The sequence below is a fragment of the Nothoprocta perdicaria genome, unplaced genomic scaffold, assembly GCF_003342845.1.
Source record: "Nothoprocta perdicaria isolate Ctin4 unplaced genomic scaffold, notPer1 scaffold_18, whole genome shotgun sequence".
Lineage (NCBI taxonomy): Eukaryota > Metazoa > Chordata > Aves > Tinamiformes > Tinamidae > Nothoprocta > Nothoprocta perdicaria.
The window spans coordinates 442,726-514,814 of NW_020454982.1; the positions used below are offsets into that span (position 1 = coordinate 442,726).

Consider the following 72,089-nt stretch of genomic DNA (forward strand, 5'->3'; position numbering starts at 1 on the left):
TCAGTGAAATCATCTCAAGCTGTAGCAGCATAGCTAGTTTAATCACCCCTAGAGAGCTGAACAACTGTGAGCACAATGGGACACAAAATCATTTTGTGTGTAAATGAGCATGGCATTGTGATTATTTCACTTTGCATGGGCAAATAGTTTTTACAAGCAGTACTTATGCAGTTAGCTTAGAAAGGCAGAAAAAGATAAGCTGGCTCTGGAAGATCTTGGCGTGTAATGTTTGAAAAACTAAATATTCAGATAATTTGGGAATCAGCCTCTATTGATTTTGCCTTTAGCAGGTTCCTGTGTTACTTATTAGAGCAGGGTTATTGCTCGTGCCACTAGTTGGGATGCTGTATCCTGTTGTAGGCAGCTAAAGAGGAGGCAGTGCTATTTTACATGGTTTCATAAATGAAGTTTGGTAGTGCTTTTGCAATATTTACCCGTAAGGTTTTAATTTTCACATCAGTATTAGAAAATATGTCCATAAAGACTTTCTCTGGGTAAATACATTGAGCATTTTGCTTTGTGCATAAAATAAGTACATTACTTGATGTGATGAATTTTATCAGTGTTTTACATTAAAAAGAGTAGAGAGCCATTAGAAATAGGGTTGAGGCACCTTAAGAAATACAGATTTTGGGGGWGGGTGGGAGGAGAAATAGAATTGTTTTCAGTGGCCAGTATGTAGTGTGTAACAATTACACCCTTTCATAATTGAGTCATACAAAAATGATTGAACTGCATAACTTTAGTAAACACATTGGGTTCTATTTTTTTAATACAAATCCTYTCTATGCAAGGAAAAAGCATGTGTTTTAATTCCTCTTCGCCCTAGCCCCCCAAAAACCAGTAGCATCCTTAGTAAGTATGAAAAGCCATAGAAGTTTGAGAACTGTTTTAGCTTTTCAGTGATTTTCTATAATTAAGTGTTTTTTTCAACACATGCTGTAGCTGAGAGAAACCAAAAGCAGAGAATTGTTCAAAAGGTCCCTCCAGTGAATAGTATAAATTAAATATCTAGTGTGTGAGTAGGGCCTCTCTGAGCATCTCAGACACTTTACAGATCAAGAAATTTACTGGTATACTAACATTAAACAAAATCCTAAGATAGCAGCTATGCTTAAATATGCACAAATAGATTGAAGATCACTTGATCTTTAGCTATCTGTGCATATTTTAAAATTGAAGCCTGCATTTCCAGACAAATGGCCAAATGTAAGACTCATTTACAGAGGGCTCCGCGTCCTTTGATTTCATTTAGGAATGGTAACAAGGGGTGCAGATGAGTCTTAATTAGGCACTTGTTTTGTGAAACTGCACGAGACATGTAGCTAAGGCAGCCCTGTGCCGCGCAGGGTCTGCACCTTTATCATTAGCAATAATAGTTAGGGTCTGAACAAAGACAGGGTTGACATTCAGCCCGTGTCTTCTGACCCCTTCCTTTAAGTGGAGGCATAGAGAGGGAGCATGAGTTTACACTGCTCTCTGGTAAGATAAAAGCATCTTTGTCTCTGTTGCTAGACAGATGAGGCACCCTGAGCTTAGTAAACACGGTGCTCAGATCCTGTAGGTACTTACATGCTAAGTTGTTTCTGAAAGTTAGCTCTTTTATTTATGGCATATAGCATATTTGCTAAAGCTTGCCCACAACAGGCTCTTGTGGGAAACAAGAAAGCAGCATCTTAGGCATGAAAGGACTCACTCCCTTTCCTTGAAGGTGGTGCTGCAGCGAGAACGCTGGTGCCAGTTTCCCAGCGCCTGCCACAGAAGTCCTAGGACGGAGCTGGCGAGCGCTTCGTGCTGGCTGCGGTGCCCGGCCGGGAGCGAGCCATGTGGATTCACAATGGGGTGATGTATCTGTGCTGGGGAGGCAGAGACCTCGCACGGGCCGAGCTGGATGCAGGCAGGAGAGGGGGATGCTGTGAGGGCTTGTGAAGCTGTCCGGATGTGTTAAGATTATTCAATCCTTTTATAGTTCAGCTAGATTATTRTTTTTTTTTTCTAAGAGGGAATATTGCTAATTGTGTGTTGTAAGCGGTGTAGCCGGGCTCTTGTGCAGAATACTTCTTGCTGAAAGAAAGGAGGGAGCAGCTTTAGCATTCAGAGAAACACGCTCCAAGTAATGTGGGAGAAATGAAATTCACTTGGTAATACTGTATGTAAAGTGCTTGTCAGATGTAAGGAAGAGTCTGCATGTTTGGTAGCATGCTTGCAAAACAAAATACCAAGAAAATTAGATTATATTCAAAAATGTCTTCGACTATAATGTTTTGCATATGTTGCTTTACCCATAAGGGGGAGAAAGGATGGACATTTTCTTCAACTTATAACAGACCGAGTGTTTTTCCATTTGACATATATGCTGTCTGTACTGGTTTAACTTAAATTAGCTTCACGAGACAGAATATTTAATGCTAAATAAGCTGTGCTTTTACTGCTGAAGAAAATTGATTTTTTTTAGCATTCCTTTTTATTTTTAAGGTTTTTTTTTATTTTTATGTCAGCTGAAGATCTCTGTACTCAATTCAGCAATTTAACTGATTTTCAGATATTTTTAGTGAAGAAAATATTAAGTGGATTGTTGAAATGTTTTATCTGTAATTTCACATGTCCGATTGGGTAGTAGTTTCTAATGCTTCTTGGCATGAAAACATGGATCAGTTTACATGTCTTTCTGTTTTCCCTGCTTGCAGGTATCAATTGCCTTCGGTTTAAAAGCTTATTTAGTCCTTTATATCTAATATTAAGAGTTAAGCAAAAATTATCCATTTATTTCACAATTACTAAAAAACATAAAATTGATCTTAGTTTGATGTGAAATTTACTACATGTATAAACTAAATGCCTTAGGTGCTGAGGAAGTCACTAATTTAGAGGTGTCTCGTTACTGAGACAAACTTGCAAAACCCCCTGAATCCCAATTCACAAATTGGTTATTCGTTTGTCAGGGGATATTTCACATCTAACACATAAGCCCGCGACCTTTAATTAGAATTTTGCAGTTTGTTTTATGCCCCTTGAGGCTGACACCTTGAAATTTTTTTTTCTTGATTTCTTATTGCTAATAAGCATCTTTCTCTTCCCCTCTGGTACTTTGAAGAAAATGATGCAAATACACTTAATTACAGTGGTGGCAATAATTTGTTAGCTGAATATGTGATCAGGCAGATGCAAAAATGATCTGATTAGATCTGTGATCACACTAGAAATAAAGGTAATGCACATTGCTACATTTAAGAGAAACTGTTCTTTTTTGCCTTCCATTTCCAGGAGGGAAGAAGCATGTCCCGTCTGTCTCTAACACGGTCCCCAGTTTCTCCTCTGGCTGCTCAAGGAATTCCTCTCCCGGCGCAGCTCACCAAGTCGAATGCCCCCGTGCACATCGACGTAGGAGGACACATGTACACCAGCAGCCTGGCCACCCTGACCAAGTATCCGGATTCCAGGTAAGAGCCTGGCATTTGCAGCCCCCCCCCCCCGCCTCTTCCTTTTCACTGCATGGAAATATGCGTGGACCTGTGAGGAATACTTCAATGTGAAAGACGATTTATTATATATTCACCACTTATGAATAATTCAGCTTCCGATTTATACATTAACTTCACCAGGATTCTATAGGAAAAAAAAACCTGCAAAATTTATATATTATTTAGAGAATCTATTTGCTTTCTTTCTCAACATCTGCACTATATCGTTATGTCTAAAGCACCTGTTGGTGTGCCTGTCCTAGGTTATTTACAGCTATACCAAGCAATTTCTTTATTTCAGAGTAAAAATAAAGAGTTTTTTTTTTTTTTTTTCCTTTTAAGAAAGCAGAACAGCTCCATGACCTTGGGGCTAAGGGAGGCTCCTGTCGGCTGACAGAAACCCTAAAATCAGTTGTGGCTCTATTCTCAGCTGGTATCAGCCGCAGCGACACTGTAGTCATTTGGTTTGGGTACAGTGGCCAGCAGACTTCATGTATTTGTTTGCAACTGCATATTAGGTTTAATCTTTGCATGATTAAAGGTAACTGATTTATGCTGAACATGTTAATGACATGTTTGTAAAGGCTTATTCCATTCTGATCAGTATTATCACAGAGGAGACTCCAGATATGTCTAATTATGAATACCAGTGGCATGAGAATATCTGTATAAGTAACAGGCTCTTCATCATTCACCCGGGTCTGGGATCTGCAGCGTGCTGGGCACTATGTGAGGTGGGCATCCTTGTCAGTACTGTGCCTCTCATGGGAGAGGGAAAAGTATCACTGCTTCAAGGGTTAAGGCATATTCTGCTAGATATACCCGACAGGTTTAGATTTACACTCAAACATTGAAATATTTTGGCTTTTTGGCAGGCTGTTTCTTTGTGGAACRGTTAAGTGCCTCGTGTAGCCAGCAGAAGGTGCGAGATGAGCAGTATCAAAGTGCCTGTCAGACAGGCCAAAGGAGGCACTTGGGYTCAGAAGCAAAGCAGGACTCTGGCCAGCAGGGTTAGTTGCCAAAGGTTCTGCTACCTGCCTGGCCAGCATTGTAATAAGGAGATAGCATTTTTGGTGTAGACAATCTACGGAAAAAAAGTTTTAATTTGAGGATTAAATGTTTTAATTTGAGGATTTTTCCTTTGAAAGAAGTAGGGATTGCACAGATTTGGTAGTTTCCCAAGCAATAAATGGCATTTATGGAGATACCTTGAAATGCCTCTGACGTCATGAAGCATATGGCTGTGATTTCATGCCAAGGAGAGGTGGCTGTTGACATGGTCTGTGGAAAAAGAAACAATTATTAAAATGTATGTATCTTAAAGTTGGGTCCGAACAACTTTTTTTTTTTTTTTCTGGACAATTCTTGCTTAGTCTGTGCACTATTTATTTAATCATAGAGAAGAAATCTATTCAGTGGGAAGAGATTTATAACACAGAAAAACAGACGGATGTTTCATAGTACAAAAAATACAGAGAAGATGCAGCAGTTGCAATGGAGCAGCACATCTGTTTCCACATTCTAAAAGTCATGGCTGACACTGTTTTTAAAAAATGCCCTATATCTGAGTTATTTAATAAAATCTTCYGTTATATAAGTCTTGGGAAAATATACATAAATTCACAGCTATTATTTAAAAAAAACAGGGTATTGATTTAAAACCATCCTTTTTTTTTCCTGTTTGTTAAAACAATGGAAACGTATTTCTACTGGTTTTGTGCTTTTATTTAAATTGAAAGTATAAAACTGTGACTGACTGGAGCTCATGGGCTGCAGGATGTTTTGCCATGTAGTGTCTTAGGTTTGCTTTGCTGCGCTATCTTTTAAGGCTTGATTGCTTCCTCAGCTGCCCACAACGTCACCTCCCACTGCTACATATTGCTGTGTATGTTACGAAGTTGGATACAGTGTGGAACTTAAATTTAGAGTCAAAGCTATATTTTAAATTTCTCTTTGCACTGTGTTGTATAGCAGACTTAATTGGCCACCCACCATTGAGTGTGGTCTGCACTCGTTCCCGGTTAAGTCGAAAGTTAAACTCACGGTTATTTCGGTGGGACGAGTTGAGCTCGTGCTGACGTTCTCTGCTCTGGGGTGCATCTCCCGTAAGGACACAGGGTGTTTCCACCATGACCTGGGTGCAGGAGCAATCCTGGAGCTCTCACAGGTGCTAGAGGAAGAGGGAGGCTTTGTGAGTGAGACACCTCGCAGTATCACTAAAGCACTACTAGTTCGTGATCGGGGATGACACACAGGGCCACAAACAGGGGCATGGCCATACTCATCTGCATACAGCACTTTGTGGATTATTTGGATAAGGCATTAAACTCCTGGTTTGAACATGAGCTTAAAAGCTTCAAATCCAAGCAATTAAATGAGTGCATAAATTCTGTTTCAGCAAGACATATAAGCATGTGTTGAAATGCTTTGCTAAATCAGAGATGGAGCCACAGAAACTACAGTTTGCACTCAGTAAAAATGAAAGCTGTGAGAGCAATCTTCTTGTTTGTTTGTATTTATTTATCTATTTCTCTCTGTGTGCTTCAAAATCCTCGATAAACTTCTAGTTTGCAATTTGTGCTGTGCAAGTATGTTTAAGGACAGGTTCAGGTTGTGCACTTGTGTATCAGTATAATCAGGGTATACACCCGCAAAGACATCTCATGCTAACGGGAATTAGAGAAACCATTAAATCATATCTGTCCTTCAGAAGTGCTTAAAGGAGGCCCTATCCTGCTAGGTCCTGAAAGAGCTCAGTTCACGTTGACTTCAATGGGAGGGAAGAGTTCCCAGCAGCTTGCAAGATCAGGCCCAGCAGGAGCAAGTAGAGGTATGGCCAGTTCCTGCCTCTACCTGCTTTCCAGTCACCCCTCTGGTATGATATAAATTACACCTGACAGCAGGCAGCGTGATACATTTCTTATTGTAATTTGTTAGGATCGACTGTGCTCAGCCCACTCGGCTGGCTGTGCTCGCCTCTTCGCAAGTTATGTGGTTGCCTGTAACTCGTGGAAACACACGGCCTGCTTCTGTGCGACGTACTCACGTGAGCGAGCAGGTGGGGATGGGAAGTCAGAGGGCAAACTTTGCATTTCAGTGATCCCGGAGTTGTTTCAGAACAACTTTGAGGACGGCTTTGATGTTGTTTGTATTAGTGCAACCGCTGTGAGAAGAGAATTTGTCCATTGATTGAATTTGCATAAGCAAAGGGTGCCAGATTAGGCATTAAACGTGGTAGACGCCCTCTTTCCAGTAAATTTTTATGGGCTACATCAGGTCTCTCATCTAAAGAAGAGAAAACTCAAGCAGCGCACAACTGCTGTGACAAAGGCGAAGAGAGTTAAGCAGCCACTGTAAGAGATACTTTCTAAACCAGTCATGTTCACCTTACTCATTACTCTTACGCACCTTCCAAATTGGCTTTTTGAATGACACATCGTATAAACAAGTAAGTTGGCCTTTCAGAGCGTGAAAGGCAAGGAAAATGAGAAACACATAAAACCCTGTGATTGACAACAGTAGTCAGGCAAGGGATCTCACCAGTGAGATTATTAATCCTTCTTGCTACAGCTGCTTGGGTTTGTGTACCTTAAATTGCCATTAAAGTTAACAAGCTTTGGAGGTACAGAAGAGGATGACACACTGCCTTATCTGGATCTAGGGGTCAGTTTCAACAGTTTATTTCAGGTAAATTCTCCCACTAAAACCACCAGCTCTGGTGGTTATGAACTGCAGGTGTGCAAAAGAAAAAGAAATCTGTTGATTTCAGTCCTGTGCACTCTTACCATCAACAGCTTTTTTTCTGAAGTGAACAAGTAAATAGAAAAATTATTCATCTCTGAGAGCAGCTCCTGTAGAAATTTCGTTCATGTTTTCACCCATGCTACCTCTAAAGCAGCCCTTTCACACACTGACACTTGAATATGGATTCACATGGCAGACTGCAAAGGTTCTGGCACATCTATGAAGTGAGCTGCAAATCGTGTTTGTCCAGTGGCGTGAGACAGTTCTTTAAAAACCACCAAAGTCCGAGCTCTTAATGTGCAATCAGGAATGTCCAAAGACATTGCCAGGTCATCTAGTCTTATTCCCACTGAATTTAGTAGTAAACCTCATTGTCTTTAAGTGGAATTACAGGTTTCACATCTGTACTTACCACAGCAAATCTGATCTTCAGATTTTCACCGAAAGCTTTGATTTTGAATTTCAGTTTGAAAGAAAAATAAAATTTCTTATCAGAAGTCAGTCCTTTTTACAGCCCTATATAGAGTGTATCTCAGAGAACAGTTGTGATCACTTTTAAGAGTTGCTCTGCTGTGAAAGGTAAATATTTTTACCTTACATTCTTGGCTAATTAGTGTTAGTTGTATAACCCTCTATTAAAGATAAGTATGTTCCTTTGTTTGGAATATATTTCTAAAACATCAGGCCTTCAGTAGCATTAATAACGTGACAAAAATGAAGGGGAATTTTTTTAATAATTAAAGAGGCTGTTTGCAAGCAGGCCTAGTGTGGTCACAGTCCTTGTGGATTTTCCCCAGGACCAGCTGGTGTTGGGGACCTGTCAGACTGGGCCTGGCTGCTCTCAGCCTTTCTTCTACCTTGGTAAGCTGCAGCACCCGCTTTTCTCTAGCATTTCTGGCAGTTTTCTCACCTCTTTATGAAAATGAAACTTTTTAGCCGTGATGCCTGAGGCATCCAGGGCCAGTGCCAACTTGATGGATGTCCCCACCTCAGCTCTCAGGACACCTTGGCTGTATCACGCTCTTCTCTGAAGACTCTTGTGCTGTAAAGAAAACCAACACAGACTTTTTAACTATTTCAAAAACTAATGACTGTTACAAGACACAATAAACTTTTCCAGGCATGACCCTGCCCCAGATTTCTCTGAGCCCATGACAATTTTTGCATTTATGGAGGAGTCTCCTACTACAACATGTGTCTTCTCCCCTGAATCCATCCTTCATATGCAAGCTGCCTTTCTTGTATAAACTCACACTTAACTAGTTTTCTGCCAGTCCTTATAATTGTTGCTACTCTGTGGATCTCCCTATTTTTCAATTCTCCTACATTTTCCTCCTACACCTTGACCTCTGTGGTCACACAGCATTAACTTTTGTGCTTCTCTGCTCGCCCTCGTTTCTGCAGACAGGCCAGGCCAGGCTGGGCTGGAGCAGAGGGCTCTTCCCCACGTCTCAGGCCCCTCTGCTTTCACTAAGACACCCAGAGCTCCAACAGCACCTGCCTTCAGACACCGTAGAGCCAGATAAAGCAACTGTGTAAGCTCAGGCTGGTATTACTGAGATCCATGAAGACAGATTTTTCCAAGTCGTCCTTTGCACTAAGGACCTACAGGGTTCTGCTTTGTATTTGTTGGATAGAAGCAGGGAAATTCTTAATTCAGATGTTTTAAAGGTATATAATTTTACAGACTTTTCACCCTTAAGGACATCTCACATTTCCTACTCATGTAGAATCAAACCAGTGTCACTGTAACTATGACTTTTTGCTGATTTTCCGTTGAACGTTTTTTTGTGATGTTGCTGGAAAAAAAGATCAAATAGCAAATGTTGCTGCCTGCTGTATACTGGCAGTTAGGGCCTGTGTCAGTCCTTAAACAAGGCCTGCACTTTGGGCAGGAGGTTAACTGGAGTGGTAGTTGGTTGATAGCCTGAGATAATTCGTGGCTCCTAAAATGTGGAATTTGAGGGCACAGTCCTAGTCTGGAGCAAAGTTATGTCCAGCTCCCCTTGGTGGCACAGCCTCCTTGCAGCCTTCGCCTGAGCCTGCGCAGCATACTTGCTGCAAACACTAATGCAGACGTTTCCCTGCTATCTCAGCCTCCCTGTAGTCACCCACCTGGCACATGCACGGTGTCTGGTCCCTTGTAAGTTCCTGTCCTGGGCAGACCTGCTAAAGAACCCAATGTTAAACGCACTAAAGGACTTGGGCAAGCCTGCCTAACATTCACATTACGCTTTCCATAAGCTAATGCTCTGTTGTGGGGCCCGAGGGAAATAGGGCTCAGGCTCTGCAAGGCTACAAACGGTTGTGTATTATCCAAAAGGCAGTTTCTGGGTCTGAGCCAGCAGCCCATATTCAGGCAAAGTTCTCCAAAACGTGCCTGCATGGGAGCTGCAGCACAAAGCTCATTAATTTTAATGGATACTGTAAACTTAAAATGAACAGACTTTAAAGCAAAACACCTGAAGAGGTAGGAGCGAGCATTTTTCCTGCACACTACAAATGCTCAGAGATGTGGACTGTGAGCACAGAGCACCCACGGGCGGGCAGCTGGGCAGAGGCGGCCGAGCCTGCCAGCCATCGCCCGGCTCTGCTGCTCTTCAGGAGCATCAGGTGTCTGCTGCTGATGAGAACAAGCACAGGAGCAGAAAAGCAGAGGTTTTGGTCACATGCAAAATCTTTTGTAAATTAACATGAGAATTTTCATGGATATGAAAATTATTTTCTGTTTCCTTTCATTCACATGCAATTTAGAGACAAATCCTGTGAACTTTTCTTACTTGGTTTTGACTGGGCATATCCCTCCTTGGTTTTCAGGGGAATTCTGACCAGCAGAATACTTATATAAAACAAGCCTAATAAGAGCCTTTCCCTTTCCTGTCTTCTCCCTCCCCTCGTGTGCATATGGGCCTGTGAATGTTACGTGAAGGAGCTGGAACAAGCAACAGGACTCTCAATCCTGAGCTGCTGTGTCATATAATTTACAATAAGCTGTTCTTTGCCCATTTGTAAAATGAACTATTTCTGTTTTGTAATTGGACTGCATGGCTGTGGTGACACAAGTCCCTGCGATGCTTTGATGCCATCCCGAAAAGCTGGCAAGCGTCAGCCTTTATGGGCAAACCCACTGGTGGGTGACACCTCGGAGCAGCTCCCACAGCATCCCCTGCCCCTTGCGCTCGGACTCACTGGAGCTGCCATGGTCCAAGCACCACCACCAGTCCAAGCGCTGGGAGCACTGTGGTGTGACCTGTCCCAAGTGATGGGCACACGGTTTGGCCTCTGAAAAACAGAAGGATGTAACAACGATGTCATTAGAGGTGGGAATAATGACTAAAGATACCCTATTGCTACTAAAGGAAAGAAATCCTCAATCCAGGTTCTCAAGGAAACTAGGATTCGAGTCCATGGAAACACACTGATGAGAAGTGTTGCTGCTTGACCCAAGGATCTATCTCCCAGCTGCAGTGGCAGCTTTGGTGGCAAAGGTAGAATAAGTTCTATAACCCTGACCCTTTAGCTGACAGGAAATGGATGGAAAGGGAATTTATATGGGAACAAGTACTTTGGACTTCTCTGTGTCCAGCTCTCCAGGAGCTCGTACCACCGGGCACGTGGGGAGCCCCAGCAGAGCAGAGCTGTCTGCTCTGATAAAGGTGTTTACTCCTTCCTGGCTTCACATGCGCTGCCTTGCCCAGCTCAGCTGCTGCCCCGGGACTGCCCGCAGGCTCCGAGAGGGAAGCTGAGTTTACCCTTGGGGAGAACACATCTCATTTTAATTGGGTGCTGAGATTGGGGCCTGTCAAGGAATGAATTATTTGTATGTTTACTTGGAATACTTGATGAAACGTACATGAAAATGTTGCATAGCTAGGCTCTGATAAACATTTTTTTTTTCTGAAATTATTATTTCTCTGTATATATTTACAGCCTGGGTAGTGCGGTGTACTAGGCATAAATGGGCATTACAGCATTTAGGGAGGAGCAGATCGAGCTCGTAATGGAGAGGAATAGATAGCAGATCAGAGTCATCTGACTTGCAGAAATAAAATTATGGCTGTGTTGCTGAGCCTGGCACAGACTGCTCAAAAAACTGAATTTGAGAAATTTGCACATTGCTCCCTGGCTATTAGCTCGTTCAGCTTGCTTGGTCCAAAGGGCAGAGCAGCGGGTGACCCTCTCCCTGTGAGAGCCCACGCGGTTCACGTGGGCTGGCTCTGGCTGTAGCGACGTCGCTGACGTCTCCAGGGGAGGCTGTGCAGATGAATGCTCCGCTGTGGCTCCAGTTCTCCTGGCGCTGCATCCCAGCGGCGCGTCTCATTCCTGGTTGTGCTCTCCCGTTGTCCTCCTGCAATGATAACCTGGCCAGAACATTTAGCACATTAGTAATTCCCACCCGTCCTGTTTACAGTGCGCCAACAACTAGTTTGCTAGAGCTCACAAGGAGAGCCTAGCTGTTAAGGAGGCTAAAATTCAAACACTTTATTTTTGGTTTAGAACACTGTACTTACAGCATTTTCTCAGGTTAAATTCCTGTTACTTAGCCAAGTCATTTTCTTCATTGCTTCTTTAGCTTACCACTCACCTACCTCTCACCTGACACGACACATTGGTACACATTGGTGCCAGCAGCACAGTTTAAGTATTTTTCAGCAGTCATTTCCAGGGTGCTAGCATGAAAAATGAAAAGCATCAGCAGTAGCAGTGTATTTTGAGAAGCCCCTCATATAGGACACTACGGAAGCAACCTGTCTCCTCTTTTTATGTGCTGCTAGTAGAGACATGTTGATCATGGCCATCATGTTGAGGAACACAGTGTTAAGTGTCCTGTCTGTGCTCACTTACACAGTCATAGCAGCTTTACACTTAAAACAAAGGGGAACCTCCTGTATTGATTTCATCTCTATATGCTGTGCATCTGGCACAGCTCACGGAGAGCGTTACGCAGAGGTGAGGTTATGGTGGCCTTGCACTGGAAATCATGTCCTGAGGTCACAGGCAAGCACTGCACCCAGTGAGCAGAAAAGTGCTACCGCTTGAAGTTTAGTCTTTGAATACACGTCACTACTGTTTGTCTCTGTAAGCCAAATTTTGATTTATAAAGACCCAGAATGGCTAGTAGGTACGGTCTGCTTTGGGGGATACTTCAAGGACTACTTAGAAAGTGTATAAAATAGAATCTGTAGATTATGATGCAGGGAGGTATCTACTTTTTAAGGAACATGTTGTGAAATGAATTTGTCTCTAGGCCTATCTTAATTATTTTAATGATCCCACTGGTGGTTGTTGTATGTGCTGTTCTGTGTATATATTGTGACTACATGCTTGTGATCATTGATGAAATCTAAGATTTAACCATGCATTGAATCATATTAATTCCTTGCCTACTTTCACTGAAGTAAATGGAGGTGGCTGGGATGATGCTGATACTTTAGGCCAAATCTGTTGTCCAGTTCCCAAATCTCTCATCTCAAAGTTTCCCAGATGGGAGTTTTACTGTAGTCTTAAGAAGAAGCAAAATAAGCCCGTGTCTTTTAGAAAACTATCCTAATAGATCTGACCAAAGTAATCCCTAGTGTAACCCTTCAACTTCTGTGCAGCTATGCCAGGCATGTATACTGATACCACATGTGGAAAGGAATTATTAGAACTTGAACGTTATAATAAGATGCCTCTTTTGGATATCCGGAGTACTTGTTCCCCCAAATCAAAAGGGCAAAAGATCAAAAGTCATTTGAAGACAAAGAACCATGTCCTTGTGGCTGGGTATGCACATCTCGTGGTCAGATGGACTTTCCACATACAGAACTCCACTGGTTTTGAAGGTATTGCTCCAAATTTGTACCTGTAGAACGGAAATCAGAACGAATCTATGCAATGGTTAATAAAATCTTCAAGAACAAAGTGCATATTTAAGCAGGAGAAATATGTAGGCATTCAAAACATTCATATGTGAAAGACTAAAAGGAGGTAGATCTCACACACAGACTAACATGCTGTAGAGCCTGCTAGGCTAACACAGGTTATGCCCTGCGTTGCTGTTAGCCACCCTAATTTTGCCACATTTCCATATTACACTCATGCAATAAATTGTAGTGTATTGATTTCACTCTTTTGTAGTATGGTGTGCAATCAAAGGTTAAATTTGCTCTTTTTTTATCTGCTGAGAACCACATAAAGCAATACCTGAAACTAAAGGAATCCTGCACACGGCTGCTGGGATGCTCTTTTGGCCCATTTGCAATGTTACTCGTGGTCAGACTCAGAAGGGATCAGTTAGCAAGCACTGGAAACTGAAAATTGCACTGCGAGGCTGAAACGATGAAGGAATCCCAGTCCAAAGGGCAGGTTCCCTTTATGTCTGTGTGCTAATGGAGTGCAGATGCTGCAGGTAATCCATTTAGACATAGTAGAAGTGTTTGCAGCAGCAAAACTCTCTTGACAAAGCAGAATAATGGAAACCAGGGACTCTTTTAACATCTTTGCTGTCATACTGCTTTGTAGCTGTTATGCCAACAAGACGTAAAGGTGTGATTGACACCAAGGCTGCAGCTTTGGCGGTTGGGGTGTCTTCTTGCTTACTCTATCTTTTGGGAAGCAGTTGCTTAAATCCCATAGTTGCAAAACGTGCATATAATGTCACAGGCCAGTTCAGGCAGTGGGACTCCATGGGCTCTGGTAGGTTGCAATAAGGAGAAACCAGGGCCACTGGCTTGTTGGGGTTGTCCAGTAGTGAGTAAGGGTCCACTTGCACTGCTGTTGAAGGAAGAAAAAAAAATCCTCTGACAGCTTTCTAATCTTCCTGAAAAAAAATAAAAAGAGCATTGATTTGTAAGCAGTTCCTGCTATATTTCCTCTTCTGTTCACGTCCCATTATATTCCCTTTGCAGACTGGAGGGTTAAAGCTGGGGCCTGCTTCTGCTTTCAATTAAGTCAAAGGATGTTTTGGCCTTGACTTCACTGGGAGCGGAATCAAACCCATGCCCACAGTATTGTATTTAAGAATGAATCTCTCTCCCAGTCACAAAACCAAAACCAAGAAAACCTCCCCAAAAAAACAGGTTCAGCTTTTCACTTGTACCTGATCAGAATCCATAGTTTTATATTTTTCTTACTATTTTAAAGTTTTGTCTAGCAAAAGTGCTAGTCTAAGCTCCCTGCAGGTGTCTGGTTATTCCCCTTCCTTGGTGACAGGTCCTGGTCTGCCCCCCATTTCCTGGGATGTGGCTATGGAGCCTGGCTGCTCCTTGCTGACTGTCTTTGCGTCGCTTCCCGTATTCCCATGCGCGTTTCCCCTCTCACATCCTGCTGCGGTAGCAAAAGATCTGGAAATACCATTCTGGTTTTGTCTTTCTTTTGCTCAGGCTCCTCAGCAAAATATTTTACACAAGTAATAATGTCAATAATCCTACCTGATGTGGAACTTTGACAGTTGTTTTCCCTTTAATGTTACTTTTTAACAAAACATTTTTAACATTTTCAGTTGCTTTAAGTGAACAACTAGGAAAGTTATGTTCAGTACAGTTTAAATATGAAAATAAATAGCAGTGTCATTCATTCATCATTTTAACTGTGATAACAAAAGTATGGATAGAGAAAACTGGGTGCGCCTTCCAGATCACTTGTGTGTAGAGAATTAACAACTATAGGCAGCTTCTATAGGCACTGGTACATTTTGGGGCTGCTCAGACATGGCATAGCTGACCCACCAGAGGACAAATGCATGGACTGTAGGAAGAGCAGATAAAGGAAGAGTGCAAGTCCAGCCTACCAACCACCTGCCAACCAAGGAGCAACAGTTTCTTTTAGGCAGAAAGCCAGAGCGTCCATGGGGAGAAACGTGCTGGTTTCATAGCACCCACGCATGCAAAGGGTGCGGAGGGCCAGGCTTGCACCCGGAAAGGTAAATGAGGGACAGTCGGGATTTTTCCTGGCTTCACTTAGTCTCAGTGAGTGTTTCGTCACTGACTTCAATAAGCAAGAATTTAGCCCATTTATATTAAAATAAAACTAGTAGCTGCATGTTTTTTAGCCTTGAAGAAGCCCAGTTGTACAAGGCTGGTATTAATGGAACTAATGTCCAAATCTAGTCAGATCTGAAAAGCTTAGTTAAAATAGTTAGCTCCTATTTAAAGGTAGAGCAAGTAAGCAGGAGAATAAGGAAGGGTATTTGCTGCAACACTTTTCTTATTAGGGCCCACAGAGTACCATGATTTTTTTGTGGGGGGAGGGATGTTTAAAGGAATAGCAAGAAAAGGCTTGTATAGGCAGGAATGTTTTATTTGAATTGTTCATCTTCTCATAAATTAACAACATAATTCTGTTGACTGCCCGCAACTCCCACAGAGTTTGAACTGAAATGCAGTTCTTGCAGGTTTGGGACCTTTGGGAAACTAGGGAACATTACGATGCTAGTTTGGGGATTTATTTTAAATTAAAGAATTTTTATTCCCATGCAGCTTTTCATAGCCAAAAGTTAGTATGAATTCTCTACTGACAGAATATGAAAGGCCAGGAACTCTCACAGGCTCACATCAGAGAAGCAGCCACAGTGACACAGTAAAAATATAATACTTTTCACAGTATACATTTGTATAGTATTTTTAGTCTTCACCAACTATATAGACAAAACTTCAGTTAGAATGAATTGTCACATGAAGAAATGGAGAAAAAAAAAGGGAAGAAAAAACGCTAGTACTAGAAATAAAGCAAATGTGCTTGTTTACATTAATGAAAAAGTCTACAAGTTAAAATGAAGAAATGAATTCCCAGATCCATGCCTATACTGTATGAATTCCTATGCAGTTAACTGGACTTTGACATATTTCACTGAAGGAGTAATACTTAGCCCATGCCTATAACACGTTCTGTGTTTTGAGGATTCATATCTTACCGTGATATTATTTGGTTACTTTTGTTAAAAATAAGCAAGTTTTAGCAATATAAGCAAGACCCTGCCCTTTGTACTCCCACTGAACAGTTAGCATTTATTAGGAATGAGGGGAGCAGAACTGGCCTGTCTTGAACTGCCGCGGTTGAACTGCGCTGCGTGCGCCGAGCTGCCCTGCACGCGCGCGCCGGGCACCTCCACAGCCTCCATCCCAGCGGTGGTTACTCCAGAGCAGCCCGGCGAGCTCTGCTGAAGGACTGGCCTGGCTCAGTACAGGTCAACTACTACTGGGGTGACAGGAGCATTGCAGGTGAGGACAACCCGTGCAGTTCCTGGCACTGGAACATAACAGAGCTGATGGCTCCGTTCTGGCCTGCAGCCAGCTCCTGCCTGCATCGCACTGAGCCTTTACAAGGGTTTCCAGGCAGTAAGGGCAGGTTTTGCACCTGCAAGGTGCCATTCAGGGARCCTGCGTGGCTGCAGCCCGGGCTCAGCACCGGAGCTGTGTCCTGCTTAGCCCCCGTGGATCCGCCTGACTCAAATAAGACGGGTCCCGGAGCACTGTGAAACAAGAACCTTGTCTCCCCGGACGGGGCATGGCTAGTGTTACAACACATCTCGGAGGCTTTGGTGAGGTGCTTTCCTTAGCTACACCACATAGATGCAAATTACATATTTAAGTATCACAGCATAATGGAAGGCTGTTTTTTACTTTCTCTATTACAAAAGATTAACAAGATTAGTGGGAGCATGTCAGTGGCGCGTCGGGCGCTTTCACGGAGAGATGCAAATCCTACCTGCATTTGAAAGTGGTATTTTTTCTTGTTAAGCACAGTGATTGCATTGCATGACTGAAGACTTAAATAGATGTGGCAGAGTTATGATGTGCGTACAGAGGGAGGGCTCAGCTCTCTGTATGTGCCTCTACTTATCCATCTTATAAATGTGGTTATACACTGAACGGAATGAAAGAATTCGTAATGCAGCAATTAACATACTAGAAACTGTTTGTTTAGTGAAGTCTTTTTATAGCTGTTAAAATAACACACTAAAATATACAAACGCTAGTTTAATAAGGCAAAATAAAATCATTAGCCTGATTTAGGGCTGGATTTTGCCACCATTACTCATGACTAAGTGGTGCTTTACTCCACGACTGCTTATTGCTACATGAGGTGGTGGCAGAGCCGGCCCCCAGGGAGCAGATCCAGTCCCCAGAGACGTGGGGCGAGTGACCGGTGCTGATGGACCTACCTCCAGTCTCGCAATGATGTGTAGGGTTAGGCTTATACCAGAGCCTAAATTCCCTCAGTCATTGGGCCTCTAGTCACTGGTGTGTGACTTCTGCCTCCTCCTCAGAGGCAAGCAGGAGGCTTAGCCACACTGATGTGGGACCAAAGTGACTCTTGCTTACAGTGGGATTTTTAAAACAAGAAAAGATACTGGCTTCCATATCTTGGATTAGCATTTCCAATTTGTGCCTTAACTGCTAATTTATACATAGGCAACATTCTCCATAAATTTAAAAAAAAAGTATCAAAGTCTATATATATTTCAATTAAATTGTATTTTTAACACTAATCCTCCAAAATGACTTAAGCACAGACATAGACTATTAGCAACAGAGTGAAGAGAAAGGCCCATAGGATCTCATATCCTTACCACAAATTATTTGTAGTAACTCAGAAATAATAGGTGCTTCATATTACAGTGTTATTACCTGTTGCTTGAGTGGACTTTAATTGATAGTAACAGACAGCTGCAAACATAATCATCCTCAGCTTTGTTATAATTGCAAAAGCTATTATGCATCTAGTTTTGTTTTTTAGTGATAGTATTAAAAAATCCTTCCACAACTTTTTAGAGTGATTCTGCATGGCAGATGATAATATTCTTTTTAGATTATTGACTTTTAAAAATACATGTTGATATACCATCTCTGATCTATTGCAAAAATAGATATTCTAGCCCGAACAGCAAAATATGAAGTATTAAATCTAGGTAATAGATTCTGCAGTTCCTCCAGGTGCTTAATAGTTAATGAGTGTAATATCCTTCAAAAGCACTGCAAAGCGAGCATATGGTTCAGAAAACTCCTATGGCATTGCAGGATCAAAGTTAAATGGCAGGAACACAAGGCTGGAGGAATTAGAGATGGATAAACCCATTACCTTGTAACTTACCCCGTTCATCGTTCTGCCGAGATCGGACTGTGTTATTTGTCGCTCTTTTGTTGTTGAGGGGGATGATTGGGCTTTAAAAATCCACGGGGGTCTCGCGGATGCGTTTCGTGGCCTACAGCGGCCGCTCGGCACAGGGCGCGAGGGCTCGGGGCCGGCCTCTGGCACGCGGCTCCTTCACTCTCGGGGTTGCGGAGTGACGGTCCGGACCCGCCGTGGGACGCGGCCTTTGTCTGGGGCCTGCAAACAAAAGACTGTGCAAAGAAATGCTGCAAATGGGAGCTGCACAGAACACGTGTCCCCCAGCATGAGCACCTCCCCGACGGCCGCCCTGGGGACAGGTGGGCCTGGTGCTGTCTCTGGTTGTGGTGGTGGCAATGCCGAGATGCTGGGGGCAAGGTCACGCAGTACTGGAGACGGTGGTGCTCGTTAAGTGCTGTTTCCCATCACTGGAATAAAAGCTTAAATGTCCCGCTTTGGTCAGGGTGCAAAAGTACAGTATAGCAGACTGCAGGGTTCTGTTTATTGGCTTTTGGGCTCACTGTAGGGGGAGGTTTGAGCTGGGGCAGAGCAGAGAGCAACTCCTGTCAGATGTGACCTCGAGCCAGGTTCCTTGCTCGACGGGACAGAAGCAGGGCCCTGGCATGGGCCATGCTTGAGCACCTCTTGCTCACACTTAGGTCGGGCCATGGAGCAGAGGACACACGTTAGCCCATAGTGGGGACATTCGTGTCCTCCCCAGCGAGGGCTGCCTGCTTGCAGGCACCTGGGCTCTTTCAACACAGCTGGCTCACAGAAGCACGTGCAGGAGCTTTCTCCATTACCCTCCGCTCTGCCAGGAGCTCGTGCACGAGTCCTGGTCTGAGACTGCCACAAGCCACTGGTTTTATAATAAAAATTATGGAAATGTGGAAAGCACTGTCAAAATCCCACGGCACAGTCTGTGCTCAGCACTGCGCGGCACTTTCTGTGTTTGTGTTTGGTGGTAGCAGGCAGCAAACCTGGCACCCAGCACAGCCCTGGTGTCACCCTCCTGTCCCCAAGGGCACCATTACTCCAAGTGCCCTGTGTTTTCCTCCCCATAAGTCACTTTTTCCTGGGTGTCAGTGTTGGGCTCGGGCGCATTTTGGCCTCCCCAGCACCTCTGCTCCAATTCGCAGCATTTTTTCCCCCACAGAAACAGGCAGCAGTATTAAAGGTACCCACCTTGCACAAACAGCGAGGCGATAACGCGGCAACAGAGCCGAGCCCTGCCCAGCGCCTCCGGCCACGGCCGCGCTCCCGCCTGGGGCCCTCGCACTCCGCTCCCGCTGCCACCTCCTGCCCACTCCGCTCCAGAGCAGACCCCCCTGTTCTACCCCGGGCAGCGAGGACGGAGCGAGTGGGGACACGTGTCCTTCTCCTGCACCTCTGGTGACACTGGGGAACAAAAAAAAAAAAGACACGTTTTCCTGACAGTTTTCTAAAGTGCACGTTCCCTGCTGATTTGACATTGGGCAGGAAAAATGTCTACAGAATCAATTTTTAATAAGTGTAAACAGCTGAATTATGAATGACAAAAATATCAGTGAACAGTTAAATATTAATCGTGTAATTACTTAAATTAATACTTTTGGCGCAGTGTCGCGGTGCGGAGTTTTGCTTACGTGGCACCAGGCGGGGGCCGGGCAGGAAAGGCGGCYGCTCTGCCGACACTACTGGGACTGCCTTAGTAAGCACGGGTTGGAGCTTTCTGCTAAAAATAGAGCGTTTATCCATCTTTTGGGGCTGTCCAGAAGATACCTAAGCTGGGCTCTGCAAACAGGAGGCAGAAACCCCATGAAWTTCTCCCATCCTGAGGTACAATGTAGGCCTCGCAGGCCCAACACACAGCGCCTCAGCAGCCCGGCCAGGCTCTGTGGTGATCCTGCAGGATACACAGGGGCTCGGGAAGCCCCCTCGCTCCCAGGATGGAGCTCRATGAGTTTTTGAAGGCAAGAAGCCTCCCATTAACAGGTTGTCTTCGAAAAGTTAGARAGAGAAGTTGAAGCACATTGGGAACGTGCTGAATGTTGGCAACAGGAGGTGGAGSCAGTGGAAGGGCCAAGTCAGGATCCCGAGGCCTTTAACTGTTGTGACTGATCCCGCTGTGATGTGTGCTCTGCCCGGAAATTAAATCTTGGACAAGAGCTTGGGAAGTGTTTATATATTAAAAAATGAAGTGTCTCTTGCAACAGGTAGAAGCACCGCAGAAGCATTCATTGCTCAGACTTACCACCTCCGTAGGATCCAAATTTAGCTCTTTTTGCTTTCTGCCTCTCACTTTCCTGAGGCTTCCACCTGCGTACGGGCTGGACGCATCACACCTGCCTGGCATAAGCAAGAGGTAGAGGTTTCTCCTGGTTTAGCCCAACCTAAGCTGAGCATCCCAAGTGTCGCTATCTTCTTCTGACTGAATAGCACAGAACCCAGAAATTCCCATTTCCTTATCCTGGGCAGCCTTCGCCTGCTCTCCAGCATGCGCAAACACTGTGGATTGCGATTGTGGTCACTTTGGGACACTGGACACCAGAATGTCACAGCCCATGGGACCTCTTCAGTGCATGTGACTTCCCACGGCTGCACAGTTAAGCCTCAATCTGCTCCCAGCCAAGTTCACTCCTGTACAAGACTCGAAAGGTTTTCATAATTTCCAGACAGCGTGCAGACTCTTGTTTCCGTAAATTTCCCTAAATCACTAATACTTATATATGCCACAGTATTTCCTTAAAGAACAGTYGGCACACATTTTGCTTCCCACCTTCCATACGTGATGTTTCATTCCGTCCAACTTGAGACCTGTCTGTGGAGCAAATGGGCACCAGGTGTGGGGCTTTCACACTCTTTTTCTTGGCTTTGCAGCCGAGTTCGCCCGTGGTGCAGAGTCTGTGGTAGAAGCTGCCTTCTCCTGTCACTTGAGTCCCTCTGTGCTCTCAGGGTGTTGCGTTTACCAACTGACTTTGCACAGGTAGAGGTTATATTGGCAAGGACAGAGAAGCAGGAGCACTTTTTGCGTGCAGGGTTACAACATACTGCACTCAAGTTTGTTCTTGGAACATAGCAGCCCCCTAAAACGTCAAATAAATCCTTAAACTATTCATCACTCTGTTTTTGGGGTGGCAGTTAAGTCTTTCAACACTCTGCGAGTTTCTTTCCCCAGCAGTAATTTTGCTGGTGAAGAAATACAGCTCAGGGCACTCCACAAAGGCCTCAAAATTCATGTTTTGTTTTCATTACCAAAAAAATGCTTTGCTACTTTAAAGAACAGTCCATTAACATTTTGTATCCTGCATCCTTTCTCTGCTGGCACCAACAGCTTGGAGGAGTTGAGCCGCAGCCTTGCATCACTTTCRCAAACCTCACGGAGAAAGGGCTGCGAAGGGGAGGAGGTTTAAGCCACAGCCCGTCTTGTTTCGGTGTAAGATCAGTTCTCAAAACTTTCAGTACTTGGGCAAGTTTACTCAGTAAATGCACAGCGCTGAATATTAAGTTGCAGTATCAGTGTTACCTCTGTTTTCAGCCCAACTCAGAACAGCACACGAGCTCCTGTGCATGTCTAGGGAAATATATTAACTCTCTGGTTCCTGGACTAAATTTTAACACCACACAAAGCAATACATTTAGCTGTCTCAGGCAAATAGCCTTAACGTAATAATGAAAAGGAAAATAATGAATTACTGGAAGCTTACTGAAGCCTGGGATTATATAAATTAAATGTTGCAGAGTAAACTGGATTCCATTTTTCAGATACAGTAGAAAGACATTGAAGAAARGGCAGTAAATGTATTATAATCAGGGTTTGGGGAAGCATTTGATTATTCTCATAAGTAAATCAAACCAGCCAAATGCTGAGACAGACATGAGGGAAGGTGCAGGCAGTAACATGTGGGACTTGCACAAGAGGACGGAGGGCTTTTCAGCTGAACTCAGGGGGACATTGCAAAGTCCATTCTCATTTCACATCTCCCAAATAAATTCAGAAATGTGGCACATGAATTAAAATTGCAGCTGAAGTAGGAAGTTGCTGCCAGCAGGGCGCTGCTGCGGTGGGCGCGAGGCCGGAGCGGGGCCAGCTGTGGGTGCCCATGGGGAGGGACCTCGCGGGCTGCGGAAGGGTCTCTCAGGGGAATAACAGCATCCTCTTGGAAACACCAGATCTATGGCCGCGGGAACAGGGCGGCTCTGCCGGAGACCGGCTCAATTACTTAACAGGTCGCTGCTGTCCATCTCCTGTGACTTTCCTTTCAAGAACATACATTCAGCTGGGTTATTTCTCATGGGAAGACAGCTCTCAGGAGCAAGCCGGGGGTCGGGATTGAAGGATGGATGCAGCCTGGCCAGTGGCCGCTCTGCTTCCCGTTGCGCACACGGGAGCCCCATAGGACGAGGTCTGCTGTGCCCACTGCATTCCCAGCCTCGTGCGTCTCCCTCCCTTTTCCTTGCTCATTACTTACCATGGTCTCTGGGTTGCTATTCTGACACTGCCTCCAGCCTCGGGTCTCTCGCTTCTGCAAGAGGGAAGCCCTTGGGTGGCATTTGATCCAAAAGACACTGTGCTGGTGCACACACCAGCATCCAGCACCCCATCCCACAGAGCAGCACGGCTCCCCATGGGCTCCGCGTGCGCCGGGGTGCGGGACGTACCTGCCAAGGCCCTGTCACACCAGCGTGGCCGCAGGCGATGCTTTCCCAGGCGTTTCTCCCGTTGGGTTATGAGCCTCATTTGCCGCCCTGGATTTGGGCTTTCGGAGCAGCCGCAGGGCTCTCGCTGCCGGCGTGTCCATATCTGCGCGGGGCAAAGCACCTACCAGGTGCACGTGCTTGTGTTTCTCACCAAATGAAGATACAGAATTGCCTTATGCACATTGAATTGATGTAGCTAAATTGGCTGGAGGTTTTTGAGCCCTAAGGGTATAACGAGATTTTGTCTCTTTTGCCCCTTTTCTTTTTCAGAATAAGTCGTCTGTTTAATGGCACAGAGCCTATTGTCTTGGACAGTTTAAAACAACATTATTTCATTGATCGAGACGGTGAAATTTTCAGATATATATTAAGCTTCCTAAGGACATCTAAACTACTGCTCCCAGATGATTTTAAGGTAAGGAAAGCCACAGTCTGAAGTCCTACTTTTTTTTTCCTCTTTCTCTCCATTCTGTCATTTATTTTGGTGCAGGTTGGTCTGTGTGCTTGACCTAAACACACTTAGTTAAGTGCTGCTGTTTATTGTTAGGATTTTTAGTACTTGTGTGTTACACTAGGGATGCTATTATTTAATAAATGGACCAATGGTTGTCATGGATACCATAAAAAGTTAAATGATGAAGCTTACGGCTAAATCAGTTTTTCTAAACTAATTGTATTTTCTCACATTTTTAGCTTATTTACCAGAGTATAACAAAAAATTAAGAAGCAATACTAGCACTAGCACTTACCAGGGTTTAATGTTTGGAATCTGAAAGAAATGTTTTAAATTTGATGGTCAGAGCAATTAAGCTGTATAAATCTTTCTCTTGTTGATATTAAAATAAAACACCCAGAAAGAGAGCCATGAGGACTTCTGTTAGGTATAACCAGTGCAGATATTTTCATTTCAAGCAGTGATCTTAACAAAATTTATGAATAGCAGAATATTCTTGAAAAATGGAATTTACAGAGGAGACTGTAAGGAATAATACATGTTTTCTATGACATAATGGCACTGGGAGACTGTCAGGAATAATACACGTTTTCTATGATATTATGGCACTGGGTTGCTTTGCAAATCCTGATCACTTAATTGCTCTCCTCCTAGACTTACTTGGCTTTGCACTTACAAGACTTGCAGCAGTGTCATCCTTATGTATGAAAATTAGAAGACAAAAGTGCCCCAACTGTAGACAGTAGCAAAGAGCCAGCTCCAGGATGACTTGGTGAATACACTATAGGGATAACGGGGATCCTCTTGGCAAATTGGGGTTTGGGAGAAAACACACAGGCAGGAGCTCGGCAAACACCAGGACGCTCCTGTTCTTGTGAGGAACAAGTAAAGGTGGCGGTGAAGTAATGGATTTAAATGCCAGAGATGCTTTTAGCAGCAGCATTTTGGACWGTGTGGCAAGGAGCGATGAGAAGAGGGAGCGCCAGCAGCCTCGCTGGAGATGGGGTGGCCTCGGCTGGCAGCACCAGGGCAGGTTTCGGAGGCGCTGCAAAGGGAACCCAGCAGGATTTGCAAGAGCCCCRAGGGGAGGAGGCCGGTGGGTGCCAGCACCGCGGGAGCGCCGGCCTCTGTGCCCGCGCTCGGCCCGCTGCTCCACACCAGCTTCTTGCATAGGGTTAACTGTATTTTATTTAGTTCCTCCCCGAGAGAGCTTTAGAGCAAACCCCAGGCTAATGAGGGCTCGAGAACAAAGCAAAGTATTGCTAGGTAGGGAGTAACTAAATAAAAATGCATAGAAGAATGCTCTGCAAAGCTGTATTAAAACTGCATTGTAAACGGATTTGACTTCACAGAAATCTTGTAATTTTACCAGCATGATTAAAGTGACAGAAGACAATAATCAAAGGCTGCAAATGGAATCACTTGGTGTTTCTAAATGCAAAACGCTATTTAAGGTATAAAACCTGACAGGTTTTCCAGTGAGACTTGCATTAAATGTTCTCATTGTCAAACAAAGCATTATCAAGTGTTTTGAATATTTATTAGTTTTTTACCCCTTAATTTAATCAGCAGTTTATTAGCCTCAAGGTTTAGCCAAGTTGCTTTTCAACTTGAATTGCTGCTCAGATGGTTATTTTGAAAAGTTTGGAATGTTACTACCACACCAATGTTATTGTGTTTGCTATTTAAGTGTTGTTTTCAGACTACGTTAACACTGAAATGCAGAGAAAATGGGGTATGTGTTCCTAGGCTAGTGATTCTTTATCATCAAGTCTGGCTGGTGTCTTTACAGTGAATATTAATTACTCTTCCAGTTACTAATAAACTAGAACTTGAAAGCCACTCTTTGGTACGTGACAGGTGAGCAGTCCAGAGAGCAGTACTGCAGTGGGCCATACAGGCTGCTTGGGTTTGGGGGGTTTAAGCTGCACAAAGTGTGATGTGAAGTTACCGTGAGCTCTTTGGCCCCGCTGTCTTTTGCAAAGCTATCCCTTACCTTAACACCAGAGGTGTTTCCAACAGGGTCCTTCTGACCAACTTTTGCCCCATTCACTTTCATTACAAATCTTCAAGCAAAAGCAGCACCATGCTGCACATCGTTGCTATTTATCTGAGATTAATTACTTCCTTAGAGGTCTTCAAACAAAAGCAGATATAGGCAATCATATTTTCATATATATTTTATGAGGAATGGATCTAAAGGCACAGGAAGTCTGAGTTTCCTATTGACTATAGAGGTCACCTGTCACATTGGAACCACAAGACCAGTGCTCTGCTTTCTTAATGCAGTTTTAAAATCACTATAGCTGCATTGGGTATTCTTAAACTTACCTTAGCAAACAGCACAGTCATAGAGGTGAGCGGCTTTTTGTCATTATCAGGARTCAGATCTTCACAGCTCTGAAATATAGAATAAATGTAGAGTCAGGAGGAGAGTTTGTTGTTTCACATAAACAAAGCATAAGGAGTGAAAAATGGGTAGATAGAGCCATTTGGCCAATTGAGGAGTCAGTTTTAAGTACAAAAAATAAAGAGCCTCTTCAGTGCTAAGGTTCAGCATCAGGTTCACAGGAGACATAGCTTGACATTTTCTCTCAGTCCCCTCTTAACCTGCRTTTGGCAGATCTGTAATGACACGTTGGCATGGACGTCCTCAGAGCAGCACAGCTGCTTGCAGTAACACTTCCTCTTCCTCCCCAGGAGGATACAACCATCATGGGGTGATTACAAAACTTAGCTGACTCTACAAACAAACAAACACCCTACTAAACCATGAGCAGATGTGTGAAAGCCAAAAAGCTGTGTCTTTGAAAGAGTTGCTGATCTTTCCTCTGAAAACTCAATGCTGTCCAGAAGCGGCGGATGGACGGACACTGTGTGCATCCCTGGTGTCTGCTGCCTTTGCAGGTGATCTGGCAGCACTTCTCTCCTTCATGTTAGAGATGGAGACGTTCTTGCTGCAGATGTTCTTGCCTTACGCTGTGTGTGCGGCTTTGTGTTCAAGCTGTACCATAAGTAGGAGGGACGCAGGCACGCAGGGACGCTTGGACACATGCTAAATATGTGAGCAGGGCCGGACTGGCCACCTCCCTTGTATCTAGAAGGGATCTGCCCTGCTCCGCAGCGAAGCCACCTCCTAAGCTCCCTGCTCCAACACGTGTCAGCTGCCATCCGCAGTGCTTGGCCCTGGGCTGTGCTGCCACGAGGTGCTGCCTGAGAGCATGGGACAGTAGGAACTTCATCTCTAGGAGAAACAGGAGATTCCTCAGTGCATCTGCAGGACAAGGAGCTGGTGGACGCTGGGCAGGGTCTGCTCCGGGACGCTGCCTGCTGCTTGGCAGGGCTGCCCTGGGCACAGGGCACAGGTCCCGCTGGCACCAGCACGTCCGTCACAGCGCCCCGGGCCTCTGCACAGCACTTGCCTGCCACCACCTGACCCTCTTTTGGGGAGAGGTGTCTGCTCGGGACAGGCGTAGGAAGCTTCTTGTCTGCATCTGCCTCTGCCAACTCACCAAAGTGACCAGCACGGAAATAGTTCTTGTACCTCCTACAGCACCTCCCTCACAGGGATCCCTTGCAGCTTTTTTTTTCTACTTGATTTAAATAATTACAAATCAGAGTAGGATTTTACATGCAAGGTGCAAGAGTAGGAATATCCATATCGTATTACCTGGACATCTCAAGCATAGAGCTGACCATTGGAGACGGGCATYGCTGTCAGGCTGGGCATGGATGCACAGTACTCCGAGGGGTTTGTAAGACCTGCATGAGAAAGCAGTGCATTTTAACAGTGTGTTGAGTTCATCTGCACGCCCAGGCACAAATTTTATGAAGAATTTTACCCCCATGCTTTAAGTCATTCTTTGTTAGCACTTTTGTAAAATGCCCCATCCCTACACATACATTCTAAAGATTCTAAACAATTTTGTCAGAAGTCCCTTTCTCTGGATACAAAACCTTTTCTGGCACATTTGTGCTGAACCCAAGCAGGAAGGGAAATCCAAAGGAAGATAAGATGCGTTGTGTGTGGTGGTGAATTTGGATTTTAAAAACTCAGACTTGTTGGCTGAAAGCCCAGCAGTTATGACTGGAGTATGTGGGTATGGGGGTGCATACTCACTCCTATAAAGCACCTGAAGCTTTACCGTAACTCCTTTTTTCCACCCACCAGCCTGAAATGTGTGCTGTATCCTCCTGGAAACAGTTGTGGAAGGGCTTTTTCACTTGAAAACGGATTGTTTGCCTTATCACAAGAACAGCATTAGTATTTAAAYTTTATCTTGTTTATTTTAGGACTAATGATGGTTACTAAGGACTTGGATTAAATGCTGCGGGCTAATAGATGGCTGTGGAGAAGGAAGAGATAGTGTGATCCTCATTTGGTTTGGTTTATGACATTACTGTCATTTTGGCCTGGAGGTGTGAGACCATTGAACTCCTGTGATTCTGGATACTTTTAGTCCAGTCCAAAGCCTCGTGAAGTTGCTTGAAAAAAAAAGTCACTGAATTAATGGGCTTTACATCTTGCCTTAGGAATGTCCTACCTCTGTTCCCTTTCAGAAATGAAGGACTGGTTTTTATATGGCTGTACCATCTCCTAGGTTTTCCTGTAGAACTTTCTTAGCACAGAGTCAAYTGACTGACCTTTACAAATAGCCTTTTATAGTGACCATGAAAGCAGATATACAGGACGTACAGGAAAGAGTGGCAGACTTTCCACCCCGCTCAGGGCTCATTTCAGAAGCTCAGCCCCGTTGGGCAGAGGGGCAGCTGTCCTCAGCCTAGACTAGCAGGCCGGGAATGGAGGCCTCGTACCTGGGAGCAGAACACGGAGCCGCCGCCGTGGCTCTTGCAGCTGCCTCATTCCTACCTCCAGTGTTTGCAGCCTGTTTTCCGCATAGCTTCTTCTTTAATCTTCCTATTGATTTTCATCTTCTGGCTTCCTTCTCCTGGGTGTTTGTTGCCCTCCTTTCTTCTGACTTCTCTTATCACTCTTCAGTTGCATTCTCCAGTCCTTTCTTCTCCCCAAGTGGTGTGCATATTGTCCCAACCCTAGAAGACATCAAAGGGATGCAGAGGATCAGATGTCCCTTTTGTAATGCGATAACCTTGCTGGTGTCGTTGTTAATATTCATATATCTCTAGGCTGTAGGCAGCCCCGGGGTGAACAAGCACCTCTCCGCTATCAGTGGTGGGTCTGTAGTGCCAAATTTGAACACAGCTAACTGCTTTAGTTCAATAAGATCCCACAGCAGCAGATTTTACAGGTTAATTCCATGCTGCTGTGAAAGGAGCACCTTTTTTTTTGCACTGTATGTTCAATAGTCTTAGATTGTCCTTTTACCCTGAGTCCTAKTGCAGAGGCACTGCACTTGTAATTTTGGGTGCCCATTTGTTGATAACTTCTCTTCATTCTTTTCTTTTTATCCATAATTCCATTAATTTCTCTATTAGGATAATTTATGTCCCTGGAAATGAGCTGCAGCTCTGCATGGACGGGTTGTGGGGCCAGATGGGTGCTGGGGTGCTACTTCTGCAGCTCCTTCTGCGTTCAGGAACCTGAAGAAGGCAGGGAGGCAGGTGGTAGCAAACCAGCCCCAGGTGCTTCTCAGGCTCTGGTTTCTCTGGCCCAGCACGTGCACTGACGGGCACTGCTGCTCTTTTGACTTTGGAGGGCTCATGACACCCTTTTCCTCAAGGTGCTCTCATGTTTAAACTGAGGTGGGAAAATCCATTGGAARTTTGATGAAAGGTTATTAACGAGCATGTGCAGGAGACATCTTTATCAATTAACTGAGAATTCAATCAAATTGGAAACTTGAGTTGCCCAARGGCCCAAGTTAGGACAAATGTCTGGAAAGAACTGTTTCTTAGAAGTTGTCAGAGCGCACAGCTGGGCTCCCAGCCATTCATACGGTCACTGCATTCGTCAAATTTATCAGGCTCCAAAATATGTTTAAACGCAAGAACAATCATGAAAACACAAGGGAGTTTTTCCAGCTGAGCTTCTGCAGTTGAAATTTGAACTCAGCAAAGACAGAGGAAAAGAGAGAAGCTGGAGAGGCATCTCTGCCTCACAACATGAATGGGAGAAGTGACAACAAAGTCCAAGATTTTYTGTTGTAAAATCTATGCCAAGAGTGAAGATTAAGGCTCAAGACATCTTCTCTTACATCAGCAGGCTTTACTTATTGCAACCAGTTATTTTGATTTCTTAATCCAAAAGTAAAGCCTTCTGGCATCGAGCTTGTGGGATAATAAATGAAAGAATAATGCAATGCAATGGGAAAGTCATGGTCAGCTCAAATAAATTCAACACTGACAGAGTGTGGTTTTCTGTGTAGGTGTAAGACAGAGACAAAGTATGTGGATACCTGTTGCCTTTGCACTCTTGCTGACAATACATAAGCCTAAGTAGGTCAAACAGGCACAATGCTCATTTTTAAAAGAGAACTATAAGCATTTCTAGTTTTTCTCTCTTCTCCTGCTCTCTCTTTTTTTTTACTTTTTCAGGACTTTAATCTTTTATATGAAGAAGCAAAGTATTACCAGCTGCAGCCAATGATTAAGGAACTCGAGCGATGGAAACAAGAGAAAGAACAAAGGAAACATTTCCAGCCTTGTGACTGCTTGGTCGTTAGAGTGACTCCAGATCTGGGGGAAAGAATTGCATTGAGTGGGGAGAAGGCTTTAATAGAAGAGATCTTCCCGGAGACGGGGGACGTCATGTGCAACTCCGTAAACGCCGGTTGGAACCAAGACCCTACCCACGTTATTAGGTTTCCTTTGAACGGATACTGCCGGTTGAACTCAGTGCAGGTAATGCCATTTCAGTGCTCTCTCTTGTCTTTTTTTTTTTTTTTTTTGTATTTCATGTTCAATTATATGCAAATTATTTGCTTCTGCCCAATTACCTTCAGTTCTCATATTGCAAGGAGACATTTTCTGCCTGGTGAGATCACAGTCTTTCAGGTTTTGCTAAGTCTAAGCAGAAAAATAGATTTAGATTTTGTGTATGTTAGTGCCATGCTGGTCTCATAATGGTGTTATACTGATAAATGCTAATTTTTTCATCAATGTATAGCCTGCAGCAGTTTTTTTTCCTCTAAAGTGCCCCCAGGAAGAAAGAGAGAGTTCCAAAAACTACAAAAAAAAAAATCTCCACACCATTTTATAGAAAATGCAACAATGTGTAAATGCATAATTTATGTCTCACTCATAATTAAATGATGGTGCCTGCGGGATGGACTTAAAAAAATTGATCTCTGCACTTTTTTTTTTTCAAAAGGATGTTCTATAAAAATTGCCCAGAGTATTTTAAACAAAATGTATTTCATTTTATACTCAGAGTTTTGACATTAGGTTTAAAATTAAACATATGAAACAAAGGAGGATAACTGGACAGATAGGTGGATGGAAGCAGAAATAAATAAATAACTTGTGTTTAGTGAGCCTTATGGACAAGAAATGGCATTTCACAAGGGATCACAACCACTGTGGCCAAAGCTTTGCTGTTGTAGCTGTCTTTGGGCTGAGTAGAGGGAACTATGTTGATGATGCTGTTAACTTGTGCTGTAATTAACCAGGGCAAAACCCAGAGCTTTTGGTTTTTGCATGTTCACCTTACAAATAATACGTGTACTAGGGAAAGTGAGACCTTCTGACCCATAGGGAAATATTTCCAAAATTACTGTCACCTACAGAGCTGCTAAGTGGGCTGTGGGAAATGACTAAGCGGTCCTGGTGAACTTCCCCGGGGGAAAATATCCGCCAAAGAGCTGGCTCAGGAGACAGCCTGGCCAGACAGGCTCAGGAGGGAGGCAGAAGAGCAGGGCAGCCTGGACCTGCTTTCCRTGCCCCTTGTCTCTATTTGCTCTGCAGCTGGACTGAGACTCCCTGCATCTCTCAAGCTCCAGGTGGGAACATTTCCAGGAGCTCCCCTGCCAACCAGGACAGGCAAAGGAGGATGAGTAGTTCTGCCAACCCACATTTGACACTGGCAGCCTTTTTCCTTGGGACAGCAGCATTCACCAACCCATTGCATACTAGTAGAAGCTTTTGCTTGAAACCAGACTGAAAATCAGCTATTTTGGGTGAACTTCTGGTTGAAGGTTGACAACTCTACTTTTGTTTGGTTAACTTACCAGCCCAAAGCCTGTGGTTAATTCTGTGCAGTCTTTGGCAGTTTCACATTTGGCGACGTTTAGACAGGACTACCCCAAAAGTAGAAGACTCTGGAGGTGGGTCAGAAGCAGGTCCACATGCTGAGACTGGGAACAGTGATGAATTCACCCCTGTTGGGGAGAAAGGAGATGTGTCTTGACYCCAACTAGAACTCACTCAAAATTCTACCAGTAGCAAAGAGCCCCTTTGTATCGGTTCACGCTGTGCAAAGCAATTTTTTATACCAAAGTAGTCTATAGTCTAAATAAGACTGATGCAACCAGCAGCTAATTGTTCATGGGCTCTGATGGACCCTGCTCAGCGCACAGGAATTGCACTTCCCTTTCCCAATACTTTTGGCAAAACYATGGTAAGGCAGAAGTTGGCAGTACATGGATTTTAATGCAGAGGTGTAAGGAAGATGGATCTGGAGGCCTTGGAATCAGGAGAGTAGAGTAGTTTCTAAAGAAGCTCCAAGCGTGTCTTGATGAGGCTGCCTGCTTTCTACTGAAATACTTTTGTCCCTGGTGCTCTGCATAGTGTATTTAGAAGCACAACTGCGGTATTTATAAATTGACTCTTACATTTTTTTCATAAAATGCTTTATGTCAGAAACTGTACACATAAAACAGAGAATGGCAACTACAGTGGGCAGCGGCAGGCAGAAAAACAACAGCCCTCAGTCAATGCCTCGTTGTAATTTCATATGGGTACAGAGTTTTCTTAAGACTGAGATTGTTTTTTCAACTCCTCACAGCAGGGTCTGATGAGACACGTGAACATACCTAGAGAAAATTGTGTGACGTGTTTATCTTGAACATTCTTTGTAATTAAGACTATATTTGTTAATATTCTGTGAAATTTAAATGAAATGCATTAAATGAAAGTATCATGTTTCTGTTTGGAAAGCCTTCCAACAAAATCARAGCCCAGATCTCCATGTGGTTAGAACAGTGGAAGGCAGAGTATATTAAATCTTAGCATAAATCCACTATTTAATATTGTGTGTGTGTCTCCCTATATATAAAAGTCACAGCTGAGATTCATTTACTTTTTGGCATATTCTCTTTGGAGCTTTACAGCAAAGTAGCTCTGATTTTATTCCTAGACACTTAGAAMGTCTCTGTGTTTGTATGTGTTACCTTTGAAAGCCGTAAGGCACGCAGGGCCCAACTCACCACAGGGAACTGAGTCCGTTCCCGTCCCACGCGCCGCCTTGGCCTGCACGGACGGGCACGACGACCGCGGCCAGCACGGCCCTTGGGAGGCCTCTGTCATAGAGCAGGGCACAACCTCATGCCAGTCACGCTTGAAAATGAGCAATACTGCAACGTCTCAGCCTTGTTTACAGGATTTYACTCGTTTGCCTCTTGCTCAGAAAATTGATGATGTCTAGGTTGTTAACACTAGATCATAGCCTGCAGCCTGGCCCTTTGAGCACAGAGGGAGGAAAAATGCACGGCTGTATCCACTGCACTGCGTGGATGGGGAGAGCTGCTCAGGAAAGGGAAGCCCTGAGTTAACCTGCAGCCTTCCATAGCTTGCAGCTGAGGCAAGTCAGGGGCACCCCCATGCTTGTTTTGCCTTACAAGCAAATAGATTTTCTAAAGTTTTTAGCAAGGTTTTGGAGCTGGGTCTCTCTCTGAGGTTTTTACCTGTCAACCCGGTGTTTCTGCATCCAGTTAAATGGCAGATGCCTCCATTGCCGTGGCCGGACTGACTCCATCTTCATCCTGCCTAGCCCGAGAACAGGGATCCACAACAAAACACACGGGCTGCAGCCTGTGAAGCAGCAGTTTGGTGATGTCTGACCGGAGTCCTGCCGTCCCTCTTAGCAGGAACAAGCGTTGCCACAGCCTGGGCCTGGTGGCCCGTCACTGTCCTTGAGGCTATGTGGAGCACACACAAATCACAGGCTGTTAAGATTTTCTCCTTTTTTTTTTCTTTTAAGCTTTTAAATCTGTATCTATATATAAATGTGTGTGTGTGTATATTATATATATAAATGTACATATATATGTGTGTATATATATACACGCACATATAAAAGGAGAAGGCTTTTATATATTAAAAAAATCTACTCCCTGTGTGTCTTTTAATCTTTTCAGGTTTATTTTTCTTCCACACACTGGGGTAGCTTTCTCCCTTTCAGTTCTACAACTTTTTTACAGTCTAAGCTATATAAAAATCAGGGCAAAAGTCAGTGAGATTTGGCAGATGTAACTTTGTGAGAACACAAGTCCCTTTGTCCCAAGGCCAGGCCGAGCGCGCAGGGCAGGCTGACGCGGAGCAGACTGTGCCTGGCTTAGGCAAAGCTGCGCTGGAGCATTCCCTTTTAATGCCTCTCCTGAGGAGCCAGGGCAGCAAGTACAAGTTTTTAGTTACCACTAGAGACCTAAACCACTGATTGAAATGAAGGTGGCTAAAACACGAGACTTCAAAGGAAGGTTCCCATAGATTAAAAATAGAAAATATTATTGTGGATTACATTGCACTACAATACTACCTTGCATTCAGTTTTCCTTTTCAGATCCGTTACCCTTAATAAAGGCCCCAAACTGCTCTTTTGGRAAGAAGCAAAGCCAAAAGAAACAGGGCACTAAAGAAATGCACCCTGGCATTAACGTTGGTCAGCACGTGCAGGGGCCAGAGCAGAGGTCTGCTGTGCAAATCTTCAACAYGTGGCCCTGTTTTCAGTCCCCCCTCTAGTAATCAGCCTGTGCCTTAAAGCATAAGGTTTTTAAGAACCACTGCAGTAGGGGTGACTACTAAGGTGCTTGATAGTGTCACTGGTGGTAAATCCAAGAAACAAACAAAATTCTTTATCATAAACCCACGAGGAAGAATGGGTGAGTTTTTGCCTTCTGACTGTGGTATGTTGCTTAGACACATATCTGAGTTGAGYGAATCAGCTTTTGAATAGCTTAGTCCACATAGTCCTGAGTTGCAAGCAAACCCATCCTGAAAGAGCATGAGTGATGCTGAAGGCACCACGYGCGGCCAGGTTTGCTCTCCTGGGTGGGGGGCCCACGTGATGCAGCGATGGGGGATGTTTCAGCAAGGCTCATATGTGCTCTGAATCTGCTTGTTCTTGTTGACATTTATCAGTAGAGAAAAAGGCAGGAAGCTTTTCTTGCCTGTAACRTAAATAGTGGGTCAGCTCCTCTAATCATACACATTACAGGCCGGGTGTGATTTTGCTGTTACACGCTACAGCATTATTAGCATTGATCTGTGGATTAGCTCCCTACAGGGGTCTCTGGAAAAGGACTGGAAGGATTGGTGGAGGGAGTTTTGGATGCAGATCTCATACGAGGGTGTGAAGATTAGGGTTATTTAGCCTGTCCTAAAATGTACGTCTCCTTATGCTCTGCCATATATAACCAGTTTACCCCACTATACAACCATGGAGTGCAATAGACAAGAGCACCTTTCCAAATCCGCTACCCAGTGGTGATACACAGGGATCACCGGAGCTCCCAAGGGCACATAGGGAAGTGCCTCAGGGTCTTTTCTCACCGTCCCACACATCCCTGCAGCCCGAGCGCTTCCGCCGGGACTCACCGGAGCGGGGGCAGCCATCGGGCATCTCCTGCGCAGGGTCCTCAGCTCCGCGCTCGCTCTTGGCTGTCAGCGCGGCCGGCGGGGACCCCCGAGCGCTGGGCAAACCCGCCGGCCTCCTGCTCCGCTGGCGCCCACATCCACGGGCCCTTGGCTGGCACGGCTGGGACAGTCACTGGAATTACAGGTGCCTCTGCGCTCCTTAAACTCACACATCTATTTGCACCAACTTTTCTTCAGGAGGAGGAAGRAAAAATACATTTGGGCAACGCAGATTGACCTCTTTCCTGGGCCAGTTTCCTTGCTTAGTGTCCCCGTCTTGGCTCCCTGCTCTTCCAGAGCAGCTCACCTTCCGGCAAGGAAGGATCACAGCTGCAGTTTYGTGAACACCTCATGGAAGTGCCACTCAGCTTCCCACCATACCTACATCTGCTAACCAACAYGTCAGAAATGTTTCCAGCTCAGAAATGTGTTCTGCTCACATTAATAATGAATAACAGACATATTTTATTATGTCTTAAACCTAGTGTTGCTTTCCAGTAAGAGATAGCATCGATATCACTGCAGTCCAGTATTTTACTCTATAATGTACTAGGCTGCTCTGTAGACTGCTTATTTGTTTGATTAATTTTTGTTTTCTGCAGAGGTTTGCTGTGAGCAAGACTTTAATCACAGTGTAGTCATTTAAGAATAAGTTATAGAATTATAGCTGAATAATATTCATTCTGTGAGGACTCAAAAGACCAAATCCATCATTTAGATTCAGTTGCTTTTATCACTAGAATTTTCTAAATATTAATCTGATTTTTTTTTCCCCACATTGCAGGTGCTTGAAAGATTATTTCAGAAGGGGTTTAACGTGGCAGCCTCCTGTGGTGGCGGGGTGGATTCCTCCCAGTTCAGCGAGTACGTGCTGTGTCGCGAGGACAGACGGCCACAGCCTACTCCAACGATCAGAATAAAACAGGAGCCCCTGGACTAGAACCCACCCTCACTCCTTTGTAACCGTAGAAGTGTTTAATAGCCCCTTATGTGAAACACTAAGGATTTGCAAAACAGTATTAGCAAACAGATTTTGACTTTATGTTGCCAATTAGTGGTATTCTGAAACTACCTGTCACATAGCCAGCCATGAAATGCATTCGGGAAACCCGGTGTCCCTTTCTCACGATGGAAGTGCCGGGCGCGCTCGGCGCGCCGGGCTCTGTGGGAACGTGCTGGCAGCTCCACAGCTGCGGTGGTGGCAAAGGAGAAGCTCCAGCGCAGTCCTGACCCGAGCCGGGACTTCTGCAGAAAGACCAATTAAAGCAATTTGAATTTAGCAGGAGGAGAACCGAATCTGACAGCGTTTCCAGTGACAGCCGCCCCCACAGCCACTGCCGACGGCAGGAAGCGGAGGCCACCCCAAGGAAGAGGAGACACTAAAAACTGCACCGAGAATCCTCCCTGACCGCACACCCTTCCTAGCAGATGTGCTTTGCACCTCCACACGTTGCATCACACTTCTGTGATTGTACTCACGCTAGCAAATGGCTTATTTTTATACAACATTTCCAGCTGAAATCTCTATGGACAGAATCCAGAATCAGAAAAGGACCGATTTATAGTCAACTGGTGCTCAGTACTTTAAAACAAACAAACAAAAAGCAACAAAAATTTTGACAAGGTCAATGATGGCCAGTATTTGCAACAGTAGGGATCTGGAAGCACAAAATAAAATGCCATCTACCATCATCCAGTGGCCACATGCCTCACATGGAGCTGTAGTTCTCTTAAAGCCAGTCTTCTTTTGACTCAGAAATTGTCAGTTTTGCATCATCTAAGAAGCGTGGTTCTGCTAAGCTCTGCTACCCCTTGTTACTCATGGCCCATGCTTAGGAGGAARCGTTAAGAATTTTGGACAACCCAACTCTTTATAGGTCTGGATTTTTTTACAAAAGGCCGTTAAAACCCTCCCCCTTCCCTTGTCTGATGAAAGCAGGCCACGTTTTTGTTTAGATTGTTTTTCCTCTATTATTTTATAAACTAGCATTAAAATCCTGATTCTGTAGCTGCCCTCTTCCTGTGTAATTTTCTCTTTAAAGAAGCCTGATGTCTGCAGGAGGTTACTGTTCCTTCCATGAATCAGTATCGACTCTTCCGACTCGCAGGGCTTCCTAACTCAGGAGACAGCACCACGTTTGCAGGTGCAAGGTTATAAATAGCATTCTGCCAAGTCCTGTTTGTTGCTGTTTAGCATGATTGGGTCCTCAATAACTAATTCATATGTTAATCACAATTTTGTTTCTCCCACATTAATTTATAGAATACTGTTGTAGATGCTGAATTTTAATTAAACTCTTTTTTAGATGCATAAATATGGCCATACAGAACAAGGGACAGAGTATTAAATGGTCAACAATTCTTAAATGCCGAAATGATTATGATTAGGCAAAAATAACAATCCAAGTGTTCTGAAGTGATGAGCTGTACTGAGTGGCCAAGGTGCAGCCTGTGCAGAGGTCTCGTTTTTGGAGAAGTGCTGGATACCTGCCCTGGAAATTCCGACCTCTGCGGTTAGCTCAGCTTGGATTCCCAAATTCCAAATCTCTCGTGAAAACGTTAGCCTATGTGTATTGGCCTGCTAATTTAGCAGAACAGTTGAGCAAATCTGTCTACTTTAAAAGAGTTGTAAAGTTATTTTATTTTGTGGTTTTATACTTGTATGACACTAAAGTTGCTAGGTATTGCCATATTTGAATATATGGCACAGCATTCACCTTTGTATGTAAGATATCTGTAGAATTGTATATTATACATTTAATATTGTAAAGAACTTAACGTATAATTGTCATGTATTTGTGTATGCACATTTCTTATACAGTACGTCATGCCATAAACATTTCTGTAAAGTAAAGGATCAAAAATAAGCAAGTAGGGTGGCACACTCACTGAATCTGCCTGGTGTGGGAGAGGCGAGAAGCGTTGGTCACGTCTCCTCCGGCCTTCTGCTCCAGCCAGCTCGATGTGGCCCTGTCTTACAGAGGGGAGAAAAAAGAAGCATTTTATTTATTACTTTCCTACATGGAGTTCACTTTCAGTTCGAAATATCCTCAAATAATCCRCGTAGCTGCTGGGTCATTTCCTACGTTCACTTCATCCCGCACCCRGAGGGGACGGGAGGCTCCGCAGGGCTGTGCACTGTGCTGGCGCTCGGCCAGGGCACAGAGGTGCCAAGGTGACCGAGGTGGCGGCTGCRTCACCTCCGTGCCCCAAACACGGGCCCGATTCTGCCGCTGCACCCAGGCGAAGCCTCCCCTGGCGCCACATCCCGTGTGGGGAGCGGGCCCGGCCGGCGAGCCCCTCCGATGAGGCACCTGGGGAGCCGGGAGGCCCGGGCCCCGCGGGGCTGCGGTTCCTCACTTTGGGGTCTCCCCTTTCTTCTCAGAGCTCAGTAAGGCTGCCCCGGTACTTACGGCCGCAGGGCGAGGTGGCGGCGCCGCGTCCGCAGGCTGGGGAGCTCCCGGGAAGGTTTGAGCCCGGAGCTCATGGCACRAGCTGCAGAGCAGTGCCGGGCGAGCGGGACATGTGGAAACAATCACTTCGTTAAAAGAAATATGCCTTTAAAAAAAGAAAAGTAAAGCTAGGACATGTTCTTTTAGTTAGTAACTTCGGGTCACTTATTTAAAGTTTATTACAGTTTCGTTTGCATCTTTTTTACTTATTTCCCTATATTCTTAAGCAGCAATATCAGCAAAAACTGATTTGAATTTTTACTTCTGGCCTTAAACCATAGCAACGTAACTTAATTAAGAACATTGCTCAGTGTCGCTAAAACGGGTTTTAAAATACCATCGAAACTCCAGTAAAACTGTGGTGCGCAGGAGGCCGATGTCTTTATTATGAAGGCCAAAAAGGAAACATAGTTTGTTTTTTAACTTATTTCTATTGACCCAAATCGTTGCAATTCTCTTGTGCTGAGCACCAAAACTGTGGTTTGGAGAGCGCCCGTCTTCTCTAGCACTTTCCCCACAACCCTGTTACCCGCCTGTGCTCCCCAGCCTCACAAAAAAGTGAAACGAGGAATGTTATGTTGTGCTCATTGGACTAAGCTGGCTTGGAAAGCAACTGTTGAGTGCATTCATTCGCTGTATTAATAGCATCAAGGTTTGTTGACAATTTTATTAGATGTTTGACAAAGGATAAGAATCAGCACAACAAAACATTGAAGTATTTGGTTTTAATATTTCTTTGTGGGTATTCTGTTAATATTTTAATGCAAAATGTTTCTGAACAGTGCTGAAGAACTACAAGACAATGTGAAATTCATGTTTGATAAATTAATACTGTATGTCACTCGATGTGTTACTTTAGTAAATTGTTTTATTTCTTTACAAAATAAGTACAAATAAGGGAGTATGTTTTCACACAAATTGGGGGTATTTACGAGTATGTACAGAAATCATCAAAATAACGTAATTCTAATAAACACAAGGCCTTTATAAACAATATGTACAAATTATCAATACATTTAAAACATAATTTTACACTTCCTGGCCTTAAATACCTTATGAATAATCTTTTGGCTAAATAGCAGCAGTATAAATTTTCTTCTGCTTTTCATAAACCTTAAAAAATAATTAAAACTTTTGTTTTTAAAACTATTGGACAAATAGTTCTATTTGTGCTTTCGCTRTGGTTTCCCATCAAAAAAAAAAAATTGCCTCAAAAAAGTGGCAAGCATAACATAGTAAAAATCAAAAAGATAAATAAGCAATGTCTCCCTTCCGCGGTTACTGATAATACTGTTATTTTTGTGCCCACCTTCTTGCTTCATACTCCTAGCCCATTTAAAAGACTCACACTTTGCTTGGCTTCGGTGAGAGCCCCTTAAATTCCAATTCAGCAAAGCATTTATAAAGCATTCATTCCTCCTTTAAGTGCTTAAACCCACCCATATGCTTAAACCCCAAGCGTCGTGCACTTGTTTAGGAGCCTCTCTGCACTGGAGCCCCCAGGTGCAACGAGCCGGGGCAAAGTTGCCGCYGCAGGACCCGGCGCTGAGCGCGGCTCGCGGGACGCCTGCGGTCCTGGTGCCTTCTTTCACAGTGACTCTAAAAATCCCCATAGAATACTCTAAAATCTTTACTGAGCAATACTCTCTTTTAAAACCATCATTAAATCATACTCTTTGCAATAAATAAATTAAGATACTTTTAGAAAATAAAACCCAACTTTGATTCGTGTTACTCACCAGCTGCTACAAATGTGCAAAAGGTTGGGTAGGTTTAGAGAACACCTGGAAGCTGGTCAGGATAACTCAGCCGGGATCCTAATGCACAGATTTCACACACTCAGGATTTGGTTCAGCAAATGGCTCAGGAAATGAGCTGTGCAGTAAGAGCAAAAATCCTAAATACATAAAATTTGTGGAGTGTGCAGTGGCTATTCTTTTAGCTGTGCAAAAAAATGCAATTTTAACTAATCTAAAAATAACAACAGGTATCACCATGGTTAGTCAGTGGAAACAGTGCCAGTGAAACGTAAAGAAAAGAAACCCAGCACCATAAGTGAATRTATAAGTTACCCCCATGGTTGGATCCCAGTGCTGTGAGCCCATCCCAGTCTGTCTCAGAGTAAGATGTTTTTTTGCAAGCCATTGCAGACAGTCTTTCCATTGGTATAATTTCCATGTTGTCTATTTTAACCTCATTCAAAATGGCCAAATGGAGTAAGACTTGGAAAATAATTATATTTGTGAATTTAACATTTTAAAACCTTTTGCACATTTAAAAAAAATTACATAAAGGGAATTTATTGCATGTGTCTGACAATTTTGCAAAACAAACTACAGAAACATCGACTTCTGAAAAAAATAGAAGGCACATTAAAATGACAGCTTTTCAATGCAAACTGAGCTTCTGTATGGAGAGATATCAGTACAATTCTTGGCTTTATTTAAGCAGAGCTCGATAGAGCAGGAGAGAATGGCTCGTTTCTCTTTCCTGTTCCATGTAGAAGATGAAGTCCCTGAGGTTTACACGAGTTATTTTCTGTCGTGCATACTGCCTGGATGAAGGAGTCCCCAGGCCAGCCTGACTTCCACCAGACATCCCGAGGCCCTGCAAAGGAAACACAGCAAAGTCAAAGGCCTGAAATGGTAGAAGAGTTTCCTCCAACTGCAGGATTAAGAAACTTAAACCGATTTTCGTGAGCCTAATCCTGAAAGCTCTGCATGGGACTTGGCCTATTCTGAGCCTCACCGATTTACCCTGAGCGAAGGAGCTCTGGGGAGAACACGCTGGTGAGACCAGACCTCGATTATTCACAACTTGGCAAAAACAGCCTGCCTATTTTTCCCGCTGCAGTCACGTTAACCATAGATTTATTTTATCATTCATGTCAAGCGGCTGTTTTAGAACAGGGACTACTTGCGGAAGGCAAAGCCATCTTCGGCATATGAAAGGTGTGCGCAGGCCTGTTGTGTCCCTGTCCCGGGTCCGGGGCTGCCGCCGCAGCTCCGGGGCACCCGAGTCCTTCCCSGCGGGGAATGAAGGAGGTGGCGGCCGGCGTGGGCTGCTCTCCTGAACACCCTGCCTGGTCACACAGCCCGTCCTCACCCGCGAGGGGGGAAATACACAGAAAACAGAAGAAATCACAGGGAAGCCTCACACAGTGTTTGATGATGCAGACAAACCTCACCATTACATTTTTCTAAAGCTATGCTAAATCTTTTATATATACACACATATAGAACATACATATACATCTCTATATATAGAAAAAAACCCTTAAACTTTATGTCTCAGTTCTTGATTGGACCTGAGAAGACTCAGATCTGAGTATCTAGAAACTTAATGCACTCAATTTACAGACTGGCTGCTGTCTTGTTGAGTTTAGAGTAGGAACCTGATACACTGATAAAGACTTCTTCAGGAGTCTTCAGGAAAGCACCACTTTTATTGACTAGTAACAAAATAAGATGTTCTAACTTCAAAAGCATTTTTTTTAATGTCTAAGAAGACTTACATTATTTTTCAAATCTCTAAGACTTCTAGCAAATTCGTCAAAATTTATAACCCCAATTTTACTTACTACTGCTTTTAATGACCTACCTTTTTTCTCCCGGAAATATATATTCTAAGACACTGATTCCAGCAATTAAAAATACAGTTAGGCATAATTTCCTACTGGAGGATCTCAGGGGAAATGCAATATATAGGGAATATCCTGAGTAAGACATAACGCTGCCTTCCCTCCGCGTGGCAGGGGCTGCGCAGAGCGAGACCTCCCGGGTTACTCCTCCTATCCGTGATCTTTCCGTTAGGGCAGCAGGGCAAGGGCTGCTCTCTGACAGCCGCGGCGCAAAGGGCTTAATGCAGCGAGGAAGGTGGTTACGCTCGGAGGCGAGCGAGGAGGCCCCAACCTTCGCACCGTGCAGCATTTGATCTTGGGGATTCTGTTCTCCGGTACAGAGTAGATTTTGTTAATAGATTAATTGATTTACCACCTAACCTCACCGCTCGCAGGAGGACCACGTGCTGCAGCTGGAAGGGTTGTTCATCCATGCTGGAGCCAGACATTCCCAATGCACGATCCATATATTCAGTGGTGCTCAGAATTCACCCTTTATGCCAAAATGCTTTTTGCATTCCTCAAAAAGACAGCTTCATTTCAACACCTACTCTTTATTTTCCACAGGTCTGGAACAACATCCCACCTTACACTGTCTCTCACCTGCACTCCAACCACTCATCCATTTGCCAGGGCTGTTGATGSTCTTTCCAGCTCTTTAAGGAAGCACCATCCTTATTTATTTTAAATAACCCAACTCAAAAATATTTTTTTTCTTCAGTTTCCTGCACGGCAAATCTCTCTCCCTGCCCTTCACTCAGATCCACGCCGATTACAGTTCCTGAGCTCTGACAAATGGGCTGTCAGAAACGTGGCCATCTTAAACTCATGCCAAAAACCTCTTAAAAAACTTCATTCTAAATATTACTTGAAAAGCTGATTAGTTTTCTAATATTTTCTTCATGCAGAGTCATATCTATAATGAGTTGAGGTACACATACAGCAAATACTTGCTCTCTATTTGTCGGACAAAGTAACTGTAAGGAAGATGAGAGAAATCCCATTCATCCCATTCATCACTTGCAGTACTGCCCTCCTGGGTAGGAGGAGCTCATTCGTGTCRCTGGGGTAGTTAATGCGACATCCTAACCCATTCAGCTGTGGACACTCGCAACAGAAGCCAGGAGGCAATCGGTCACGAGACAACATCCTTAGCTCGGTTCTGCAAGGTGGAAAAGGCATGTTTAAACTCACTGCACAATAATTTATATTGTCAATATAACATCCAGTTTAAATTAAGACAGATTTGCTTGGTCCTGCAATGTTCTTAGCATTATTCGGCAATATGCTATACGACAAGCACACTACTAAACAGCACTTGATATATACATACATACATACACACACAGATATAYATACACACATATACACATGAATACTGGCATAGTTAAAATTAATTGCCACAAACAATAGCACTGAAGTAACGCAGATTTGTCTTATGAAAAGTCCCATTTGTTAATCAGCATGGCAGGCTTTTCATTAAGGCCAACAAGTGCCATRTTGACTGTATCTATGGCAACCGACMGGAGTTACAAAGATAAAAGCTCTAATAAACACATATAGGAGGGTAAATTGTTACATCCTCTGCTTCCATGCCTGCCCTCCCAAGCCCTTACCAAATCCACCCACTCACACAGACATCCATACAAGTTTTCCTATCACTGAACTCCTATTTATAACCCAGGGGAATTTTAACTCACATTCCAAACCAGACAAACATTTAACACACACATCCGTCCGCGCCGCCAGGATCCGAGCGTGCCAGCTCGCGTGGCCTTCCGTTCCCTGCTCGTACACACAGCTGATGCATATATAAYGTACAGATTTTAGGTAACAGCATGGGACGGTGGAGCACAATTCAACCCACAAAAGCAGCTTAAACTGAGATTACAGCTCAAGCAGCAGCAGCGGAGCGGCTGTTAGTTGAGCTAGCCCATTTTGAAGCTGTTCTGAACTTATCTCAGGTGTGACAAGAGCTGGGCCACCCATCTCAGCTTGTCTGCCATTTTTATGGCTGTCTTCTACGAGGGAAATTGTGTCAGTGGGCAAGCAAAGTAAAAATGGCTCAAATGAAACACCAGCCAAAGACTGGCTGGATTGCCAGGTAAACACGCAGCAACCTGCCCAAGAACCACGTTTGCTCCATGGTGATGGGGTTGCAATTCAAACAAACAGGCCTGGGAACAYGGGGACTAATGGAGCCCAATTTCTTACATATTTCTGCAGTAATGAGCACCACTACAAGCACAGCTCCTCTGCAAACCCTTCACGACCCCCCACCTCCTGCAGACCCATCCTCAGCCCACTGGAGCACCCTACCCATATCCCAAGGCTCCCCACAGCTCCCAAGCAGTCTCCGAAGCACCCTGGGGTGCTGGTCCCGCACCGGGGTGCTCACCAGCCCCAGCCAAACTTACCCCAGTGCTGCGGGCTCCCACTGCAGCCTCCTCCTTCCTTGAAGTACTAACGGCCTCTCGCTCCTGCTCCCAGGCCAATAACGTCCATGGAAGTTGTAGGGACTTAAAATTCAGCCAGGAGCTCCCGACTCCCTCTTTCTCCTTTCTCGCTCCCTCCATTAGATCTGACCAAAATTGCCTAAGAATTTGAAGGCTATTGCCAAGGAGACTGACACACCTCTTTCTTTAAAAATAAATAAATAAATAAATAAATAAATAAAAGCATACCTAAGGAAATTTTCATGGACAAGCTCCCCTACTGCTCGGAAAGTCAGAATGTTTCTGCGTGTTAAATTACACTAATTGCAGCAGCAGGTGTATGAAAATCAAACTGACTAACTTTCCAGAGCACGTTCTTCCTTGTACTGCACAGCAGTACATGCAGCAAAGCAGCTGTAACAAAATATTCTGGTATTTATAATAAGGATTTCTAATCTGAACAATTACAGTATTTTTTTCCATAATTTTGAAAAACTTCAGCTTTTAAAGACATTGCTAGTAGAACCATGGAAACACAATGCGATATTCTTGTCAGGAAACATAAAGGTAAGGGCAAAAAGAAGACTGCATTTAATATTTTATCCATCCTTCCTTCACCAGAAAACAATTCAGGGCTGACATCTCTCCTTTGAACACAGTCTTGAACTGTGGCTCTTGCTTCCCTGTGACCCAGAGAGGCAAGGCAATAAGGATAAAAGATCTGCTGGATTTCTTCCTGGGCTACACGGCACATCCTTGTGGCAGCCCTGCACTTCAAGCCAGAGTCTGGTAGTGGGAATCATGCAGCAACTATTCAAAGTCAAGCTACCTACCTAGGTATCTATATTTAAAATACATATACACACATATACCTTTTCTGCTATTGCCAAATTGGAAACCAGGGGGTGACAAATAAATAAATAACCACTATTTTCTGTATTTTTACCTGGGGAAGTAGCCTCAGCAACAAAAGGGCTTCAGTGAAAAGACTTGGCTCATTTTGATATGGAAAGAAAACACATATGAAGCATAAATGTATGGAATTTTGTGCCTTCAACYCCCATGAACTCAAGAAGAGTGGGGAAATAAGGTGTATATTAATGTCCTTATGAATAAGAGGTCTTGGATCATAAGAAATATTTTGGGGATATTCGGCAGCAATAATGTTTACTTACATAAGGTGCTATTAGATCTTTGGCTGAGAGGTACTTTYACATTAAAATAAGGTCTAATATGTCTGATATTACATCTGACAATACTATGTCTGATTAGTTGTTCTACATAATTTAGGATTTAATCTAGTACTTACTGAAAGTATTAGTAATTTTCATTTCACATTTCACTGATCTAAATGAGAGCCAAAACATCCCTAAATCACTATTCTCATTAAGTACAGAAAAGTAAATAGTAACTGTTTGTCAGCCCCTAAAAGATCAGCAATAGTGTATGAAATATAATTATATCTACAAAACAAAGACTTAGCCTGCACAGCATGGTGGCTTCATAAACGTCTTCAGAAAGATTCATCAACAAAAGCCCTCATTCAGGCTTTCAGATGAGCCACATTTACAAGGAGGGTTAAACATTCTTTCTTAGGAAGCTAGTTATTTTCATTCACAAACATTTTTATCCTATACTTTTTCAGTGCAACTGTTCCTACAGACTCCGTTTTGGCAAGCGTTTGCTTGCTACACCCTCTTGGATGCAAATGCACCTTATTTCCCCTGGGCACATAAACACACACCTCGCCCTGCAGACAAACATCAGAAAAACTGATTTGCACAAGTATTTACAAGTACTTCAAATACCAGCACAATTGCAACATTTCAAAGACAGCATGCAGTAATTTTTATATTAAGAAATAATAAGAGGAAGGTAAATCATACTAAGACATGGATGCTGTGAAAAATATTTTAGATGTGATCGCTTCAGTTTATAATTACATGACATTATTTCAACCCGAGCAGTGGGCTGCCATTACCAGGGGAATGCTTTATATGTACTTGCTCTTTGCCTTTATTATGCCAAGCTAAGGCGCATATGCAAGTACCATTATAATTGAAAACCTGCTTTGTAAAACAACACTGCACCAAAACCTTCTAGCTGAAAGAATTCAGCAGCTATTATCAGCCTGACCACCTATTCTCTCTTCTCAGAGAACATTTTCCCCACCAAAGCTGGCTAAGAGCTTTGGTAAGAAGCAGGTTATACAACATTTCAGTGAGAAATAACCCAGGAAGAAGAGAAATCTGCCTGCATGGACATAAGTAATGCAGATTATGTGCAAGGCAGACACGGTTTTCATTTACCTGCTCAAGGCAGCTAGGTGTTCAGTTGCCCAATCCTCAACAGGTTGTTCTCAGGAAGAAATCAGACCGCAAATAATTTCAATTCCTTAATTCATCTATGCAGATCTATGCACAATTACTGCATTAATGTGGAGCAATGCATTAAACGTGAGTTGTTCCTGCGTGGACGCACTGCTCTGCACTGCGCTAAGACTTTCAAGCTCTCGGAGGTCTTTCGGATCCCTCAGACCTCCCTCACTCTGCAGTGAAAACCAGCAGACAAAACCCTTTACCTTGCTGCCGCGAGCCCTGCCGTGGCTTGGGTGCTGCAGTCCCAAGGTCCTCAGCTMTTTTATTCACAGACCAGCTCTTCATTGCAGCTATAGAGCTCGCCAAGATCTTATTCCACCCACCACAACCCACTGCCTTAGGTGGACTTAAAAGCAATGACAATTTTACCTGATTAAGAACTCCTGAGTTTGGACTGCATTCTTGCCATGGTAATTATAAATGGAATATTCTATTCATCCTGTTTCCATCATCCACACATATTTTCATTTTACTTGGAATGCTTCTCCTCCCATGTTTTTCAAATGTTTAATCAAATGCTGCTCCCTTTGAAATACTAATCCTGCCAAAATTTTATTGTCCTTTTTTTCAAGTATTGTGGAGCTTTTCCCCTCTCAGCTTTCAGTGTTAGCATGACTATTTTTGAAGTACTTGCCCATTTTTTCCAATGCAATCATGTACATCTCTATATTCTCTCTTACTGGGACACAAGAAATGTCAAACCAGCTTTGGGAGAAGTCCTACAGATACACATTTTTAATGAATCATTTTTGATTCACATTTGATTTTCTTTTTTTTTCTTAGTCTTGGATATTCGTTCAACACTATCTCAGTTTTATATAGTGGGTGGCCCTTTCTTTTATTGCCTGTGTCACTGACTTTCATTTAACTTAAAATAATTACAGTGTTCTTGACATTCATCAATCTCCAGTCACACGTAGTTGTAAAATTCAATTGTTTCACTGTCTAATTAAAATATTCATAACTGTTAGCCAGTACAAATTGCTTTTTTGGCCCATCTCTTGCTGAGGACATGCTGAGCTGTGGGGGACAGGGTAGCTTTAAGAGACTAGATTCATTTGTAGCACTTTTTGAGGAAAAAAACATACCAAGAAATGTGTCTTGATCCCCTGCAAGAGCTAATGTTAACTCACGTAGTTAAGGTGAGACACAGATATCATACAGCTGCTTCATATATTGCAGGTCTTCTGGTAGAAGGGTGGAAGAGAGAGCATCAGAGAGAAAAGCATCGAAATCTTAATGCCTGTGAAAAAAAATCCTTACAAATGTGAACTCTAAATGCAAAACCACTTTCTCAGCTCTTGAGAGCATGAATTGCCTTCATTCATCTCAGCTGACTTTCAGTTCTAAAGCCTAATTATGATGTATAATACCCAGACTTTAAAATAATTATGTTTGCAACTGTGGGCCATCCTGTGCATTCCCAGCAATTGTGCAAGTGCCAATCAAGGGACTTTATGCATCACTTGCCAAAGAGAGGGCAAAAAGAGCCAGATACACCAGCTCTTGGCACATTTTATTCCAGTGTAAAATTTGCTAGTAGATTAGTTAGCATCTATGAATAGTAGTTTAAACCTTTCCCTATAATTACCAGAGGCTCCTCTGTGGATTGAGGGTGGTATATRGCCATAATTTGTACACTCAGCCCATTAAATAAAACAAAACAAAGCAGGCAATGCGGTTATCTCACAATTGAGTGGCAATAAAATTAAGCCCTAAATGCTAATACCTGCAGCTTGCAGGATAAACACGTTGTCAGAAAACAGTCCAGTGTACAGGAAATAAGATGTTAATATTGGTAAATAAAGCACAGAGGGCAGTTAACATTCTTTCTATTACTGGAGGTATGGAGGAATATAATTAAGTCCTGGTGTATTCAAGACATTAGGGAGGGATGACAGAATTCAGCAGGGAGAAGTCTCTGATCTGAATCATTCAGCCACTCATTTCTTGATTTCTTAATATTTATGGGKKTTTTTTTGCAATTAATTTTCAACCTCAACTCTTTTTAACGTAGTGGTTTTGTAGAATTTCCCTTTCCTCCAAAAAGTTAAACCATACTGGCACAAATTGCCTGTGGAAGAATGGCTCCAGAAAGGAAACAAGGTGGGTTTTCTTTCCTATAGATATAAGTTTATAGGAGATAGGAATGGGGATGGTTGGTATAGCTGGATAGGATAAAGCAGACCCGATTGAAATAAATGCTTTCCATGCTGAAAAGGCATCTTCTAAAATTTTACAGCTATTACATGTAAGCATTTTCAACCATGAGAAAATATAAACTTCACCTTTCTCCAAAAAACCCTAATTCAATATAGTCTGAAGTTTCTCCTTCTACCTTACGTCCTTTGCACATCATGGTCAGAGTCTGTTTCACATGCTTTCCAGTTTCTCGGGTCTTTCCTTTCCCAGACAACCAACATTTTAAATTACCTTCAATGTAGCCAACAACAAAGAGTAACTCTTGGACTTCAGGACAATTCACTTGGAGGGGGAAGGAAGGACCCCCATSTTTTGTAAAATTAACCCTCTCGCACTGACTCACAATTATCCCAGATCCATCTGTTTATGCAATATGAAAACTTTCAAGAAGATCCGTGAACTAAATGTATCTTGGTGTAACAAAAACATGATTGAGCAATCAATATGCAAAAAAAAAAAAAATCTCTCTTCACCCTCCAGATGATCACGGAACAGATATGATGATGTACAAAAACATGTTTTTCCAATCTCAACCKCTACCCTTAGTTATCTCTAACTTCTCCTCTTTACTACCCTGATAAGGCTGAATAATACCCTGACTACCTCAAAGCAAGATTAATTAACAATTTAGCATCATAGCTCTGTCATCGGCTTTGCTTTACTGGAAGAGGATATTATGATATATAGCTATTAATGACTACAAATATAACACGTGTAGATAGCCAAAATCTAAGGCTCCATTAGCAACAACTCTAAATAAAAACGAATATTATAATATATAATGTATAAGATAGATACAAACCCACATGATACCATGAATCACATACTGAGCACCTATTGCTATCAGTTCTCTGTAACTGACAAGAATCCATGTATAGGCTGACAAGTCTCACTAATTATACCCAAATGAAAGGGTGTGCACGCACACACACGCACACCCCTATATATATATATATATATATGTATTTATTTATTTATTTATATATATATATACACACAGACACGCACAGAAAAGGTAGCAGCTACAGAAACCACGCATTGCTTGCAGCGCCAGCCGGAGCCGGGGGCTCGCGCCGCGGCGCACAAAGCAGCGGCGTGCAGGCGCTCTGGTCTCTCCGGCACGAGCTGGCACAACCCATCAGCAGCAACATGAGAACCCGGACAGATGACGGAAGAGGGCAACGGAGCAGACAGAAACAAATGTACACGTGCACACACACACTGGAGAAGATTAGTGAATTAATTAGAGAGGCAAGAGAAAAAAAAAATCACATGGAATTTGGAATGCGCTCAGTAGTATGGAATGATGCTACTGGCCTATTTTTACCATTGGCAATAAGAGACGAGGAGCAGCTAGCTGTAGTAGAAGTGCATTATGATACAACACAACATGAGCATTATAAAATGCGAGATGAATCTCAAGCCCAGAGGCTCTTTAGCACCACTCCAAATCACAACTCTCTGCCTTCATTTTTCTTCTTTGCTACCATTCCACTTCTTCTTCCAGTACTTCTGACTTGATTAACCCTTTTTTCTCTTTCTAATCTTCTATTTTCATGATACCACATCAGATTCTCTAAGCAGCAGCTGAATAACAGCAGAAATTGTAGATTGAAAGTTAGATGTTTAAAAGTACTCTAATCCACTGAAGCCTTAATTGTTTTCAGTGAGAGATTTAATACCTCATCAGCACCTTAATAAGATAGCATGCTTAATATGACAGGTAGCCCTTTTGAAAATCTGGTCTCCGAAAAATAGTTGCAAAAATCATAAATTAAATCATATCTGTTTTTAATAGTCTGAATACTAGTGAAGTTTTTTTTTTTAATTACTGTTTTTCCCCCCACAAATACAGCTACAACTAGCCTCAAGTAGAATTCCTAAAGCACAAAGCGCAGTTCAGCTTTTGAAGAATCAGAAAAGATATATTTTCATACTAGGTCTTTTTTTTCCTTTTTTTGGAGCATTGAGTTCTGTTGTCCAGCTCAACCAATTATAGGTTTTTCATTAATYTGGCCTGAAATTACTGAATTGTACTTTCAGGAATACAGAAGAGCTTTTCTTGCCTTTCTGAAAAACTAAATTAGGATCACTGGTATTTCCACACACTATACATAATGCGCTACCTGAACATGTGCTACAAAAACATATGGTACAGTAGCTTATAACTATTTTACCATCTGTTCTATCTGAACTCTAACCTTGATAATCCCGTATTATTTTTTCCACTAACTACTAGTTTTCAGATCGTGGCTTCTACTTACCCTTTTAAAATTAAGCTGCAGCAAAACGGATGGCTGGATGATATGTTACTCTTCAAAAGCCTTCACTGCTCCACAAGTGATACCATTTTGTCAGAGTTTTTAACAAAAACGTTCATTCAAACTACAAGCTTTCTTTTTTTTTTTTTTTTTAATATCAATTAAGACAAATCTGTGATCAGAACCTTTAATCTAGGGGGAAAAAAAAGGGGAAAAAAACCCTGCTCCCACTCTTTACATGTTCATTAGAAAATACTTTGCTCCTGTTAACACTCTTATTTAGGAAAGTGCATTTTCATCAGTGGAATTACAGGGGACKTGCAGCTTTCCAAGAGCAAAGTAATTTTTAGCAAGGTTCCCTACAAACTGCTTGACTCAGTCTTTATCTAACCAACTCATCCTATAAATTAGGCTAGGTCTAATTCTACTTTTGCACAGACAGCAAGATTTCTATAACATTCAACCACTGCGGTACTGAGTCGCCCATAAAAATTACACAGTGAAAAGCAATAGCACCATATTGAAAAATATTATTTTCATGGCAATAACCATAAGTTCTCCCCAAAGTCRTCAGCTCTGGACAGATTCTGTAAATCAAGAGAGGAAGTTTGAAAAGGTTTTTATTTTGGCTTATATTCCATGTAATTGAGTGTTATTTTCATATGGGGGTAGGAGTTCAAAAGTCTAAGTCTTAATTCTAGGGATTTCCAGGCAGCTAATCTGGGATAATTCATTTCATTTCACTTTATTTCATTCAAATTTCATGTCTGCCTGTTTACAAAAAAAATCAAAGAATAGCTACACAGTAATTAAAATCCATGAAGGACTGCAGCCTGAGTAAAATAGTTTGCACAAACCCTTACAAAACTACTGCATACACAAAAACAAAAATATAAACAAAAACAAAACAAAAATATATATAAAACAAAAAAAACTAAATAAAACAAAAAATATAAAACAAAAATATATAAAACAAAACAAAAACATATAAACAAAAACATATATTTAATGTATAAAACAAAAATATATATTTAATAAAAGCTAATAGTATCCACAACATATGCGCCTCTAATTTTATTATTTGTAAATAAAGCAATAGCACTTGACAGTACTAGTTCTTATGACTAATGATATTGAAGAAAGAATCAAATACGATTATCACCAATTACCAACCTACAATATCTAGATTCCGCTCAAAATATTAAATCGTAACAGCTCAGTAAACCTTTGAGTCATTATCAACTGAACCAAATGGTAATGCCCACATACTGAAAACTATACATTTATAGAAGGACACCTTTGTTAAATGATTTTAACTTACAAAATGAGTGTCATCTATTCTCATTAAAGAGATTTGTATCTTCTCTGTTTGGAAGTACAGTATCGCTTCTACTAACATTCATTTCCTTTTGATTTCTGGTTCGTATCCGAACAAAAAGGAAATTGAATTTTTTTCAGTGTGTGAGGAAATCAGTTCATGAGATGTGATTTTGCTTTTTCGCACATGAGTAGTTTAAATATGTTATTCAATGTTATCTTGAGGCACAAACATACGGCATATAGGTTAGAAAAGTCAAAACTACATGCTACTCTGCTATCCCAAATGTCTTAAAATACGCAACTGAAGGACACCACAGAAACCACAGTTTGACTAAAGTATGTTGAACTGTAGCTGTAACTATGGGATTATTACACAAATAACACGTATCACTGAATATACATATGTAATTCCATATATGCTTCCAAACACTCAAAGACTATTTCAGAGCTCTGTTTGAGGGAAGATAGAAGTACTTGTTCTCTTTTGGAGTTTGTACTTGTTCTCTTTTGGAGTTTGTACTTGTTCTCTTTTGGAGTTTATGCTTAAACAGCCTCTTCTTTCCTGACACAATCCAAGAGAAATAAAATCTTTAATGGATAAGAGAGCCAGAGTTTATACATCACTCTTCCTCTCCAAATAGAGGAGGCCATTTGCTAACACACACACAAACACACTTCTCTTTTGCATTCAAATATTTCTACCTCTGCATAAAAATGACTTTTATTATGCAGTCTCACAGGCTTTCCTAGATTGGCACCCCAGCAGCATAATCCTGATTCACAAAACAAAACCATCTAATTACCCCAGCTGCATAATTCATTGGCCCATAAATAAAAGTTGGCCAACCCATGATCTTATCYGACAGACCCTACGGAGCACGTGTGAGGCTCACACCGCCGGAGACGTGTCCATCAGGGCTGGCAGCAGCATCCATGGGCTTTGCTGTCCAGTATCCAGCGCTCTACAAGGGAAGTGGCAAGGGAAGAGCAAARGCCACCACTTTGCAGCCAGGAACTTTTACCCTCCTGAGTATTTCGTGCTGCCTGTGGTTCCTCGTCTGGTTTGAGGTGAATCACTGCGTTGGATGTTCCTATCAGAGCCAGGATCCTCCAGCACCTCACACCAGTGAGCCACTCGCACTCTGGGAGTAAGTGAATTCCAGGAATAAAGGAGGAGAGCAAATACTTCAACTGCCAATACTATAAGTATATACCAAATGTTACTTTCAATCGTATTGAGGCTGCAATTTGAAAATCAGATATTATTCAGATGACAAAGTTGAAACACTGTTATTGAGTATTCCATACTTTGCATGTATTTTTCATACAATGTTGATGAAAAGCTAYGTAGATTCTCATTATTCTGGCAAACTTCCCAAAAGCAACAGAAATCTTTTGAACACTGTCTACAGAAAATGTCTACAGGTCTCCTTATTATTGCTTTTGTTTGTTTTAATTTGCCAGAGTTGTTCTTATATTCCACCAAACCTTAGAAAAACAGCATCCTGTTTTTTAGTTTCATGATCAAATACCTAAGATTCACCAAACTGTACATAAAGATGAACACATGGGCTACTGTGTCAGCAAGCAAACCACTGTTATTGTCTCATATGAATTTCAAATGGAAAGCAATCTTTTTTTAAAGAAAAATATATAAATTGGGTTCTAATAGGTAACTTTTCAGCACATAATAAAGACCAAACCAGAAAACATTTCAATTTTCAACAATGTTATCACTTTGCATTAAAACAACCCTGAGTGGCAGAGCCTCCTGAACCCAGTGGCTGAGGCACTATTCATCTTTCTTGTCCCAGATCCAGGCTGCAACCACTAGGCAATAGACTCACTTTCTCACTAGAAATGTCATCTCAGAGCCGAGAAACCTTCTTGACAAATATGTTTTTGAAACAGATGTATTTTTGCTAAACATTTTATCTTTGACAAAAATGCATTTTGACAGAGAAAGTTTCATTGCAATTTTTTTCACCGGCTCTAATATCAAGAACATATAATTGCAAGGCCGGACTGGGGCCATTTGCCCCAACCACCCCTTCCTTACGGAAGGAAGATCCCACTGGTTACAGCAATGGCTTTTTCTATAACTACAGCAAGCAAAAACATATGTCAACTATCCATTTCTCTGTCYTGATTTACCTGACTTAAAGTGTTTAGTCTCAAACAAATAAGCTACAGGTCCTCTCTCTCCTTCACTGGGGAGCTCAGAGGAAGGCTGAGGGGAACCTCTCCCCTACCTCTCACGCTCTCAAATCAGGTCTTCACGTCTATGTTGGAACGGCTATGCCATATACCTAATAGCAATTAACAACAGAAATGTTCAGAATAAATGAGTAAGGACAGGGCATTTGAAAAAGAGTTAACAGATGTCCTTAATATTGCTGCTGGCCTAATAACATTGCTGCAGTAATTTATTTGATGTGGAGTTTATTTAGCTGCTGCAAACATATAGTGTTATAATAATCATAAGCAGGTTGCATTAAGCACAGTACATCTTGGATGTATAACACAGTGTTAAAGATAATCCCAGAAACAGTATGCCTTGAAGATATTATATGCACAGTATCTTCTATAATCTGATTGTGAAAAGCTGGCTAGAAAGCATCTTTCAGACTTTAAAATGATTTAAAAAAATCAAGAGTTCTTTTAAAGATAATTTTGCCTATATTTTGTGATAGCAAACAGATTCAATTCAGACATCAGATCCTGGCATACTTCAGTAAGCTATCAGCACAGCAGTGCTGCCTTTTTTCCTTTGAAAAATGAAAGAATTAAATTCAAAACAAACAACTTCAATTTAACACCAAACTACAGGATAACCAATCTTAAAAATGTCAAATTGTAATGGATCTTAATACCCATAAAAACACAAAAATAGTGGCATTGTTCCTTGGTAATGCATAGCAACCTTACAGAATTTCAGTGAAGGAGAAAGAAGGGAAAAACACCTTATTACTTCTAACTCCTGCGAGCCATTTTGGTCTCCAAAGGTTTTAGACTGCCTCAGGCCATGTGTCTGCAGTGTTTCGGGAAATGACTTGCCTTCGCACGAACACTGCTATGTTCTGCAGCACTGCTGCCCCCCAGCATCCCCGCTCAATTTCTGTTTAACTCTTCCTTACCTGCACCAGCCTTTTCCCCTTTTTTTTTGCAGTAAGATTTCAGAAGGGTTTTACTTAAAAACACAAAAAACAAAAACATACATCCCCTCAGAAAAACACAAACCAAAAAAAGCTCTCTGCTTTTTCTGACAAGTTTCCCAAAAACAAATGAGAACAGAATTTATCTTCATATATCTTTGAAAGGAAAAAGAAATCAATTTAAAACTAAAATACTGGAAAACAAAACTAGTACAGTTAAGAATGAGAGAGCTCTGAAGTTTGGTATTGCTCAAGCTGTTGTCTATTTTACCTACATTAACTAAGAATTGTTAGAAAAAGACAAACAAAATCAACATCCTCAGACCAGAACGGCACCACTAAAATTCTTCACCTATCACTGTATTTAGATTTTTAATTACACTCTAAACACCATATTATAGGCTACGATTAATTCTCTGGCCAAGGCCTCATTACTGTTAACTAATTTGTCTTAGCAACAGCGTATTAAAGGTAATAGGATATACCTCATTTGATGTAGAGGGAAATAAAGATATACTCCTCTTTATAATTTTTTTAAACACACTTTGAAAAAATGTTTTGTGTTTCCCTCTTTTCTCTGTAAAAAATTCAAGACGATSAAGTGCAAGCTATTTTGCTGGATAGGCTTTTTAAAAAAACCTCTAGAAAAATCTTAGCCAAGGTCACTACTGATTGACTCAAAATATGACAGTGTATGAGGCTACTAAAATATTCTGTTCATCTCAGAGGTTGAGTAAGCAGCTCTAACTAAGAGGGAAATCAATATAATACTTCACAGTAAGGAAGAAAATGGAAAATAGTTTAGCAGTTAAGTGGTTAATGCAATTCCTAAGTGTTCAGCAATCATTGCAATTTAGTGCCATTTCGATTATTACACAATAAACAGACCATGTTGTCTGGAAGCAAATTTTTATGAGTATAGCTGAAGGGGTTGCAACTTATTTAGCTGCTGAAACTCTAAGGGAAAGAACATTTCTGAATGCTAACACTACAGATCAGAAATATACAGGTACACTAGAAAGGTTATTTTTAGGTCACTACTATGGTAACTAACCACAGTGACCTTTAAAATTAGTATGCAGTTCAAGAAAAATGAAGTTCGGTAAAATGTTCCTTAAAGAGGATCACTTTAATAAATAACATTGCACATCCTTGTAGCAGGATATACTGTCACTTTTTACAGATATTAATTTTACTTGTGCAACACAGTAACATAGTATGATGTATAGCAATGCAGAACAACCTAGGAAAAATGTGGAAACATTCCAAAAACTGATTAAACTACAATAAATTTATGTCTAAAGAAAACCTTTTTAGGTTTATAGGACAAGTTATATTTATTTTTGCAGAACAAAATAAAATAGCCAACTGAAGGTTAGTTTTCACATAACAAAGTTGTGGAAACACTCAGAATAGTATGCGTATACTGAGTATAGTTAAGATAATGTTATTTTGACCAATTATTTTGAAATTCTGAATTTTAAGTGGTTTAAAAAAAAGCTGCTTTCAAAGGCAAATCCAGATCTGCAATTTATGAAGTCATAGACAAAGAGACAAAGAGACAAAGAGGCAAAAATTAGGCTTAGGGTAGGTAAGACAAGTAGGAGGAGATTAAGGGTATGTGGGAGATGGAACTTACTGAAGGAAACAGTATTTTGAATGAAAGAACCAATTAAATCTGGGGTAATAATATTTACTTAGACAAAACTTCTAGTAGAATTAGATCTTTAGCAAATAACAGATTAGGTGCCCTACAACTCCATCATTCCATTATCTAAGATATAGAAATTAAAATTTGGTTAGCTGTTCATCAAAACCACTAGAAAAAAAAAAGCAAAAAGCAAACACACATTAACAAGTAGTACCCTCATATTTGGAAAAACTTAATTTACTCTGTCAACATAAAGTCATTGAACACAGAACACAAACTGGACCAAGATTAGTCTTAGCCAGGTTTCGGACAGTCTATAACACCATATAAAGTGATGGACAAAAAATCACAGACATAGCTAGAAAGCATAATATATGCATTAACATTTTAATCTGGGTTATACTGGGTTATACATTTTTCAAATGTTGGCTCTTCCACARGAATAATAATAATAATAGAATAAATGGCAAAATATATGCATTTTTCCAGGACTCAAAATGCTTCTGAGTAACATTGCTCTTGAAGTGACTTTTAAATGGCTGCGCCACAATTTCTATGAAAAAAGAGGAAAAAAAAATCTCTACAGCTAGTGGTATTCTGGGTCATCTGCACAGTTTTCCTGTGAACGTGAACATTATATCCAGCCCACTGTGGTGGTCACAGGCAGGATACTGAGCAATCATGTCCAACAACTATCTCTACCCTTAAGTCCCCTCTGAAACGGTGCACTCCTACTCTCCTACAATAGCTGTAGGTTGGACTAAGACACAGCAAGGAACAGGCTCAATTGGTTATCTAGCCCCTCACTCCTGTCCCAAAAAAGGATGATAAGCTGCTAACATCCTCATTTTATGAACGGAGAGCACAGGCCACCAAACCAAGGCAGCGAGTCCAGTTCCTTAGGCCCACAGTGAGCCTGCAACCCATCGCGAGTGCATCCCAACCTACCAAGGGGGCTACAAGCACTCATAGGAAGCCTAATCTTACACTAATTTCTCCAAGCTAATTTCTCCATTGCTGCTAATGGAGCTACACAAACAGCTATATTCTTTTCCTACCTAATTAATACTTAAAATCGCTTCTCTTACTAAAATAAATTTGAGCAGCTAATAAACACAAAGCAACATAGTAACAACATCTTGTTTCCAAAACATAAAGCAAAACCTTGAACTTGACTTTTCCGAAAATTTAAAACCTACAAGCTAGTCTACCCCACCTCTCAATGTGGTAATTCTGCTGACAGTAAATAATCAAAATTGTCATTTTTTGAAAGCCAACCAAGATTCTGAGGATTTTTCTTGACATCTTTTCAGCCAAAATTGCTTATAGCTGTTGGCTTATTTTAGGAATGGAAGATTGTAAATGTGCCAGCCAGATGAGGATGCTAAGCAGGAACAGAAGAAGCTAACAGGTAGACTGACTGCATGGAAAAATTTTCCACAAAATCAGAGGCTTTCTCATCAGGAAAGACGATGAGTGAAGTCATCCCTGCCAGTGTACTTGGCATTCAATCTCCAAATTTATGTTATAATAAATCCAAGTTCTGATTGTTTTTCATCTTGTTGCCTATTTTTATATAAAAGAATAAAAGTGATTACAAAATATTAAAATGAAAGCTTTGAAATAAAATTGTGCCTAAAATTGGAGAAATTTAAGGTTAATATAAATAATAGTTCTGAAATGAGGTTCCATCAATATCATGTATTCTAGTCTGAGATAGTAAGAGAAACAAGAAGCAGCAATAATTACTGCCTGACACTAGTAAAAATGCTGGTGACTAACTATAAAGATTTAGCATAAAAATACAGATTTTACTGTAACAGCATAGCCACATACCAGTACTGAGCTTTAAAAAGAAACTAYTAATTCAAAGGATACAGAAAAGAGAGATTTTGTGCATATAAATATATATTCTCTTCATCTATTCAGTGTGCAAATTTATTTAAAATACAATAAAATGACAGGCAAGTCTAAAGACTAAATACAAAAATGTAAGACGTCAAATGAACAAACTTTTTAACTCTGCAGTTTTTATTTTATTATTAGATGCTATTCCTAACTTGTTAAAATTGATCAAATAGAAAGCTGTGAATAGAGAAAAAATTAAGCCAACTCGAAAAGTGTGACTTGGATTTAATATTTTATAATTGCCAAGGGACATACTGAGATCAATGAATTTTTGCCCGAGATGAACGTCAGAAAGAGATGTACTTCAGTCTTTTAGGGAACATTGGTCTATTTAATTCTTGTGTCTGATGCATGTGAAATATGCCTGTCTTGGCCTTCTTTCTCGCCTCGAGGCCATGCTCCAGGCAGACATTACCACTTTTAATAGGCCGCCATCTGAGGAATGGCAAGGGATCCAATAACCCATCGACTCTAATGGATTTGCCTGTTTATTCACTTACACCTTTTTTGCAGCTAATTTTAGTTTTGCATGCTGAGTTGTTTCACTTTAAATTAAATGAATAGAAACAAAGAGAAAAAGACTGTGCAGCTAATAAACCATGATTATTTTCGAAGTTCTTCGCAACAGGATCCTCCATACACTAAGGTATATCACTGGAGAATAGATTCACTGCTGTGTTTTTCCACTTGTTGTCAAAATTAACAAAGCTCCTTTTAAATTTAGTGAGACAAAAAGTAGGTTATTATAAACCCTTGCTTATAAYGTACTAATGATTTGTAGCAGGCTGCAAATCATTATGAGGGTCATAAGCATCTTCAAAGACTAGTACAGGTAAAGTTAATGATTATACCATATTAGCACCAACAAAAATYGTGTAAAATTTAATCTAGCCCTTTATGTATACTTTGAAGAACGTATGCAATACTTAATACATTACCTTTAAACCAAATGGAGTCTATCGAGATACAGGGGAACTCTGAGTAATAAAAAAATCCAGTGCATGTGATCTTCAGGAAGAATATACAGTACACACTAAATATTATTGGGGGTATAATTTGCACATTTCCATTGCATATTTTGTCCCTCTAAAGGCCTCCGTCCTCTTCTTGRAGGGGCAGCCTCATGGCCCTCCCTCTGCAAAGCTGCTCTTCAAGAGCACCATTTAGGTCATCATTCAGGTGASCTGTTCCTGGCGTGGTCCCCTCACCTCGGGACCCACACTGCGAGCCCTGGCCTGAGCACATCCTCAGTAGGCGCAAGGCCACCTTTTCTYCACACAGGTTTGTTCTCCCCAGCCTCCCTGAGGCGAGAGGGACGTGGTGGCCGAGTTCCAGGTCCACCCACCCACAAGTGACCATTCTGCAGGACCCTGGCGCTCACCCCTCATGTTGCCCATCCGCACATGGTTCCTCAAGAGCCCTTCCCAACTCCCAGCAAACAYCCAGAGTAGGCAGAAGCCACCTACTCATGGCATGAAAGTATTAGGGCTCCTGCTTTAGGAGGGGGCAGAGCTGGCTCCAGTGCAGAGGAAATCAAAACACAGAACCTCTGGAGTCATCSCAGGGAAAAATACCATGGGACCCTGCCAATCTCCAGAGCCTCCTACTTCACCAATTTAAACAACTTTTCTATAATCAAACCAAAGCTACTGTATGAAACACAACAACACTTGCTGATTTGTTCCCTCCTTGACACAGAAACCTGAACATGCAATAGCTCCAGAAGGCACAATACACTCTGTGGTTTGCTCACCAAACTGCAGGAACGTGGCTACCAAAAAGCAGCACCAAGACCCAAGAAGTTAAGAGCCCCCCAGCGAGCCCCTCTGCACCACCACCAGCAGCAGCGAGCGCAGGGACACACACAAGGGGTGCAGAAAGGCTCCTGCCATGCCAGGGGAGACCACGCAGCCCTTCACTTCGAAAACCTTCTGCTTCTGCTCCTGTTGCAATAACTAAAGAGCCATAAAGTAACGTAAAATTTCTCTGTAGAGAGAAACAGATTGGAACAAAGAAAGGCCTCTATCATCTAGAAGACAGTCATGATGATTCCAATTCCTAAGACAAAACTGAAGCAGTTAGAAGATTTTTTTTTTTTTTAGCTGATTCTTTTTTCTTTTAAGGGATAACGCTATGAATTTGGCTACTCCTCTTATTTTTGCCACAGAGACTTCACTTCAATTTATACCTTTTACTGATCTTTCACAGATTCCTTAATAATGTGGTGTGACACAAATTCAACTCAGGGGCTTTACGAGGGCTTTTTGGCTGGATTTGTGGCCAGGTTTTTTTTTTTTTTTTTTTTTTTTTTTTTTTTTTTTTTTATTTTTTTTCAAACCCGAGCCCCGTCACGGAGCAAGAGTTTGAGAACCGTGCTAGCCGTTGCGGCAGAGGCTGTCCTGGGGACTTTTCTTCACAGATTTATCTCCAGATAAGTTCTCACTTCTGCTTTCTGAAAGAAACAAAAACAAAAATCAGAACAGAGCACAGGAATTTGAAGACAATATTTTTTTTTTTTTTTTTTTTTTTGTCACTCAATGGCTTACAAAACATAGAGGCAATAGAGGCATTTATTTCAAAGGATGATCCACTATTATGAAAATTAGCCTTTTGGCTTTGTATTCATTTTATTGCTGCTGATCCAGGTTTCTCGCAGAATTTAGATTGCAGGGGAGACCATTTTTTTCTGGCACAAAACTCTATTACCCTCATTAGGATCTCCTTAAATATACCAAACAGCAAAATAAGGTCCTCAAATAAATTCAAACAGATATCTACATATCTAAAGCATAAATCTGTTGATGAAACAAATACATGGGGCAGTTACAAAACCAGCTTTCCTCTTGAAATGRTAACTCAGGCCTATTATTTAAATGTATCTAAATCAGCCAGACTAATAGGACATTTTACAAGCACACAGACAAGTTAAAATAATTTGTTCGCTTTAGACATGTTTAAGTGAATCTGCAAAACAGGAGAAGTTACATAGCTGCAGAATAATTTTTTCCCCCCAAATTGTATTTGTAGACCTGGATACCAACTCCCAGACACAGTGTGCAAAGAAAAATGGGAACAACAGACTGAAGTTGGGATTGATTTACTTCATTAGCTGGGATTACAAGTTTAACTTACAAACCAGAGGTCAAAATTTCTCATTAACAAGGGGGCCATGAATYGCTGCAGGGCTTGGTTCAAGAGGAGACCACTCTTATTACTAACTACACATTTCAATCTGTCTTTGATGTTCTCCTTCTACCCTCCTCCCTTTTATTTTTTGGCAGAGGAGTTGATTTTAATTGTAGCTATACAACACAGCTCAGTTTGCCTGAGAGCCAGCCTCCACATCTGCAGTGAGTGCAGTTCTAGTGATATTGGGTGCAGTCCATAGCTTAGGGCTAATTTTAATGGCTCCCCTTTTCATACAAGGCTCAGATTGTTTTCCACGTGATTCCTGTTAATTTAGCTGCAGGAAAGGGCATCAGTTTTCCTTGTGAGTTTCTGATCCATACTTCTAAACTAGGTGAAACATATTAAAGAAGAGAAATGATCACAAAACGAGAGATTCAATTTTCTACTAACTCCTTAAACTGATAAAGCAAATAATCCCTCTATTTTATAACTCAGAAGAGAAATGCAGGATATAAACAGTATTTTTTCTAGGTCCTTTAATTTGTGAAATGCTGTAATCAAGCTCTTGGCATCACTAATAATGCTAAGGGTTAAAAAGAAGGAATGCCTAAATGTATATTGTAATTATATATTTTCAAAATCTATAGACTCCAAGATTTCACAGTACATTTCTTAAAACAAGAGTTGTGTGTATTATGGAAGCAGATGGTGTAGTATACCATCAAATAATACAATTTTTAATGCATATTTTCTATTTTTGATGAATAGTAATAACTGAAAACAGCGAAAGGTATTCAAATACAGATGAAAAGTGCTCATTCTATAGGATTTACTAGTTCTTACAGGAAAACATGCCATTGATTCTGTGGCACTTAATGGCTGAAAATTTAGCATATTATGTATAGTTAAATCATAATCTAATTTTGCTCACCAATCAATATTACACCATACACTACTGCAATTGCTTTCAAGTATATCAAGATTTTAAGAAATACTTAAAAATTGAAAAGAATTATTTCTTGCCATTAAAAAGGAAAAACAGATATCATACCACGATATGATACTAAATGATGATAATATTAAATAATTTCATTATTTAAATACAGAAAAACAACTGCTAAGAGTAATGGTTACTAAAATAATATTCTCAGAGAGATACAATATCTCATCTTTGTTTACATATGCCTATTTTGACTACAAAGAGATAGCATCTCCAGCTTCATACATAGGTATTCCTAGTAATGAAAGACAATTTTGCACATAGTAAATTCTTACAGGTTTACGATGCAAAACCCTAAGGTGAAAAGGCAGAACAATTAAGTTAGTTACTTCAATCCAGGACAAATACTAATTTCTATTTATTCCAATAGACAAAAACCTCTTTTGAGAGGTTTATTACACAGATTTATGCTGTGCTTCCCATTTTCTATTGGGGCAGTTTTCACTTCAGACATAAYGCTCACAGGGTCACATACATTAAATCACTTTTGTTCACTTTGTTCTATTAACTGCTACTGTTAATACTCCATTTCCCAAGCTTTCCCGGTTGCCAGCTAGTCTTAAAGCCTTAAAACGTATGCTTTCAATGCATGCTCTGAGCTGAGAATTAACTTTTTCTGATGGTTGGTAGTCAGTCAGTCAGTCAGYCCCCATTTGTGGAGGTCCTCTATGGCTGGGTTGCAACAACTCTGCCCGCTGGAAGCTCATAAAGACCCTTTGTTTGCTGCTCGAAGGGAGATTTGGCGCGACACGCTACGGCCAGGCGGCCCTGGCTGGCTACCGCGTTCATTCCTCTTGGCAGCACMGGTCAAGTCACTGGCCGTGACTTCGGTCACCTTTGCAAAACCTGCTCGAGTGCCACTAAGGTCTTATCAGCACTGGGCGCAGTGGCTACCTTCAAGTTTCAACAGGGGGTTATCTGAACAACTAGACATCTTTAAAAGGTCATTATTGCAGTCTAATTTCAAACTGGCACCAAAATGAAGGGTTGTCTTTGTGTGGGATTAATTTAAAAACCTCAGGATTTGATGTCAGTGGGAAATAACCAGCGTGGGACTCATAATGCTGCCTTCTCCTGCTTCTGGCCAGCACCTAGGGCTAATTTCTTAGGAGATGAAAACTATGACAAGCCCTTCAGTTAAGCTGAAAGCAGGCAGCAGTCCAGTAACACCCACAGGCCTCAGAGGCATCCTGTGACCCCCTTAGAAAAGTCACATTCACTTTGCTCTTGAGAAAGGAAAAATAATGCTGGAGGCATTTTGTTTTAAACCATGTGAAATAAGGAAATGTGAGGATGTGAAAATGAAGTGAAAAAAGTTAGAATTCATTTCCTCCCTTTGCAATGGCTTAGAAGCAAAACTGGTTCATTTTGAAAGTGTGTGTAAAAATCTGATACATTCACCAGTAGGCAGTGACTACAAAATGCTTAAGGTAAAATATGTAAATATGTAAAATAATCTCTTGAAAACCATCTCCTTTTGTGCTTGAAAGTATTTTGCAAAAGCATCTTTATTTCTCTGAAGCATTAATAGACAGAAATAAAAGTTACTTCTTGTCAAAACAAAAAATAACAACAAAATTCAAGGTACTAGAAAAATATTTTGATATAAATCTTCACAGTAGTGAAGGATAAGAAATTTAAAGTAGAAGTTCCTTGGATGACTTCTGCCCTTTTAGCATTAAACTGAATAATAATAAAGGAACATGTAAATTACATTTTCAAAATTTTAAATGGGGTTATTTTAACTATCAGAGACTTAAGGCAAACCTAATCTGCCAAGTCTTCACTCTCATTTCATGCTAAAACTGGTCTCACTTTTTTACTACTACTGTGCCTTTGAAATTAGACTTTTTTAATCTCACCGTTAAGCAGATCCAACCTAATTTCCTCTTTAATACTGAAGAGGTCTACACAAATGAATGTTCAAACTGTTTATTATTTGCTAGGGACTGATAATCATGTTCCAAAATAGTCTTGTTAATGAAAGGTTACACTTTAATGGTCTGTTAGAATGCTAAAATACTTAGGTAAATCATACTTAAAAATTATTATTTGGTCTAAATTCTTGAGACCATATTGTCATATTATCAGCCTCAAGTAACAGAGAATTCATTAACATTAATACAGTTTACAGAAAAAGTTTTGTCTCAATTCAAAGACTCTCAATTCATGAAAATGAATTCTTGCATTAAAAAGAGATAGCTTTACATTTTTTTTCCCCTTATTTGAGGAAAAAGGAGACCASGTAAGGAAAATAAAGGTAAGGAATACATTAGGGAGAAGACTAGAAATAGAAAGGCAAAAGATGGGGACCTTGAATTCTTGCATCACATAAAGACTGAAAGATCTTTCTAGAATAAGACTACAGTGGCTAAGAAAAAAAAATCACATGGCATCAGACTTCAACACAGCAGGGTAATTACATAAACACCTATATTAAAAAGGAAATAAAGGCAAACCGGAGTTATTTTTAAACAAGGCAGGCAGAACCTGTGAACACTACAGTTGCTTTAATAAATCGCCTTCAAATTAAATAACAAATATCATRTATCTTTGCAATTCACTTCTGAACTCCACTACAAGACAATTTCACTGACTCCCTGTATGAAGGGAGGGTCATATTTACTATATAGTGGAAGACTTCTTGCTACCACTCCAAAGTCTTAATGCAAAGATATTAAAAGAAAATTTGGGAAGTTGATAATGCCAAAGAACCATCTCAAACGCCTCAAAAATACTCCTATGCACAATGTTCCAGTTAAATGCAAAAACTGTAAGAAAAGAAAAATGACGGTCTGTATCTGCATGGAAAGGAATCAAAATACTCAACCTTGATTTTCCCCCTCCTGTCATCCACTGAAAGCTGTAATTTGTCAGTTAATAGCACATGGGGGCAATGCATCTTAACATGATTTTAATACATCGACAAAATATTAATCTTAGAAGGTATGATTCTGCCAAATTTTTAAAACTGAAGTGTTTGCTTGAATTAAAATATTTACATAAATTGACAGGATTTTCTACTTAAGCATGCTATAGTTAATGGGTCGAAACATAATTTGCCTGTCCTGTTTGAGTTCACAGACATTTGTACAAGTGTCATAGTCATTCATGTGACAATCATCTGCTTTATTATTCCATGAAAAAAAAAAAAAGGCAAATGCTTACAAGATTTTGTTTCTCTGAAACAAAAGAATATGTACGACCAGAAAGACACAAGCAGCTTATGTGGGAAGGCTTAGTAGATYTAAACTTCTCTTCCCTGCTTTCCTTAAACTGTCTTTAACTAAATTATTATAAGGATTTTTGTACTCTATTCAGTTATGGTCAAACGTGCACTGGCCTGTAAACTCAGGCYTCCTTTCCTCCCACCAGCCATTTGTCTCCCTCACAGGCACAGAGGAGCTTTATGGCTGTAGGAACCTGAAATATCATGAGTTTATGGGCACATGGACTGTTTTTCATCAGTTCTGCAAGAGAAAGAGAGTACATATGCACACTCTTTGATGGAAAATGTAGCACAACTAAACAGCTTCTTTTTTGTTTTCTCTAATTCCTGTATTTTAATTTCCCAGCTGCTCTTTACACAGACTTACACATATAACCATTGCTAGAAAAGTATAGGAAAGTTAATAATTGTTAAAGGGTTACATGAAGAAGATAATTGTCCTATTTCTTGTGAATTGCCAACACTGGTTTTGCTGTGAGGGGGGATTATGGAAAGCAATGGAACGCTCGAGACAGCAAAGTACTGTTACCAAAATAATCTAACAAATGCAAATACAGCTCAGAGTATTAACAAAAGTGTCGAGTCTAAGACTATAGACAGATGTTAGCTTTGGATCCAGCTGTGCCGATCAAAGGCTTTATGCCCCCCAGCTGCTCCTCACTGCCCCCTGCTGAAGTTATTATCCTGAAGATCTGCTAGCAGAGCAGTTCGTGTGAGTACTCCCTAATTCACTGCAGGCAGTATCAGCCAGCGTAACCCATACCACCTATTTAAACTATTTAAAATAATCCAGTTGATTTTGTCTAATGGGAGTGCACTTGCTTGAACCATTCCACTCGCACAACTTCACCCCAGTGAACTCCATAAGAAGAGTCTTATGGTTTTCAACTAGGGCAGTTGCTTTCACTGTGACTTGTCTTTCTGGAGTCTTAGAAAACTATCACTGTTCATTTCCTCCAATAACTTAAATGAAAAGCATTTCAAAAATTAACTAAGCAAATTAAGCAATGCCTCAGATCTGAATCTTTTGTAATACAATAATGCCCACGGAATTTTCCTACTGAATTACAGACTCACAATAGAATTAAGATTTGAATATAGGGCCAACTGTAGTGACATAAACTCCTACAATTTAAAAAGCGTACAGTGATTCAATAGTCATCGTGAAACAAATTCCTTTTTTTTTTTTTTTTTTTTTCCTCAAGAAAACATAATTAAATATACAAATCGGGTGACATTTTAAACTGCAGGATCCATATCTAGTTGTGTTATGCCCTTTTTCAGATCTGTGTTTTTGGAATATGGACAGGGAAATCTTTCATATCTATTAAATTAGAAGTCAAAATATTTTTCAATTTTGAATTTGCATGACAATTTTGGGTTATCTTACACTTACTTTTGGAAGTATACTTGAAGCTATAAATCACGTTTCTCTACACTATCAAAAAGCACCTACTACTACATTACACATGTTAAAACATTTCTTTAAATAATAAATTACTAATCCTGAGCATATTTTCAATTGGATTTCAGCCTGCTCTGGTAACTTCTCTCTTGAGGTGACAAACTGGCAGTRCCTGAATTCATTACTGCCTGATTAATTATGCTGCTTTCATACAAAGGGGAAGGAGACTTCAATCAGAAATCATAACCTTGTACAGTACCTGTGCAGCAGTCTATCAGAATATCAATCCCAGATTTGTGCACCTCCCATTTGCTTTGCAAATTCTTAGTAATTATTTCTCCATTACCTGTCAAATAGATTGGCTAAACTGCTTTGGGTTAGATCACTAGAAGAAGGGGTTTGAAATGCTGTAGCTCCAATCAACTGGACTCATACAAGTTAGCAAAWGAGCTGTGAATTGCATCTTCTGCTCTCAACCTACTTAGCTCCACAACACAATCCACCTCTTTTCCCAAACCAAGTAAATACTGCAGAAATTTGAGGAGTAGGTAGGGAAGACAGGAGTGGAGACAATTATATCGGAAATCTCTTTTCTCATACAGTTGAGCTCTACCAACATTTCATATTCTGTTTCTTTAGAAGTGATTTCCTACAGCTATCAATAAATCGAGATCCACCTAGTTAGCATTACCTACTTCTAAAGCTTGCCTATCACCAGAATACACAGATGACCCCAAACATCCCCATAACCAGAAAGCTCCATTGTTTTTGCTTGCTTGCTACTCGTGCTTGTTAACATGCAAAGACAAATTAATGTGGTACGAGGCAAGAACCAAGCGTATGTGTCTAAAACACATGCTGCATAATTATACTGAGAATGAAAACAAATCAAAGGGATATATGTTCAAATAGTATTTATTGTTCCTTTACATAAAGGAACAAGGAACTTGGCAAGTATTTCTTGTGAATAAAGGCCCATCTTCTCACAAGCATGGGTTATGAATAGCGATCAACAAGATAATAACATTTAAAGATAAAGTCAGTGGTAGTGAGCCACAGACAGAGGGAGAGCCAGATTGACAATGGAAGAATTCCCATCACACCAGGCTACAGCATGGTGCTCTCTATAGATTCATTTAATGCCACTGCACATCAGCATACACACTGAAAGAGACACTTTAGAGAAGTATTTTTAAATGCAAAGTTTGGGATATCTCTTTTTTATACAGATAATACTCAAAGCATAGTTCTCTCTACAGACTTAGGTCTCTCGTGCTTAGAGTCTGTAACATGCCTGTGTGCTCTGCTGCTAACGGCGATTTAAAGAATTTGCTGTACCTACGAAATTGTATTACGGAGATCCTAGAGGGTATGACTAAAACTTGTTGAAATAAAGTTCTAAGAAAATATATAAATGTAGGTGATTGGTTAGGGTTTGGTTAAGATCAAGGACAGGAGGTACTCCCAAGTCTCTCTCATAACTAGCTGCCATTAATAATAAAGGAATTGGGCTGACTTCGGTATCAGGCAGTTACGAGAAAAATAGCAACACATTAAAAATGTTGCCAGACCCACAGGCTTCCCTCACACACTCTTAAGCCACCCTTGTCCTATATAAACAAAGACTGCAAGAAGATAGCTGGGATTGACAGGCTTAGACCAAAAGATCTGGCTCTACCTGTAAATAAAATACAGTGACAAAAAATATCACCACTTTTGTTCTCTACCAGGGACATTATTGTATTACAGTTACAGACACAGGTTGCCACATTCCCCTTTACATCAGGTAAAATAATGTTGTACCTAGTACTATGCCAAGATGTACAATTTTAGAGTGCAAGAAAAGTGGGAAAAATAATAGAACCCACTTGTGAAAGAAAAGGAAATGAAACAAATTCAAAAAGAGAATCCTTAATAAACAGTATTATTTAAATACTTAAAATAATTGATGTGTACTATCTCATTCATTTTCTGTAGACAAAACATGATTATCATCACACATTAGATTTAAAAGCACAGAAGAACAAGCAATCAGGAAAATTTTGTGAATTATTTAAATCAAATTGAAATCAAATTATATAACACTGCTGAAAAATTATTTTAAAGACAAAGCAATAAATAATAATTCTATGAGTTTCAAATATATTATTCCCTTCTTTTCAATAATAAATTCAAAATTTGACCATGAAAAGAATACCTAAATATGCCTGTAAAATAAAAATGAAAAAAGTACTTAGTATGTCATTGATTACTATTAAATTTGATATAATCTAAAAATTTAAAGATAGAAATATGTGTGTTACAAAGTCATCCATAGAATAATCCTATAAATTGCAGTAAAGAAGACATCTCCTTCGGAAGCTTTCTGATTTGGCTGGCTCAACCAATCTGCTATGGCCATTCAACCAGTTAAATAAATTTCTATAATGATTTCACATTTTAGGCTGCCTATCTGCAAGTTCTTACTGTCAACACGAATTACTCTGCATGCTGCAGTTCCCCCATCAATTGAGACAAAGTATGACTGTTGTAGTGCTCTGTTAACATGACATGCTTCTCATATATCTGTATTCCAAATGTCAAGACGATACGGTACAGGCAGCCAGAAGTGCTCCATTATCAGATCTAGAAGAACAATTCACACTAAAGGGTAGACCTCAGCATAGGTAGGCAAAGCATTTTCTTTGATATGCAATCTCTAGCTTGGTGTCAATTCTGAACGGGTTCTCCGCRTTATGGTGTCTTTCTTTGCCACTGGAGTGTAAGCCGCTTAAGGAGGATTAATGTGACACAGCTTGATTTGTCTGTTTTACGTGATGCTCATTCTAACCAGACATAAGTCAGGTAGCTTTGTCTTGAAGGGGAGAGAACAGAGATGGCAGGAAATGCTATTAGGGGGCTCTGGTTGGTTTTCTTCTGGGGGAAAACTGAATCAGAAATTACAGCACAAATTAAAATTCTTCACAAAGCTACTCAAATATAATGCCTAAATATTGGGGCTATAAATGTAGGGGATATCCTTAAAAAAAGTATGTTTTGCTAAGTTTTATATCATTACGTATTTAAAGAGCAATGACTCTTAACATATAGTTAAGTTAAATAACTGTAAAGTAGATTAAAGATGATTTGCCCTAGTTAATGAATTACACTGAAGTGAGATGACTGAAGTTAAATTCACCATTTAGGTAAGAAAAGCAGAAATCTATTTTTGCAGAAACTGTAGTCAAAGAAATATTGTCACAGGAAGAACCACTAATTACTTTCTCCTACCTACTCAGTACAATTTAACAAATTTGCCACAATATCATGTAGTACTTATAGAATAAGGGCAGAAATAGGTTATGTTAAAAAAGTAATTGGTTACGATAACCACTATGATAAATGGCTTCATAAACAATGTACCAACTTCTAAAAATTGTCTGAAGTTTAGGGACACTGCTTCATTAGGACTACTGTAAAAAACACATCTTGCTTCATACCAACTAGGATTTACTGTTCAACCAGGCTGAACAAGTCAGATTATGCTACATTATGCTTTTTCTATATGGTACTCCAGAAAAGGAAGTTGCATATTTATTTTAAATGGACACTAATTACTATAGCTAAACTAAGCACTGAATAATTCAAATGACTGGACCATTAACTTTAGATTTCTAGTGATATTTAGAAACTTACAAGTCTTTCTAATACATATCAAGAATATGTCAACCAAGCAGCACTAAAATATTAAAATAATCATTAAATATCCA

General features: G+C 41.3%; 2 protein-coding genes across 2 annotated transcripts in view; one reads left to right on the forward strand and one right to left on the reverse strand.

Annotated features, from left to right (window-relative positions):
- The first annotated feature begins 3,264 nt into the window (after positions 1-3,264).
- KCTD15 (potassium channel tetramerization domain containing 15) lies at positions 3,265-37,976 on the forward strand. Its single transcript, XM_026036556.1, has 4 exons — positions 3,265-3,440; positions 23,247-23,391; positions 29,944-30,249; positions 35,981-37,976. The coding sequence occupies exons 1-4, from the start codon at positions 3,277-3,279 to the stop codon at positions 36,134-36,136; spliced, it is 771 nt and encodes a 256-aa protein (XP_025892341.1). The 5' UTR covers positions 3,265-3,276; the 3' UTR covers positions 36,137-37,976.
- A 2,567-nt stretch (positions 37,977-40,543) lies between these two features.
- LOC112944971 (transcription initiation factor TFIID subunit 4-like) overlaps positions 40,544-72,089 on the reverse strand; it is a 113,000-nt gene continuing 81,454 nt past the window's right edge. The window contains exon 14 of the mRNA XM_026036483.1: positions 40,544-41,255. Within this exon, the coding sequence (XP_025892268.1) occupies positions 41,088-41,255 (168 nt within the window). The 3' untranslated portion in view covers positions 40,544-41,087. The remainder of the gene's footprint in view (positions 41,256-72,089) is intronic.

Coding starts and splice junctions, on each gene's coding strand:
- KCTD15 (XM_026036556.1), top strand. CDS start 3,277: ATGTCCCGTCTGTCTCTAACACGGTCCCCAGTTTCTCCTCTGGCTGCT. Junction 3,441..23,246: donor ACCAAGTATCCGGATTCCAG/GTAAGAGCCTGG, acceptor TTTCTTTTTCAG/AATAAGTCGTCTGTTTAATG. Junction 23,392..29,943: donor TGCTCCCAGATGATTTTAAG/GTAAGGAAAGCC, acceptor TTACTTTTTCAG/GACTTTAATCTTTTATATGA.